At 38.5% G+C, this 72,089-nt stretch overlaps 1 pseudogene; it reads left to right on the top strand.

The window, feature by feature from the left end:
- Window positions 1-15,541: 15,541 nt before the first annotated feature.
- On the top strand, window positions 15,542-44,562 carry LOC149172169 (aspartyl protease family protein At5g10770-like; annotated as a pseudogene).
- The last annotated feature ends 27,527 nt before the right edge of the window (window positions 44,563-72,089 follow it).

Consider the following 72,089-nt stretch of genomic DNA (forward strand, 5'->3'; position numbering starts at 1 on the left):
CTTATGCCATTTATTTCATCAGTAAGAATCTGTCAAAAGTTGAGCTGAACTACACAATGGCTGAAAAAGAGATCCTAGCGTTATGCATTCATTGAATATATTTAGGAATTACATTACTGGTTACCAAACATTTGTACATACTGAGCATGCTGCAATTAAGTACTTGATGAATAAACCCGATGTAATGCCCAGATTATTAGATTGTTACTTTTATTGCAACAGTTTGATTTAACTATCATCGATAAGCCTCGCAAAGAGAATGTTGTTGCATATTTTTTATCCAAATTGACTTTGCCTACAAGGGAGGAAGGAATGGTTGATGATCAGTTACCAAATGAACACTTATTTGCCATTTCAGTTCTCTCTTCATGGTTTGTTGAAATAGAAACTTACCTAGTGTGTGCACATTTTCCACCAAATTTGTCCTCCAAGGAAAAGGGTAAGATTGTGAGATTATGATGTAGGGGCATAAACCTCCCAAACCAAAATTTGATTCCAGAAGGCACATCATGGCAGTCGTGGCGAGAGGACATGATTCCCTCTAAGTTTATGTAAAATGTAAAAATATGTGGAAGCCTCTAGAAGGTGTGTCATGGAAATATTCATCATTTCTGTTAGCATTTGTTTTTTTTATTTAGAGGTAGCCAGCAAATGTCCAGAGACAGTCGACCCAGTACAATGTAAAATCAAGCCGAGAGGGAAGCCAAATCTTGATAGGTAGTAGTCTATAATTATGTTTATTTTGGAATATATACATCATTTGCATGTTTTTATGTGGTTAATATGCACATACAAACCTCTTTCAATCGATTCTTTCCATATTTAGTTAGTGAGGTTTGAAGAGGGAGTAAGAGAGGTGGAAGTGAAAAGTAGTGAGTTGTCCCAGGAAATTTATTCCAACCAATCAGAATAGACAAAACATTTTACGACACTTTTACACAGGGGGGGACTCGAACATTGGTCTTCTTGGAGGTGAGTTGCATATTTACAAACTTGTTGTTTATAAGACAATTCTCTTTGGCATGAGCATGAGGTTGAGTTAAGTCCAAAGGGGAGCATAATGTTATAGCCTAGAAGCATGAACAAAATTGGGCCTATGAGGGCCTCACAATTGTTGAGAGTCATCAATCTGCCAACAATGATTTGATATCATTAAAGTCTTGGGCCAATCACAGGCCATCGAGCTCTAGAGGAAGGGTCATTGGAGACCTAGTTTCACACCCAACAACACTGTCAGACCCCATATTCTTAGTCAAACACATTTCATCAGGAGATGAAGGAAGTATATTGGAGTGAGGCTTGCTACCACTCAATAAGCCAACGACTGTTGATCTCTCTACTTGATCGTTATTGTTGATTTCCTAGGTCACGCAAAGAAGTGCTTCGTCACTGGGGAATTGTGTGACTGCAAACTAAGGGAGGTCATACCGACAGGGTGGATGAAATGAATTAAGAGTTGAAGTGGTCGAGGACTGGAGAAGAATGTTGATCCTAAGCATGGTTATGTCCAATGCCTAAAATTTCGAAATTTTGGGGCTTCGAGAATTGTAAACTCGTTGTTACAAATTAGGTGAGAACTAGCCATGTTTCATGGGCCCATTACCCATAGGTTCAGGGATGGAACCTTGAGCGGTCCAAACTAAACATACCCCAAACTGATTTTCATCATTGGGGTACTCTTTGGATGGTACCTAAGTATGAGGAATTTCAAGGCACCACTGATAAAAAGGAAGCATATGATGGGAATCATTCTTCATAGTATTTTAGTTGCATCAAGAGGCGGTCTACAACCTAGTATAGGGGAGATGTGTGTAATGTAAGTTTGTCAACATTTATTAAAGGCCAGGAAATATCTATATATATATATATATATATATATATATATATATATATATATCTATATATATATATATATATATATATAGATAGTCAACATTTATTAAAGGCCAGGAAATATCTATCTATCTATCTATATATATATAGAAAGGAAAGAAAAATGTGTCATATTCATATTCAAATTAAAACATATATAAATGTAAACTGTAATGTAAAATCTAAAACGTAAAATCCATATAAATTAAAAGAATGATTCTATAACCATATTTAAATTAATTAATAAGCACATAAAAACTTAATACTTACAATAACCTTACAATATAACAATATTTTTAACCATGCATATTCACCCCCACTTTACCATGGATATTATTAACTTGTAATAGGATTTGTTACAATACCATGGCTTATCAGTACTAGATGCCCAAAAACCATAACTCATTTCAAAATCAAAATAATTTATTTTTATAACATTTTTAAATTAAATCTAAAATAAAAAAAGGTTATACTTATTTTTGAGATATATTTAAACCCTTTATCCTCGCCACTATTAAAAAATATTTCATAGATATTGAAGAGAGAGGGAAGGAGAGAGGGAAGGAGAGAGGGAGAGAAGGAGATGGATTTTAAGGGGGAGAGAGGGGGGAGGGGGGGGGATAAAAAATACATAGAGAGATAGAGGTGAAGAAAGAGAGGGAGTGACAAGGGAGAGATGGAGAGAGAGTGACAAAGAAATGGTGGGGGGAGAGAGAGAGACAGAGGGTGGTGGGATAGAAACGGAGAGAGGGGAAGGAAGAGAGAAAGGACTTGAGAGAGAGAAGGAGAGAGAGACAGAGGGAGGTGGGATAAAAAGGGAGAGAGGGGAAGGAAGAGATAAAGGACTTGAGAGAGAGAAAGAGAGAGAGTGAGGGAGAGAGGAGAGCAAGAGGGAAGAGAGAAATGTTACTTTTAGATGTAAAGTATATAATTTATTTGAGCCTTAAGCAATCCAAGCCTCAAGTGAAGTGACATGATTACCACTAGCAAGAGTTGTACAAAGACTACATGGACACATCTTAATGTTCACGCACATGTATAAAGGATATACATGTGGAAAATTAGGTTTATGATGCTAGGTAATCATGCGACGAGTGCACAATAGTGTATATGATGAATGGTTTAGTGGAAATTATAAGTGACTTCAAAATTGGAACAAAGAACATTTAACTTAGTTATGTTTATTTAATGTGTTCATGTATTTTTTGTAAAACTAAAAACTAACAATCTTATTTGTTTCTATAACCTCTTTTAGTGGCCTAATTAACTTCTCTATCACTTTTCTCAAGTTTATTCCTGTCATCTTCTATCTTTAGTGACGTTGTTTATAATATCACCAACCTAAATCCATCTTAACTCCAGATCTACCAAGTGTCAAGAGGGATCGAATCTATTAAGGTGCAAACATCTTCTAGTGAACAAAAATATTTGATTGTTCTTGGAGCTTGATATATTTGGAGTTAAGATGGATCTAGGCCACTGATAACATCAATGATGTGAACAACACTGAAATCTATTTCCATGTGATGATTTGGATGATAAATCTTCTCTTAGTAATGACTTTGATAGATGAAACAAAGGAGATTTCGATGATAATAGTGGTGTAGAGGAGAGATATGAGGATGTTTTGAATGATGATTGTGTTAATAATAATATATATATTTTCATATGAGTGGAGAACTTTACCGCAACAATAAACATGATGGAAATTTTCCTCCAAGTGAGCATTTTAAACGGATTAATGATAATAATGAAGATTTTCATCTGAGTGAGAGTTTTGAAGGTAGTGATGATGATTATGATGACGACAAAAAAATTACTCCAAAGTGAAGAATTTAGAAGAACTAGTGAAGATGATGGTGATTTTGAAGAACAATTGGTACTCCATCGTTGGCTAATTTGCCATCGATATTCAACACGGGAATAATCTGTTTCCATTTGAGCTGCATCAATAGACAGTTGACCACAGTTGCTAGCATCATTAGCCATTGACCATTTATCCCCATTTTTAGAATAGCCTAATGACAATCCAGTAGATACACCTGGTGAGTAAAGATGTCCTCCACTCGTAAGCCACTTTTTGAAGCTTCCAAATGCATAAAACTCAGAAGTACTTGGAATAATTATACTGCCAAGATCATTAAGCTTATCTCTTACATGCATACTTCTTTTACTAGAATTTGCCTATATGGATTGATCTTTTTCTAAATTTTCCTTTGGCATATCAGTGTTTCCTATAGTCATCGTCTCCACTCTCTGACTATTTCCCTGATTGCCACTGTTTTCAGAAATTGTCTGTGGGATGCAATTGTTTTCCTCCCTGCTATTGTTCTCTGAAACTGCTCGTGCGATGCCATTGTTTTCCTCCCTGCTGTTGTTTGCTGAAACACTCTGTGTGGTGCCATTAGTTTCCTCACTGCTATTGTTTTTCGAAGCTATCTGTGGGATGTAACTCTTTACCTCATTTTTTGTGTCACTTAGCTCAAAAGAGGGGTGAACAACAACGAACTTGATAAAACAATTGTCATCGTCTTGTGATTGCTCTTTCGAATCAATAACAACTGGATTGATGTGTCTTTTGCCGAGTGAAATTGGTGGACATGAATACAGCTTAGATAGTGAACTCGAGCTAAATTCATTGATAGTTTCTATGTGCGCATGTGCTAAATAATAAAGATGCCTTTTGGAGTTTCTATCCCAAAGGGGTCTCTTCCTCCTAGCAAGAAAGGCATCATATTCCTCCACTATATGAAAGCTTTGCAGGAATTTGGATCTCGAAATCCTCGCCCGGCCATTCTTGTCAATCAGTTCCTCGAATATTTCACTATTGTTAGCGAAAAGCGAATCTGAATCTGGCCCTGTTTTCTTAGAAACATGGCACGTTTGTCCATCGTCCAGGCCTTCCATTAAGTCCCATGTAAATATGATCTCTACTTTTTCCTTCTCTGTAGCCTTATATTCTTCTGATTCTCCCTCTGCAACTTCGTGTTTTTCTGATTTTTCCTCTTTCAACGAACTTTCTGATTTCATATCTGAGTTTACTCTTACATGGTTTCTACTATTAAGCCTTTCACCTGTAAATATTCCCGTATCAGCTTATGCTTCTTCAAACTAAAAATCTGTAGATTACTCGTTAAAACAAAATTTAATGAATGGAATATTTATATCTATGTGTGCAAGGAAAGGTTTCCAATAGACTAATAGAAACGTGAATCAGGGGTGAAGATATGACATTCCGGTATGATTGAATATGCAATCGACATGAAGATGCCCTCACTTTTCAAAGTGTTCAACTCCCTGTGAGTACCTACGAATAAGCGGATCAGGAAGGTGCAAGTTTTAAGCGATTTTAATGGAAGAATACACTGCCACAGCTACTTCGCATAAGGAAGATGCATGTGATTACTGGTTCACCCTTTAAAGGCCACATGCCTGTGAAAGGGACTCACTAATGGTGCACTTCATGTATTTAGCCAAGTGCAATGCATCTAGATTTTAGATAAAGTAGAATCAACATGGTGACAGGATGAGGGCGAGCACCGAGTGGAGAGCACTGGGTAGCGACCAATCAGGTATGTTCAGACCATTTTTCTATCCTACACTCTACGCACTATGATCATATCCGTCTTGGACTGGCCTGGCCCAGACACATGTTCGTCAACCTCGACTACATCCATCGCTACACTACCCAGACACCTGTCTATCCTTCGTATGAACGCGTGACTCTGTTACTTCTGGCCGGGTAGACGCGTCTTTACTGCCTTCTACGTGCCCTCTCATAGATTTGCCATATATATCTATCATAGACTAGCCTCTGGTTTTCCTTTCTCAACCTGTTTACCAAAACTGGAGCATTTTTTTCTGGCTGTAAGGACTCTCTTCCTTATTGGATATACTGCTATTACAGTCAAATCTACTTATACATCTACTATCATTCACTGTTTCTTTTCACTGAGTGGTTCATGGTGCTCGGTGCTCAACACTCGGAACACGCTCGCGCCTCAGGTCAGTGTATTTATCTGTCTCAAATATAGTTTAATTTGTTCCATAGTTTTTACATACAGTTATAGTATCAGTTATGTAGATGTTAATGGCTATATTCTATCCTTCGTAATTTTAGCACATATTTGGGTTATATTATATCTCTGCTGGAGGTTCTTTTTTGCATCCTATCTATGTCTCTTATGTCTTGGATTGGTTCAACGTGCTGTTCATGGATATCCAATTCGAAATTGAGGATTATGTTGTCATATCCAAGCTGTGCTCTGATACCCGATTCAAGGTTGGACCATGGTGGTGCATTTTCATATTTACTGTAGCTGTGTTGTATGCCCTGGTTTATCTTTCTGAGTTTCTATCGATCTCTAGTTTTCCGTCGCCTGTATTTCAAGTTTTTGAATTTTCCGGGCGAGTCGTGGAGCTTTGAACCTCTGAACATTGATCTACATTTACTCCATCCATTAATTCCCGCAGCCACTATCTACTTTGCCAGATCTGCTTGATCCTTTCGTGGTCGTCATTGCCTCGATGGACGATCTCTCTTATCCCTTAAGCTGACTGAAGGGATGTTCCTGGTGGATGGACATTTATTTCCACACTCTCGCATTTACTTTTTTATCTAATATGGTCCTCTTTCTGTCACTATAGTTACTCTGGATTCTCCCTCGTAATGTTGCGTTGATCCTTTCCCTCCTTATCTGTACCTTCTTTATCTATAAAAAGATCATTCTCCTGTCAGTAAATCCTATTGGGATCCCCAACCTGACCTCTCGGTGTCAGATCATCTCCCGTCATGGATTTTCACACTGACCATTCTGCTGAGTCAGCCATGGTCCGTGCTACTTTAGAAGCGGAAAAATCTCGTGCCAGATACGCTCCTCAGTCTGGTTGGAAAGACTCGCTGGAAGCTGACATCATCCTACCCTCTCTATTTGATATACCTCAACGGGACGATGATTTGACTTTCAGGCCGCGTTCAAAAAATCATCGACCTGTTAAAACCTCTCCACCTCCTTCTGCCATCAACCTGGATGGTCCTCTATTAACAGACAGGATTATTAGCTTACAGAAGAGGGTGCTTGTTGGTAGATGGTTTTTCCCATCTATGGAGGATTCACAAATCAGAGCATGGATTGATGCCAGGTGGTCTCCTCTTCTGGGATACTCCCCTACCATTGTTCGCCTCATGAACAACTGGTATAGTTTCCACTTCCTCCGCATCACTGACCTGGAAACCATCTTTTCAAAACCCTGGGTGAAAGATAGAAGTTTTTTAGCTCTGCACAGGTGGTTTATCGGATTTGATCCACTTCGATGCACGCCCCAGAATAACTACATTTGGCTCAAATTGCCTGGCCTGCCTCTCGAATTGTGGACCAAGGAATCCATGGAGAAAATTGGGAACGTTGTTGGGCGTTTCATATATGTCGACCCTAGATGTATCGGTGCAAAAGACAAGAGGGTAGCCTGGGTTCTCATCGAAAAAGAATTCAGGGGTGGTTTTCCTGAGACTATTGATCTTTCCTGGGAGCTCTCCAAGTTTCAACAACGTTTAGACTACTGGGGCGTGCCTTTCAGGTGCTCCAATTGCCATAAAACTGGACACCTCTTTCCAAAGTGCCCATGTCGCCCGAGTGGCCGAATGAAGAAGGCAGCATATATTCCCTCCTCGGCGCTCGACAGAGACACTTCGGCCTTTGACGGGCCTTCATCCAGGCAGATATTTCGGGCTCCTATCTTTTCCAAAGATGCTCATCTTTCTCCTATGGGTCGATCCCTGGAACGATCTGCTAGCCTCCCTCTATCTAGATCTGTCTCTGTGGACCCTTCACATCGTAACTCCATCTTGTCCGCTGATCGACAGAGATCCTCTACTGTTTCTAAATCCCCCTCTCAACCCCCTATTGTCCCGTCGGCCAGAATTCTGAGTTTCTCCTACATTTCGCCGCCTCGCGTTCCAGATTCGGACCCTGAAATTCCCCTCCCTCCCGCTCAAACTAAGCCGCATGGCACCAACCCATCGTTTGTCCTTTACATTTCATCGTCGACCCAATCTCCCCCCTCCCACATCCACTCTATCCCTATCCCCTCGCTTGGCGTATCCCCTAAGATTAATAATCTTTCTCCCTCTTATCCTCCCCCCCTATTCCCCCGTCCTGTGGGTTGATACCTGATTGCAAAGGAAATGTGCCATATATCCCTATTTCCCCTCCTCCATCCCCCCGATCCTCCCCTCACAATTCCTTTGATCAGGACATCGACCTGCTTCTCAAAAGGGCGTCACTTAAACTTCAGCCGTTGACTATCCATTGTCCTTCTCGTTCCCCCTCACCCCACATTAGCCCCAGATCTGCGGGGAACATTATTGTCCGACGTAAGGAGAAGCACGGCAGCAGGCATTTCTGGGGACGGAAGGGAAGATTGGATCTGACAACCAGGGATCTATCCTTAATTGACATACCTGTGACTGAGATAGCTACTGATGATTTTTCTGAAAATGGGCCTCTTAGAGCTTGCCGGCCCCTGGAGGCCCCCAAATGATTGACATTCTATCTATGAATATTCGGGGCCTTGGTGCTGAACACAAATTTTTGGCCCTTAAACATCTTTTTGCCTCCTCGAAATCTAAAATGCTTCTCATTCAGGAAACCATGCATGATAGCTCTCAGACCATCTCTTACTTCAGGCGAATGCTTCCGTCATGGCATATGGTTGCCTCAAACGCTGTGGGTATGTCTGGTGGTCTGGTTGTATTATGGGACCCCAGGTGGATTACTGCTGCTGCTTTTCAATGCTTCGCTGGCATTCTTGTGCTGGCTCATGTCCGGGGATCCAATGACCCCATCCACATTTTAAATATATATGCTCCTTATAAAAATCGGTCCCCATTCTGGAATTATCTGTTTTCTTCTGAACTTCTTGATATTGACTCGTTGATTATTGGTGGAGACTTTAACTGTACCTTTTGTAATGACGAGATATGGGGCAATGGCAGGAAATTTGATCCTATGGGGAGCCATATCCGGGAATCTATCATCCAAAAGAATTTCATTGATATATTGCCTGTTGATCAAGGCCCAACCTGGGACAATGGAAGATCCAACAGTTCCTATCTGGCGAAAAGAATTGACAGATTTATTTTCCATGAGCGATTGATTGAAAAATATGGGCCTCCTTCTATGAACATCATTCCATCCTTCATATCCGATCACCGGCCCATTACCTTTCAATGGAAATATGAAGAACGCAGATTTGGATATCCCTTCAAGTTCAATCGGACTTGGCTGGCTGATGAAAAGTTCAATACTTTTATAAATGATACTTGGAAGCAATATCCCAAGCAGGTTAAGGACTCTCCTTGGCATTTCATTGATCGCCTGCAATCCCTTCGTATGGAGGTAAAAAAATGGCAACATGAGAAGGCGACCTCCAATAAAAAGGAGCTGATGGACATAAACAAGGAATTAGAGCACTTATCTTTTCTCCTCAAAAATCCCCCCATGTCGACCTCCACCAGGAATCGTATTTGGGTCTTAGAAAAAAGAAAACAAAAGATTTTAGAGCAAGAAGAAGCTACGTGGAGGCTCAAGAGCCGTGCATTATGGCTCAGAGAGGGAGATCAAAACACCAGGTTTTTCCACAGGTTTGCCAATAAGAGGAGGGAGACTAATGCTATTTGGACTATCAAGGATGAACAAGGAAGCTCTCACTATATGCAGAAGGCTATCTCCAGAGAGGCTGTTAAGTATTTTAAAAAGGCATATAGCGCGGATTCTGTCTGCGATTTTGAGGATATTCTGTGGGGTATAGACCCATACCCCACTATGTTTGATGAAGGTCTAAACAATGCTCTTATTGCTGAAGTGACAGAAGAAGAATTATTGGCAACAATGAAAACTTTCCAGAAAGATAAATGCCCCGGGCCGGACGGGTGGACCATCGACTTCTTCATCCACTTCTTTGAATTATTTAAGGATGATATCCTCAAGATGGTCGAGGATTCGAGAATGCAGGGCATCATCAGTCAGAAGATCTCCTCTACATATATCGCCCTTATTCCTAAGAAAAAGCTCTCATCCACTTTTTTTGATTACCGGCCCATATCATTATGCAATGTATTGTACAAGATCATTGCTATTCGTATCAGGAACACTCTATCTCTCCACCTGTCCACAGAACAACACGGGTTCCTTAAAGACAGAAATATTTTAGAAGCGGTGGCTCTCACCCAGGAATGCTTACATTCAATGCACTGCAGGAAAATTGATGCAGCCCTATTGAAGATCGACCTAAAGAAGGCATACGACTGTGTGAGTTGGGGCTTTATAAGATGCCTTCTGGCTAAGATTGGCCTTGATGTCAGATGCATTCGATGGATCATGGCCTGTGTGGTGGATGTAAACTTTGCAGTCCTCATAAACGGTGTCCCCACTCCTTTTTTCAAATCGGCCAGGGGATTACGCCAGGGTTGCTCCCTATCTCCACTTATCTTCATCCTTGTCATGGAATCATTGAGCTTACATATTAAAATAGTGATTCATCAAGGGAGATATAAGCCTCTGCCCATATGCAAGGATATATCCATGTCACACTCACTATTTGTTGACGATATCCTTCTGTCTGCCATGCTGTGCAGATCTACATGGATATGTCTTTATGAAATTCTGGAGAGATTCCAGAAAGCCACCGGCTTGAATATCAACGACTTAAAGTCATCTTTCCATGTCGCTGATACAAATGGAGATACTATCACATTTCTAGCTGAGCTATTCCACATCAAGGCTATTCCTATCAGGGAGGGTTTCAAATATCTTGGATTTAACTTGAAACCTGTGAGTTACAGAGCTGCTGACTGGTCGTGGATTACGGACCGTTTCTACAAGAAAATATCAACATGGGAATACAGATGTTTGTCAGTCGGAGGTCGCGCCATTCTTACCCAATCCGTGTTGGTTCAAATCATGGTTTTCTGGGCTCTTCTATTCTATATTCCTTCATCTATTATTAACAGTTTAAATAGAATGATAGCCAATTTCATTTGGGGCGGTCAGAAGGAAAAGACTAAATACCATCTCTGCAGACTTTCTAAGCTGTCTCGGCCAAAAATCATGGGAGGTTGGGGCATAATGGACTTACACTCCTTCAGAAGAGCGCTTCTATGTAAAACAATGTGGAATGCGTTTATGGGAGAGTCATACTGGAGCAAAACTATCAGAGCTAAGTATATGGACGGCCTCGACATCACTTATTGGTACAGACAAAGCACCTTTGGATCCGCCAACGGTTCTATCATCTGGAGAGGTTTTAAAAGATTGCAGCCGTTCTTTCGTAAAAATTTGATTTGGAAATTTCATACGGGATCCAAGATCATTATAGGCATTGATGAATTCGCAGGTGTGGGAGGATCGATCCATATCTCCCCACAACTTCTGAGACATTTTCACCGCAAGGGATACTTTTTTTGGGCCAGCGTTATAAAAAAATGGGACGGTGCCATCCCAATCTGGAAATCTGCATCTGATTTACAACTATCCGGGGCTCTAGAATCCCAATGGAACACTATCGCCCTATCCCTGCAATCATCTGGTCTATATCGTTCGCTGGACAAGGACAACATCATTTGGAAAGGTCTCGGCGGCAATTCGGTTGTCAGCGCTAGGCACATATATCTCCAGATTTTACAAACAGATTTTGATTCTTGTGATAATATCTTTCCGCCAGCTTTATGGAAATCTGGATGCCCTTTAAAAATCAAAATTTTTGCCTGGCTAGTTTTTTATGACAGGAATCTCACCTGGGAGAATCTCCAGAAGCGTCAATGGTGTGGGCCTGCTATCTGTTCCCTCTGCAGATTAAATACTGAAAATAACTTACACATATTCCTACAATGTCCTCAATCCTTGATGATCTGGCAACTCTTATCTACACACTTTGGCTTTGCCATGGTCAACGCTTCTACCATCTATGAAGCCTTTTATTCATGGAGCAGCATGCGCTGCAAGTGGAGGCCGATTCCTTTGATTACAATTTGGGCCATTTGGAAATGGCGCAACCGTATGATATTTGACTCCATAATGGAACCGTTTTATATAGTCTATGAATCCATCCTCAGGTTATTTGAAGCTCTTGCTCGGCCTCATCTCCCCACAGTCAATCAGCGAAGGAACCAGCTGCCCAATGATAGCTATGAATATCCCTATGCCTTTTTTGATGGCGCTGCCCAACATAACACATGTGCCTGTGGGATTCATATAATTCCAGAAGAAGGTCAATCTTATGATATCCATTGGAACGGAGGTCCCGGTACAAACAACAAAGCAGAAATTATGGCCCTGGCCGGTCTCATTTCTTTCTCTGATTTCCTTGGCATCAAAAACCTTCACATTTTTGGAGACTCCAAAGTCACCATCGACCATGTTCTGTCCATAAATAGAATTAAAAATATACACCTTACAGGCTGGTTAAACAGGATTGAGGATTGGTGGCACAACAGGAAGGACTACACCATCTCCCACATTGCCAGGGAAAAAAATCGAAGAGCAGACATTTTGTCAAAGCAGGGACTTACATCGCCGCAGGGCATATGGAGGCTGCAGATTACAATGGACAACACCACCTGCCAGATCCAAGATTTCTCCATGTCGGGTACACAATTCACTATTTTGTGATGCCAAATCTGATAAGATTTCTGTTCCCCATCTTATGTCTCATATATATGTGGTTTTTTCATACTTAACATTGGCTCATCGAAATCTATTTGTAGATATGTCTGTTGCTATATTTTTCCTCATGCACTCTTTGTAACAGTTTTTGACCAGGATACACATATCCTTCTCCTTGAGGTTTATGTGTTTATTTTTCTCTTACCAGATTAGATGCCCCATATCTATAATGTTGTACATTTTCTGTTTTGATTAATACAATATATCTATATAGCTTTTTTCATGCTGAAAAAAGAGTTTAGATAAAGCAATTTAAAGAGCGGGAAATTAAAAATGGAAAGATAACCATTTCAAATTGAATGCCTTAAATTTGATAGTGTGTTTGGATGACTAAGAATCTCATATCAGATGCCAATAGACGAATACAACTCTTTTCTTCCAAAGGAAAACAAAGAGCAACAAATTTCTATAAGGAAAGCAAGAAAAGGCTCACCTTCGTAATCTTTGCTCAGAGAAGTAAGTATATTTTCTGGCTCTGAAGGAGGTGGACGTTTCTTTGCAAGCTTGTTGACCTCGCAAATCAGAGCCAGAAATTCATGGCTGTTTGCAAGGACCAAGTCTTCTAGCAACTGTATGGCTGCGACCGAAGGAAATCGAGGATTCGAATTCTCTTGGGAATGGGTTGTTCTTAATAACTTCTTGGAAGATACACAACCCATCGCTGAAATATTCACACATACAATTCCGCTCTAACCTCGATTTTGGATATCTTCAACTGTATTGATTTCTCTGTGACAACAATCAGCAAAAGCCCCGGTCACACAAGTCGATGGACTGACCAAAAACGCAATAAGAATACAGGATCTTGTTCAGAAATAAAAAGTAATTTATTCTGCAGGTTAAGTTGTAATATATGATCCTGATAGATATAAACAATAAAGGAAATGTATGAACCTGGAAATGCTCTTTTGGCTTTCGTTATAAACGGCTGACTTAGGTCTGTAACCTCTGTGCAGTTCCTGTGAAGTTTTGAGCACAAAGGTTATTAACTTAGTCCTTAAATTCTGGCAGTTTGAAGCGAAAAAGAAAAGGAGTGTTTCTGGCTTCTTACCGAATTAAATATTCTAGCTTGATTGCTCATGTTTATTTTTTCCGGCTTCCTACATTAATAAGACGAACCTAAAGGCCAGCAGCAGTCAAGCCAAACGAAATTGTTTAAGGTAATCAGGCATGGCATGCACTGGGTTGAGCGGATTTTCAGAACCTAATAAGACGAATCTAAAGGCCAGCAGCAGTCAGGTCAACCGAAATTGATTAAGGTAATCAGGCATGGCGTGCACTGGGTTGAGCGAAACTTCAGAACCTTCCAAGAAATTTATGTTTCAAAGGTATCCATAGAGCTATTTTAAATCAAATAGCAGAGCAAAAAATCTATGTTAAAAAAAAAAAAAAATCCTAAAATTCATGTTAAATCAAACAGAGGAAATTCTTTCAATAATATGCAATTGAAACATTTACCAAGCGCTTGGTTTCAATTTCCCAAGATCACTCCATTTAGGAAAGCATGTTCCGTTGTTGGACAACCTGCGGCACAAATAATTTGCTTCATTTTCATAATGACTACAGAATTTGAGTTTCTAAATTTCTTCTACTAAATTTAGTATGTGGTTAAATTTAAGAAGACAGTTACATTGACATAAATCTTCCAAAACAATGGGAATGAAAAAATAAATAGTCACAACTCTTCAAAATGTAGGGAACCTACTATTTTAATAACAAAGTTACATTGACATAAATCTTCCAAAACATTGGGAATGGAAAAATAAATAGTCACAACTCTTCAAAATGTAGGGAACCTACTATTTTGATAACAAAGTATAGTTTTGGCCACACAATGTGAGCTGAGTCATCAAAAATAAGGCACGGCTATAGCACCCATTAGGGTTCAAACCCTATTACATCATGTGTACATTTACCAAGAAAGGGGGTCTGTGCAGCCCCACAAGGAGGTTGTTGTTCAATGAATGTCATCATGGTCATTAATTCTAGTCATGTGGGCAGGGACTCAATCAGATTTGAACCTGCGACCTATATCCTCGCCATTGGAAACATGCCTTAGGTGGATGTCTCAACCTAAAGAGGTAAGATCCTTGAAGTTAGATTGTCGTTTGGGGAAATGCATCACACAACATCACAAAGCCTTGAGTTGAAGACTTCCATCCTACATTTTTGGAGTTTCCAACCATTCCAATTCTTGGAAAACTGTAAACGTGTCCTTGCATATTTGGGTGCAAAGTTCTTTGAAGGTCATGGGAAATGTTATTAGCTAGTTTTTCTCAATTTCATGAGAGAGAGTTTCATTCTATTAGTGAAACTTACATCGAACTGGTTTGCAAAAAGGTCTTCCTCAAACAATCATTCTTGAGTATGAACACATACACTAGAAATGAAATCTGGAATATGAAAGCATCGTTTTCCAGGTCTACACAAAGTCACATCCAAACTCAACTTGAGACTCGTTCTTGCCCAAAACTCTGCAAAACTTGCCCATGACCACAACAACAACATAAGCAACTTTTTTTACGACACTGTTAGCGAACCCTGGTGGGGAAATTCCTCCATAAGCATTGTCAATTAACACCTGGCGAGTTGCTTGCAAGAGATGAAGGCAGGATCTGCCTAGATTCCCATCAATGGCTGGCCAGAGCAACACGACGATGGATTACTGAGACCGCCCAAGACTCATGAGTTGTGCTGAATCCATTCGTGAAACGAGTCCTCAGTGAAAACTCAACTTGAGACTAGTTCTTGCCCAAAACTCTACAAAAATTGCCTGAAACGCGTTCCACGTGTCAGAATGTAATTGGCTCGAACGATGAAAATGAAGCTCTCAGATTGGTTGGGTGAACAAGTTTTTCCCACCTGAACCCTACAGAGGAAATGCCTAACGACATAATTAATAGCCATTGTTATTCTTTCCTCATTTCATAGCCCTTCACTCTATCTCAATGGGTAACTGAACAACACATTTTCTGGTCTTTTGTATAAGGGTGGTTGCCGTTTTAATGCTTCAATGCCTGCAAATGCGTAGTGCAACAACCCTAGACCATGAGAATTACAATACTATCTCGGTTGAAAACTTCAAATGGAAAGAGCCACAAGGGTTTTCCAAATGCCTAGCTTCATTCACAGGTGAGGTAAATTTTTTTGTTTTAATTTTTCAGAGTACTTAGATAATTCTTTGACCAAGATGCATAAATCACCTGGAACTTGCATTTGACCTCATCCATGACCAACTTACTTTCATATCTACTTTGATTTCTATGACCAACTTCATTTCATGTTGTTCTGCTTCAATGAGGGTGCATGTGTAGCTCAGAAATCCCATGAGAATTACCACCCTATCATAGTTGAACACTTCTAATGGAAAGACACATAAGGATTTGCCAAATGCCCAAGATCATCTGTAGGGAAGTTGATTGAATGAATGTTGACAATATAGAAGTAGGGGAATTTATATTTACTGAGTTCATCTAGATGGATAGCCAAACAATGTAGCCTCTCTCATGTTTTGTTTAAAGAGAAGCCACTAATATGCTTATGTGGGCTCATAGGCAGTTAAGCAACTCAATATCATGAGAATCACCATACTATCCCAATTCATATGTAGGGATTTTCCAAATGCTTCTAGATTTTTTTTGGTGGGACGAATTCCTTTGGTTGAGTTGTCTAAGTAACTTAATACTTGCACATCATCTCATCCTAAATTCCTTTCCTATCTACTCAGTCCATCTCAATAGATATCCAAATAACACATTCTCTAATGTTATGTTTAATAGTGGTCGTTGTTCGGCTCATGGGCAGTGTAGCAACCACAGACCATTAGAATTACCACACTATCTCATCCTCAAACTTCAAATGAAGAAATTCCCAGGAATTTTCCATGTGTTCAACTTCGTTTGTAGGTTATGGAGAGGAAATACGTTTTCAAGATTTTTTTGTGTTAGGGTGATTCTAGTAAATTTCACTGGATTAGTTTTCAGGCTTCAGGTTTATGAGAACTCTTGGTTTTGATGGGTGGGATGAGAATTCATGGTTTTGACAATTGAGATCCTAACAAGGATGTTTTTAGACACTACCACTTATCTTTATGTTTAGTGATACTAACATTTTGGCTAAGTTGTCGAGTCACCTGGTTTCCATATATTTACTATGTGTTGAACGTTATGGCAATACAAATCTGACCACCCAGTTACTTGCATGTTAAGGTTTTTATGTTTGGTTTATATTAATAAGAACTGGATCACATGGCCACTTGAATTTTTTCATGCTTGCTCAAACAAAAAATTAGAACGCTTTACATTTGTAATATTCGCGTCTCTACCAAAAAAATTAATCAGAATTTGTGTGTGCAGGTCAGGAAGCACTAAATCAAGGAGTGAAGATAAGACTGGATCATATTCATGGGGTCTTCTCACCTCTCAGACCCATCAACTCGAGCTCATGGATAGACTTGGTCTCTCAGACTTTCGAACGAGACAATGATCGTTTGAATACAATAAGGTCCAGAAACAGCGACACTTATTCTCTAGTGAGAAATGTTCCTCTTCAACCTGGAAGAAAATTCGGTACAATAAACTATATTGTAACAACAATGTTTGGGACACAAGCTAAGAACTTGTTGCTGGTAATTTACACGGGAAGCAATGTGACATGGATACAATGCAAGCCTTGTTCAGACTGTTATTCGCAGGTAGATCCCATATTCGATCCTCAACAATCATCTTCTTATAAACACTTACCCTTTCAATCGATTTCCTATACTAAATAGACCACTTCAAAAGGAAATCGGAACCCTTGTGGTGTTGGGGTTGTGTTTATGAAGTCAACTACAAGGATGGATCAAGAACCCAGGGATATTTTAGCCAGGAGACCTTCACTCTGGGTTCTGATTCTTTCCAAGGCTTCGCCTTCGAATGTGGGCATTCCAATTCAGGGAGCTTTAAAGGCTCGATTTGGCTTTTAGGATTGGGTCAGACTGCCTTTGCCTTTGGTTTCCAGAAAAAAAAAAAGCAAATATGGAGGCTAATTCTCATAATTCTCATCTGAGGAGAATTTCCGACTCAGATCATCTGAATGAAGAAAAGAGGCATCTGGTTTCAACTTTTAAGAATATAGGCTACAAAGAGCATGAGATTAAAAAAGCCATAGAGAAAGCTGAAAGAAGGTTGTCATCTCATGAGCATAAGGCGCAAGACCAACCTCAATGTAGTAAGATTTTTCTACCTTATATCCATGGTGTTACAGATAAAATCGCTAAAATCCTAAGAAAGAAAAACATTATCACTCATTTCTCAGCTCCTGGTACTATCAGACAAGGTTTGAAGTCTGTTAAAGATGATATTGACAATCTTCAGCTTAAAGGAGTCTATAAAATAGACTGTTCTTGTGGAAAAAGCTACATAGGTGAAACAGGTCGCTCCCTCCAGACAAGGCTCAAAGAACATGGCGCTGATATTAGGAATGGAAGATCTCGTACCTCAGCATTGGCAGAACACTCCTTGAAGACTAAGCACCATATCTGCCTGGAAGACGCATCGATTATCGCAAGAGAAGAGCAGCATCAAAGACGAAAGATCAGAGAAGCACTTGAAATTATCAAGCATCCTCAGAATCTGAACAGATGGAAATTAGCGGAAGCTGGCTTCCCTTGATCAAGAAGATTAAAAGTCGCCATCCCATCCCCAGGTAATGCCCCCTCAGGTAAGTTATCTCCCCTCTCCTTTCCATTTTTTGGTCCAAAAATTTTATATCATTAATATACTATAATATATTAATATTGATTTATAGCTATTATTTAATATATTAATTATTATATTAATTTCTATAAATATTAATTATTTATGATTATTAATATTAACATAAGTTATATATATATTAATTTAATTCATATAATAATTATTACATTAATTATTTATTATATTAATTATTATATTAATTCTATAAAAATTAATTATTAATATTAATATGTTATATATATATATATATATAATAATCATTATATTAATTAATATATTAATTATTATATTACTTAATTATTATTTTAATAACAGTTAATTAATTATTTTATAATGATTAATTTTATATTAATTAATTTTGTATAATGGAAGAATTTTTTTTTTTATATAATGATTAATTTTTTATATAATTGATTAATTAATTTTATAATTAATTTCATATTAAATAAAAAATTTATAATGAAAAATTTTTATTATGATTAATTTTAGATTAATTAATTAAATTTTTTTATATATATTATTTTTAATTTATATATTAATCATTATATTAATTAATTATTATAATAATTAATTATTATTTTAATAATAGTTAATTTATTATTTTATAATGACTAATTTTATTAATTAATTTATGAATTATTATTTTAATTAATTATAAAAGTTAATTATTTATAATTATTAATATGATTTAAATATATTAAATTAGTTTAATTAATTTATTTATTTCTTATGGTCCCTAGTTTTATTATTAGGTTTTGAACTAAGTTTCTTTCTCTTAAATAAAAATTAATTATATTAAAGAAAATAAAAGCAGTTTATTAGATTAAATAAAATTATATAAATAAAAATTAAAAAGATTCTAGCCGACAGTGTGCTCCTCCTTGAAATATCCTTCCTCATTAGTATTTATTTCCCTTATCTGCTCTTCTTTTATTATCATTCTTCAACCCTGATGATGGATCCCACTTGGGATTTGAAACGTTGGTGTAAAAATGTTCATACTGTGGATTCTCCGGTCTCTGATTCAAATGTCTTCTACATTTCCTATCCTCCACAGTAACAGGATCGCTCAACGTTAGCCAAAGTTCGATTCCTACCACTTCTGCTTGCACCCCTCACCTTAAATTTTGATTATCCTAGCTTCTATTTCATGGGATTGAATGGCATAAGCGTTGAAGGAAAGAGGCTCTCAAGTTTGTGTGTTGCTCTTGGAGGATGAGGCACATTTTTTGCCTTTGGAACTACTATAACTTGGCTTGCCCTAGACATATACGATGCCCTAAATACTTCATTCAAGAGCAAGACCTAGCATCTTCCGAGCGCAGACCCGGACCTAGATTCTCTCTTGGATACCTGCTACGACCTGTCTGGATCCAGCCAAGTCAACCTTCCAACTATAAACTTCCTCTTCGACGAAAATTTGGATGTGACTGTGAGTGACAAGGGGATTTTGTTTCCCATTTAGGATGACGAATCTTAGATGTGCCTAGCATTGGCAGCTACAATGCAGGCGAGCAACAAGGTTGGAATTTGGATTTCTCTTTACCTGTCATACAATTTTATTTTAACGTTTTGGGTCCTTATGTTTACCATCAAGAAAAGTTATGTTTAAAATTTTTCCCTTCAAAGGTGATGTGCTCATAATAAATTAACCCTTCACCAATACATCTTTTTATTAAAAAAATTACATTTCAATAACATAATTATGTTAAAAAATTTCACATATATGTCATAACGAAAAACAAAATTAACATAACACACAAATCATTTATTAAATCTTGAATCTTGGTTTGAAATTGCATGGAACACTCACAATAAAATCTTTCAAACCTGAAATCAAATGTCCTTGACCCTCACATGCCATAACATTTGTATATATGAGATATGACTAAGGAAATCTTATGGGACATATAAGATGACTAACACATCAAAAATATTGAATGTTATCAATAAAAACTCAAAAGTAGATTAAATAATATACTTTATGTTATGATTTACATAATCTAACATATATTATTGGATATGAAAATAAAGAATACATTTTACCTTATATATTTTAGCATTGCTTTGTATCATGGGATATACAATAATATTAATAATATTGAATGCATAGTATATGAATCTTTTAAAAATTAAAAAGCTAAACATATAATAAATGGACATTGTGGATCTCTTAACATTGTGTTATAGGATTATGTTATGGTTTCCTCCTTCATTATTACATTCTTAGAGAACATTAAAGCTTGCACATGTGTGAATTACTAAAGGAAATTTGAAATAATAATTTGGTTAGTGTTTTTTTACCCTACTCCAATGTGTCTTATATTCCAATGCATTGGTGCATTGATAGGTATGGGGCGCATTTCTAACATGTTTTCCTCTATAAAATATCTTAATCTACCCTGTTACATATGTGTGTGTTATGCACCAATGTGTAGGTATGTTTAGTACACTTCAAAAGCCTTTTTTGAATAAAATAATTTAATGGGACCTTGATGCAATGTTCCTTGTATAAAGATACATCAATGCAATGGTCTATTTAGAGCACATTATAACAATGGTATGTTTAGTTCACATTGCACAACAATCCTTTTGAAATTTATTACACTAAACATTGTATCACCAAAATCAATGTAGTTATTTTATTTAGTGCACTAACATTTTTTTAATCAAATGTTAGCCTAATGTAGTTTACATGGTATTGTACACATGAGTGTCTCTTCTTTTTAAATTGACATTTTAGAAAAATTTAGGTTTCATGTTAACCCTAAAACTAGCATGTCTGGTAACATGATGTACATGTGTGTTGTACTTAATAACAAGCACAAGGAAAATTATATGTTTTACTTACCATGTTGCATCTTTTTCAATGTATGTATTTTAAAAACAAGTGAGCATGGGAGGATGTATATCTATCAAGAGAGAGGGGGGCGTTATGAAAATATAATTGTCAAGATTTTAAAGGTTTATGTGCTTGTTGTAGCGGCTACAACCACCATCCAAAATTTTGCCTTAGCTTCATTTTGGAGCCTCCTTACCAACCTTTCACAACAACATGTCTTGCTTCGTCAAGTATACAAGCTTCAGTGACTTTCTTGCAGAATGACAGCTTGTCCATCAGAGCTTGTTGCATTCCCCTCACAGGTTGTTCCTCCAGACTTGGTCCAATTGCAGGCTGAGCATCTCCCTCAAGAAATTGCGCAAATTTGGAGGGAAACCAGCCTTACCTCCAGAAATTGTGCAATACTATTTGGCAGCCTGTTGGGCTCCAGAATTGCACAATTCTGCCAGTCAGGCTTCATCCATAAAATTGTGCAATTCATCCTAGCAGGGCTGCTCAACCCAAGAATTGCGCAATCCTAGGTAGCAATCAACTTCTCTGCTAGAAATTGCAAATCTCCTGGGAAGCCAACCCAGCTCCCTTCCAGAAATGTGCATTTTCTCCCAGCAGTTGAGCAACCTCCTACATGTGCAGTGGAGTTGACCGGTTTCCTCTGGGACCGAGCAAAATCGATTTGCATTCATGGGCTGCTTCTCCCTAGGAAGCATGCAAAGGCATCCCTTGATTCAGGGATCTACTTTTAGCAGTTGGAGGTTTCATGCAAGGATCATCTTGGAAACCTCCCACTAAGTGTCACTCTTCCTAGATTTGTGGCATGGCGTCACATCTTCGATTTTATCAAAACTCATGAACCGGACACTGCAGAGCTCATTCCTAACATCAACCTTGCACCTCTAACATCCCACATCGCATCTAGGAGATGGCTGCACATTCAACTCAGCTATTTTGGGGTAAGCCCGCTTTCCATGTATTATGTTTCATTTCTGGCGCTTTTCTGTTTCGCTTCGTATGAATGTTGTCTGCTTGATTTCAGTGGGAGCTTACTGTCATTTTGATACATACTAGCTTGTACTAACACCGTTTCAATTTTCATTAACACTTCACTATTGTCTCATACATGAAACTATTTTTGCACAGACAGTTGCAGTTACAGCAACTCGCTTCACACACATGTATGCTTTCCCATGATCTAGGTCTGGGTGTGACAAAGGACCCTTCCAAGACCTTTTACTTTTGTGATGTGTTAAATTTCATTTTTAAAAGAACATAAGTGAATACATCTGCATGTTGTAGAGAAGACGAACATGACAATCATCATCACATGAAAACATAAGCCGTTGATAACGGAGTTCGTCTAGGATGTACTATGTCTCCGAGCCCTGGTGTCAAGATGGTGTAGGCTGCTGCATTAAGTGTTGTCAATAGTGATGATGTACATAGAGGTGATGTCATTATCATACAAGGAACATGCCCTCATGTAGGAGTGGCGCCAAGAGATGTTCCACTACAGTAACTCTCAGTCAAAAGACTCCTATCAGTATGACACAAAAACTCATGCATGATGAGCATCCCGCTAACATGGCATAAAAGGGATCTCAAAGAAAACATGCATGGTGACACATGAATATCCCATCAACATACAACAAAGGGATCTCAAAACACAACATGAAAAATCATGACAATAAGTACATCACGCAAATGATTCCGCATCACATCAAGCAGGAATCATGAAAATGAGTAAGAAATAGGATCCCACATCAAGCATCAACAGGGATTTGTGCAGCGCAATGCATAGAAAAAGAAGTACATGAAACATACTGCATATACCTCACATCCAGGGCCAACTAAAGAAAAGGATGTCAAGCTGTTGAAGTTGTTCAGATCATCGATCTCACGGCATCAATCACATGAAAATGGTTGCTTGCACATGAATGCTGACACCTCACTCCACTTAGAAAAGAGGTTGGAAAATTAAATGAGAAAATGGGAAATCTGAACGCACCATCATATTTGTGGCATTGAATAGTGCAAAATCGACTGTCCAATTTTTGAATTCTGAGAAATTGAGAATCTGTGGCTCAAGGAATCTTTTAGATTCCCCCTAGATTCCTCAAAGATTCTACTCTATAGGTGGACTGGAAATCTGCAACTCAAAAGGCAAATCTGACCTTGCCATTACGATCCCTGTAGAAAACCATGAAAAACAACTGTAAATTTGACTATATTCTGACATGGAGAAAAATTACCTCCTCGGGAAAATTTCAAGGATCATGGTTCTGCTCCCTGTTTCCACTACAGTCATGGTTCCACCTCCATACTGAAAAATGGCCAAAAAATGCAGAACTCTGATGGAGAAATGAACAACTCCATTGCGTTCGTGGCATCGAGAAGTGTTGAAACCATATAAAATTTGTCAAAATCTGACAAAGTGAAAATTCGGCCCTCCTGCAAAATTCTGCCTCGAACTGTGTGCACTGCCTTCCTCTCCTCCTGGGCGCACTGACAACCTGCGGTTAAATAAAACTTGGCTGGTAGATTTTCCCAAGTGGGTGGTTGGCGGAGTTGGTTAGGAGGTCGGTTAATATGGAGGAGGTTGGGCGATCAAACCCCACCTCCTCCTTTTACATATAACGAATCCCCTTTTTTAAATTTCACCAACAAAAAGTTTTTAAATTAAGGTTTGGTTGGGTCGGGCCCACCTTGGGCGGCCCACCCACCGTACCCATCTCCACCATGGTGGTTGCAATAAGGATGGTTGCATTAATGGGCTAGGTCCATGCCCCAAGGGCTGACCCACCCAACTCCTTTTCACTTAATATGGGTTTTGTGGTGTGGGGGAGCGGCTGAGGGTCATGGCTCGCCCCTCCATAATTACATAGTTTTTTTTTATGGATTCGGTTGGTGTGGATAAGGGGTGGTGGGGTTGGTGGCCCGCCACCCTTCTTTTTATATATTTTTTTGTTATAAAAACTGACTATGCATTTTTGGAAATTCGGTTTTGGACCGAAGGAGTATTTTTAATGAGGCCACGATTTTGCCTGGAATTTGGTTGGAGTTGGCCGTATTCTATCCACCAGAAAAAGCCAAATTGTGCCTTCATTAAGCCTGCCTAGGCAGCAAAAAGTCAACCCAACTTTGACTGCCTCTATCTCCTTCATCTGAACTCGGATTGATGAACCGTTCACACCACCATGATCACGACAACGAGATCTTTAACATGAACCTAGTTCGAGAATAATCCACACACTTTGATTTTTGAGCATTCATAAGCCCTCTTTGTCCTGTGTGTGTCTCTAGAGCCACCTAGATCAATCCTCCCTACTGAGGAGCTTTTGGTCCTCCCAAAGCATGAAAAATAACCTACAACTTCTTTGTACCTTGTCTGCATCTCAAGTGTCCTGAAAAGGTCTCGCTTCCATCTCCTCCACCTTTGTTTTTCAGAGTCTTAAGCGATGAGCAAACACCTGCCACCTCTGCAACTTGTAGTACATTGTTTTACAAATTACATGCTTGACTTTCATGACCAACTAATGACCCAAGAATCCCACACTTTCCATGAGTTTATAACAGATACTCGGTGGTCAAGTTTACATCAAGATGGACGCAACACTCCAGCTACAAAAACAAGGCCAACATATCATTGTTGCTTCAACAAGTGATGGAGAAACACATCATCAGTGCAACACATGATTTAAAAAGATATGGCCAAACACTATCTGTTTTGACAAGTGATGGAAACACGACATCACTTTCACAGTTTATCATGCAACTCAAAATAAGACCAGACATCATTGTTGCTGAACAAGTGATGGAAACCACATCATCACTTTTACATTTTGAAATGCAACAAATGATTTACAAAAGCATGACCATGACAACACAACATATCTAGAAACCATTTTTCACTTATCAATGTGAATGGGTCACCTCCTTGTGGCAATTTTTCTTGTCAAACAAATGCTTCACCTGGTTCATGCATCAACGCTTTGTCTTTAAGGCGCTGCTCTGGATGGAGCCTCCAACATGTGGCTCTTTAATGGCCATGTCTGTCGCAATGACTGCAATAGATCTTCTTCCTCCAGATTTTCTTAACCTGTTTCTTTACATGTTGTTAAGAGGGCCTTTCACACCTCATCCTTTTGTGTATTGCCATTCTTTTCCAACACTTAGAAAATGTATGGATATGCAATCCACAAAAGGTACATGTTTTTCGATGCCATGTTTTACATTTAGCATTAAAAACATGATTATAATCGAAATGAACATTCGCATGTCAAAAGTGGTTATACCTTTCCTTGTTGTCTCTGGTGTAAGTATGGTGATGAGAGCTTGTCTCAACTTTTTCCCTACAATGGAAGCTGCCATGAGATGATGGGGATGTTTTCCCATCATTCTCTTTCCTTGACGATTTTGATGATGTATCGGAAGAATTTGACACCTTCGAGCATTCTCCTTTGGTGTAACTCGAGCCTGCAAATTGAGGTTCCTACATAACTTCCAATGGTTGAGTTACGCCTTGGTTATTAACCCCAAGTTTTTCTTCCTCCTTGTGCCTCGTCCTGGTAAGGAACCTCATGTTTGTCCCTGTAATTGGGATATCCACATCTCCAACAGAAATCATACTATGCGAAGATGAAACTGAAAGGAAATCAACATATTTTACCTCCTCTGTCGATTTGGAAAGAACTAATGAGGGCTACTCATCATCTATTGTTGGTGGTTCACTTGCTGTCTTGGCGCATTCCCCAACTTCCTTTCTGACATACCAAGTCCTGTTCAACACAGTAATTCCTCTACTTTGATGGGGTTGACAATGCCTTGGCCATTAATGCCCAAGCCTTTTCCTTCATACCCCATTTTCTTCAACAGTTTGGAGCCAATTCCTGTGGTATGATTTTCAAAAAAAGTGAAATCATCATCAGGAAACATACATGAAGATGGAGAGCTACTTTTTACCTCGCATGGGTCATGTTGTAGCTTTTCCAAAGCCTCGTCCTTTGCTTGCAACTATTGTAGCAAACATTGTTTTTCCTCTTTCTCTTCATGTAGATGCATCTTCAATTTAGCGTTGTCTATTTGAAGACTTTGGTTGTTTTGCTTCAGCTCTTCTAGGGCCTCTTCCGTGGCTTGCAACTGAAGTTGCAATTGCTCCTTTTCCTTTGTCTCTTTCTGTAGAGTTTCATACATGATTTCCACCCTTTTGGAAATGTTGAGCATGGTCTCGTACATCACTTTTTCATTCTTTGTCACTGCACATTCCATTGTTCACGCTGGCAATTTACATCCACGTAAAAACTGCTCTGACACCACTTGATCCAGGTTCGGGTGTGACAAAGGACCCTTCCAAGACCTTTTACTTTCATGATGTGTTAAATTTCATTTATAAAAGAACATAAGTGAATACATCTGCATGTTGTAAAGAAGAGGAACATAACAATCATCAGCACATGAAAACATAAGCCGTTGATAATGGAGTTTTTCCAGGAGGGACTACGTCTCCGGGCCCCGGTGTCAAGATGGTGTAGGCCGCTGCATTAAGTGTTGTCAATAGTGATGATGTACATAGAGGTGATGTCGTTATCATACAAGGAAAATGCCCTCATGCAGGAGTGGCGCCAAGAGATGTTCCACTACAGGAACTCTCAGTCAAAAGACTCCTATCAGTATGACACAAAAACTCATGCATGATGAGCATCCCGCCAACATGGCATAAAAGGGATCTCAAAGCAAACATGCATGGCGACACATGAGTATCCCATCAACATACAACAAAGGGATCTCAAAACACAACATGACAAATCATGACAATAAGTACATCACACAGATGATTCCGCATCACATCAAGTAGGAATCATGAAAATGAGTAAGAAACAGGATCCCACATCAAGCATCAATAGGGATCTGTGCAGCACAATGCATAGCAAAAGAAGTACATGAAACATATTGCATATACCTCACATCCAGGGTCAACTAAAGAAAAGGATGTCAAGCTACTGAAGCTGTTCGGACCATCGATCTCATGGCATCGAATCGCATGAAAATGGTTGCGTGCACATGAATGCTGACACCTACACTCCACTTAGAAAAATGGCTGGAAAATGAAATGAGAAAATGGGGAATCTGAATGCACCATCAGATTTGTGGCGTTGAATAGTGCAAAATCGACTATCCAATTTTTGAATTCTGAGAAATTGAGAATCTGGGGCTCAAGGAATCTTTTAAATTCCCCCTAGATTCCTCAAAGATTTTGCGCCATAGATGGACTGGAAATTTGCAACTCAAAAGGTGAATCTGACCTCGCCATTGCGATCCTTGCAGAAAATCATGCAAAACGATTGTAAAGTTGACTATATTCTGACATGGAGAAAAATTACCTCCTTGGGAAAATTTCAAGGATCATGGTTCCGCTCCCTGTTTCTATCGCAGTCATGGTTCCACCTCCATACTGAAAAATGGCCAAAAAATGCAGAACTTTGATGGAGAGATGGGCAACGTCATTGCTTTCGTGGTGTCGAGAAGTGTTGAAACCATATAAAATTTGTCAAAATCTGACAAATTGAAAATTCAGCCCTCCTGCAAAATTCTGCCTCGAACTGCATGCACTAACCTTCCTCTCCTCCTGGGCGCACTGACAGCCTGTGGTTAAATAAAACTTGGCTAGCAGATTTTCCCAAGTGGGTGGTTGGCGAAGTTGGTTAGGGGGTCGGTTAATATGGAGGAGGTTGTGCGATCAAACCTTGCCTCCTCCTTTTACATATAACGAATCCCCTTTTTAAAATTTCACCAACAATTTTTTTTTAAATTAAGGTTTGGTTGGGCCGGGCCCGCCTTGGACGACCCACCCACCGTACCCATCTCCACCATGGTGGTTGCAATAAGGATGGCTGCGTGAATGGGTTGGGTCCGCGACCTAAGGGTCGGCCTACCCAACTCCTCTGCACTTAATATGGGTTTCGTGGTGTGGGGAAGGGGCCAGGGGTCATGGCCCGCCGCTCCACAATTACATAGTTTTTTTTTTTATGGATTCGGTTGGTGCAGATAAGGGGTGGCAGGGTTGGTGGCCCGCCACCTTTTTTTTTAAATTTTTTTGTTGTTATAAAAATAGACTATGCATTTTTGGAATTTCGGTTTTGGACTGAACCAGTCTTTCAAATGAGGCCACGATTTTGCCTAGAATCTGGCTGGAGTTGGCCAGATTCCGTCCGTCGGAAAAAGCCAAATTGTTCCTTCATTAAGCCTATCGAGTCATCAAAAAGTCAACCCAACTTTGATTGTCTCCATCTCCTTCATCCCAACTTGGATTGGTGAACCGTTCACACCACCGCGATCATGACAACGAGATCTTTAACATGAACCTAGTTCAATCATAATCCACACACTTTGATTTTTGAGCATTCATAAACCCTCTATCCTGTGTGTGTCTTTGGAGCCACCTGGATCATCCCATTTTCTTAATCCTGCACTTATTTTTTGCATGTATGATCATTCATTCTTGTTTTCACTCATCTCATCATGCATTCATACTTCTCATGTTTCAGTTGCCTATTCGCTGGATTGGGCTGCCTTGGCTCGAACCGTGCCTTGCCCGGCTAACACTACGCATTTCCGGAAGCGAAGGCTTTTCCTACCCTCTAGAAATTGTGCAAGTCTAGCCAGGGACTGACCTCCAGGCTTGCATTGCACAATTTTTGGAGGCTGTGTCGTGTTGGCCCCAGAAACTGCGCAATGCAGTTTGCCGGTTGCATGTCACTACTGACTGAAATTGTGCATTGCGTAGTTTCAGTCCCCAGCAGGCCAGGTTGGACTGTGCATTGCGCAGTTCCAGTAGTCAGTCAGCCTCCTGACATCATGGAATGTGTCTCGTGCAATCTTGGCAGTCAGTCTCCCGACTTCCCGACCGAAATTACGCAACCTTCATGACCAGACACACAGGTATGTTGCAAGTTAGTTCTCAAGTTCATTTTGGTTTTCGACTGACAGATTGCTTGCCATGAGTGTTGCCATGTCTCCAGGTATCATAAGTGTTCATCTGCCTCTCAACAACATAGGGAGAATGGTTTCCAAGAGAGCAGAGTCAAAGACACCGTTCAAAGCATGCTTGGGGATGCAGTCGATCAAGTATCTATGAACTTGCCTACCCATGAAGACATCAAGTTGTTCGTAGACAAGGACATCAAGATATGATGGTAGTAGCATCACAGTAAGCAACACCATCAACATCATTTGAAGGCAGCATACCAGATGCAACGAACGCAAGAGGAAGGTTGTTGACAACACAGAGGCGAACAAAGTTACAAGCTCAAGAAGATCCACTTGTGGTGAAAGAAACTTTGGAGACTCAGGCTATGAGGTGATGGCGTGACATGAAGATAACGCGAAGGCAAAGAACAGAACAAAGAAGGAGTTGCATGTGCTCAAGTGACATCTCAAGGAAGAACAAGAGCTGGATAGACAAGAGAATGAGTTGCAGCAAGGACAGGTATAGCAGTGGGCGTAACATGCACTCACGGATGAAACTGCACTCATACAAGTTAAAGATCCATCCCAGTAGCTGGCACAGAGTAGACATGGTGAGTAGTTTTGTTGATCGCATGCAAGGGAATTCAACAGCATGCATGTCATTGCGCGAACGCTTTCGATCACACCCATTCAACACACTCACCGAGGCAAAGACAAGAGGCAAGTCCGATTGGAGCTGAACATGCAGTTGACACTTGATGCGCATGACCACCAACACACTAGAAGATCAACATAGACACTATGCATCAGTGTCTTGCAGATTCAGCTGCACCCAAGAAGACCATGCGCATACTAGTAGATGAGTTGGATGGGGAAGCTATACCAATGCACTTGGATGCAATGAAGGCAATAGTTAGCTTCAGCAAGATGTCACGATGGAGTGCATGCACACCATCATGGACGACCAAGCTTGGAATCAACTCACCACCTTCACCATCACAAGCATGTCAAAGAGTTGGTCTCACCACAATGGACCAAGTGTCAGTGATGTCTTGCATGGCTTACTCAAGCCATTTTGTCTCACATGAGCACATGTGCATTGTAATGTAACGTCTTGTCAAGTGGAAGTTCAAGTGTCGATAGTTTCATGTAACAGTCATAGAGTAGATGAAGAGTCATGAGGGTAGATGAAATGTCACAAAGGGGAATGTAAAGGGTCACCCCACCCTTTGCTATAAATATAACCTCATAACTCATTGTAAAGGATTTTGGTGAGCCAAGCTTTGATAGGAGTATCTTAGAGAAAGCTTGGACAATATTGTAATGAGCCTTGGCTTCTCCACTATACAGAGCTAGTACATCTCTCTGGAGGAGCAAGCTATTGTGGCTGTAACGTTTCGCTATCGGATCTAGTGGTTGGACATGGATGTATTGTATGACAAGAAATTACACTTCTCAATATAACAGAGCCAACACATTTCATGCATATCTTTTGTTGTATTCTATGTTATCTAGTTTACTCTAAATGATATATGTATTTGTTTACTTATGCATGCCTGTATGGAATATTCTGTATAAGTACGTATGAATCTTTTTGAAATGTGATGTTGGTTTAACCATCACTTTAGATTGCCCGCTAACTTGCTTTCCATCTTGGGATGCATCTTTGCTCGTGTGTTCCCTTCCAAGCCACGTACTATTACAGGTTTCCAAGGGGCGCACTCACCTCACCCTCAATGTGTTAGAACCTCTCATGCACTTTCCTTGGCTTGCTGCAATTGTCACACCCTTGCTACCAACAGAGAAATCTTACTTGCCTTTGTGCGAAATCACGGTCAAGGCATTACCGTATGACCCACTACTGGGACTCCTACACCAAATGGTTTGAGGTCTAATTGGGACTTCTTACCGGGGATATCCCCTTACATGTTGGTGGGTCCAACATCGTCAACACTGCTAAAAAAATGCTCTGTTAAAAATTGTTCCTTGTCTATTCACCTCCATTAAAAAAATAAGAACAAGTGTGTTTGTTAAAATTTCTATCAATTGTTGTTTTCTTTGTAGTGATGGGCCCTTCTTTATTGGAGGACATTCCCCTACTTAGCTTCTATATCAAGAGCTCAAGGTGTCATGAGCGCAGTTAATATTATCACCCTCTCATAGGACTTATGGAGATGGCTCCTAAGTCGATCTTATGATTTTTAAGGTGGAAAGTAGGTATATATGATTTGTCTCTTAATATTTGGTGTAGTTTAATTATTCTATGTTTTGGTCTTTTTGTCAAAATTTGGTGATAAAATTCTTGGCAATATTGTAATTTTCCATTATTTATATTGTGATTTTGAATGCATAAATGGACTGAATGCCCTAAAAAACCCTTGGAACACTTAAATTGTGTGAAATATATAACTAAAATTTACAATCCAACAAATCCATTAACCACAAAATTTACTTAAAAAAATCAAAACATAAAGCAATTAAACTACACTTTTACATTTTAATATCATCTTAGATTTCACAAAACCCATTATCCACATATAAAAGTATAAAATGATATATTTTGTAAAAAAAAGGGAAGGAAAATTACTATCTAATATATTGAGTTTCCATGTGAAAAAAAATTTACTTGTTTTTAGGTTTGTTGGAAGCTTTTTGCATTGATATATAAATGCTAATATACTTTTTTCTTATGGATTAATGAATTTTTTTAAATTGTATATGAATGTCCATTTTTCAATCGTTAATATTTAATTAATTTAAAATATAAACACATTTATATTTATAAATGATAATAATTTAAATATGAGGAACAATTATATTAATAAATATGATTGATATATGTGAATCATTAATATTTACTTTTAAAAATCAATGAGTTGATTCACATGGTGTTATTTATTATTTGATAATTTGTATAATTATTTCATTAATATGTTAAGTAAATGTAAAAAAATAAATAGTGATAATTAAAATAAAAGATAACCAAAATATATCAATATCTTTCATTCATGACCCTGACATAGAAAATTTAAATTAAAATATAAATAAATATAAAAATCTTCCATAAAAATTATATATCAACATAAATCAAAGCAAATTTTTTATAAAAAAAATCTCGACAATTTTCTAACCAAAAAAACTATAAATATTATAATACCATATTCAAATATATTTTATTGTAATTGCAACTATGTAAGTAAAAGCAATTTGATTGAATTATTCAATCTCCGCATAAAAAAATTGGGCAGATTTTATTAGGTTACAATTATCACGTTATTATTATTTTTAAAAATTACCCACCCGCTCACTCATCCTCAATCACTGTACCAAGAGGATAAAAGTTTATGATGCCTAGTTATTATTACCCACCACTGTACCAAGAGGATAAAAGTTTATGATGAACTTATATTTTTCAAGAAAATGAAAGCATATATTTTCAAAATCTTGATTTGAAATTAAAAATAAGTTACAGTGATTAAAAGTTTCTGGAAATTCACAATAACTGTAATTTTTTTTAAATGATGAAAATATTATTAAAAGGATGGAAATGATGATACCTTCACATTTTAAACTATTTAAAAACTCCAGCGGCTATTACTACTATGATGATACTCCATACTACTACGTTGACACCTCTCATGTCTTTTTTGTGTTTGAATTAAACCAAATTAGATGCCTAACGAACGCTCCATCATATGGAAATTCAGTAACGACACACTCAAATTAATTATATATACACCTGGATTTACTTCATTGATTTATCTCCTTCAATTTTTTAATAATTAATTTCTATGTCTTACGATACCCACATAGAAATTATTATGATTTTTAATTATTAATTAATTTTGAAAAATACATATTCGCTTAATTAATTTTTAATTTTAAAATTAAATATGGCACTTTTTATTTTTAATAAATATCTAAGTCACATTTTTGGGGTGTTGAAATTATTTCCACTGTTAAAAATGGTTTAAACTCTCTTAAGCTGCAAATTGTTTGAACAAAAAAATTGCCAAATTTCAACAAGAAAATGAGCGTCTCAAAAAAATTAAAATTTGTCAAATTTCAGAATTTTAGGTGCTCCATGTTCTTGAGGGTGCTAAAATTATTTCCACTATTAAAAATGATTTAAACTCTTCTAAGCTTCACTTTTTTTGAACAAAACATTGCCAAAGTTCAACGAGAAAATCATCGTCCCAGAAAAATTAAAATTACCACCCACCCAGAGAACTCCATGAAAAATGAGTTGTGAGCATCATGTTTTCTCGTGTAAGGGAATGATAGTGCGAGACTTGAAATAATGAAAGAAAAAGTAATGTATAAAATGCTTAAAACTAGGGTTTACACCAAAAGGGATGTAGAGGTGTAGAGGAATGTACAGTGATGCAAAGGGAAAAAGTAATGTATAAAATGCTTAAAACTAGGGTTTACACCAAAAGGGATGTAGAGGTGTAGAGAAATGTAGAGTGATGCAGAGGTAGTGCTGCAAGAAACACAGATATGGACGTGGAAGGCATGAGGAATCAAGAGGTAAAGGTTGGGAAGAATGGGAAGGGCTAAAGTAGAGCATTGTGTGTAGGGCATGGCAGTGGATGGAGTTGCATATTTGTATCCCACCTCGAAAGGAGGCTATAGACATTTCAACATTGATTAGACTCTCATTTATCATGCATTTGGAGTGAGTGAGCACGCTCTTGCGTGGAGTGGGTGGTCATTCCTCTTGGTCTTCTACCCCCTCATTGATAGTGGATAAATGGGAAGATGTTTGACATTATATACGATATTGTTGACCTAACATATTAGGTCCCACCCACACACCCATAGTGAGTGTAGGAGGGTTAGATAAATACACTGCCATGGTGTAAAACAACTTTGTTGCTGATCAAAATTGGTAAGCAATGGTTGGTGAAGATGGCTTTGGGTTTTTAGGTGAGTGGGACACACGCTTTTTATTTTTGATACAGTCCAAATGCTTCCTAATCCAGATATTTGTGCAGGACAAAACATGTTTATACAATGAAAATACTTCATATTCTAAACACTTGTGCATACCATAACTTGTTAGATTGGTAATGGGAAATTGCCTCTTAATTGAAGGGAAGCTTAAACACAATTGAGAAGCTTCAACAAAGGGTAGAATTTTATGGTTGTATTGTTTGTCATGAGGAATTTTGATAGTGATCAATAACTTAGGTCCATAGTCAAGAATACCAGAATAAAAATTAAATATTCTTATCATTGAGTGAAAATTGTCAAATTCAAAAAAGAGAGGCATAGTGTCCACTTCTAAACAACAATTAGAGAACCACGAATAGAATTTTATGGTTGAACGATTTGTTATGAGGCATTCTAATGATGAAATATAACCTTGATTCATTGTCAAACATAAAGGAATAAAAAATAAATATTCTTATCATTTAGTGAAAATTGTGAAATTCAATAGAAGAGAGGTAAGGTATCTACTATTAAACAACAATTTGAAGACTCATGGCTGAACACTGATGGGTAAGGAGGAAAAAGAAAAATTATTTTTGTTGTTGTGATTTGATGTAAAGAGTTTTGTTATATAAAATACGAGATTGTGCCAGAGGAAGTTTTATTGTTATATTTTCTTTATTGTCTTCTATTGAATTTTTGCACATATTGAAGCATAGTGGGTGTAGTATTTTAGAGCAAGAAATAAATTGGAAATATTGTAGAAGAATTTCTTTCCACAACCCTGTTAGCTAAAGCAAAAGTTCATCACGGCTTGCAGGGACTACAACGTGGCCTCAACCATGGTCTAAGAAAAGCATTAAGAAATAAAGGGCAATGGAAGTGCTACATAGTTTAAAAGAATTTGTCTAGTAAGCAATATCCCTTTCTTGTCACTCTTGTTGCATCCTTCACAATAAGTTTCCAAGACAATTTGGCCATGGCTCACCGGGTGTAGAGGCACTCAGGTGTGATGACCTGGTAGCTCTAGTGAAAAACAAAAAAATCGACATGGATGAAAATATGTTTTTTCCAAATGATTTTCAGTGGAGTTTCTTGCAACTGTTCAGCATATACTTCCATGATTCAGTGTTTCTTCTTGAAACAAAAGCTTGAGGATGCCATGAAATTGTTGGTTGATGTGATCTACTAACTTATACTATTATGATTTATGCGCTTTGCAAGAGAAGAAGGATGGAACAAGCTTATGAAGTATTGCAAAAAAAGAACATGAGAATGGGTGTGATACTAACTTATATATTGATAATTATCTTATCAAGGTTCATTGTGCTACTGGAAGGACCAAGGATGCCTTGGAATTGGTTACTATGATGGAGCAGGGAGGCGCACCACCAAATATTTACACATAAATTATTCTAATAATACATCAACCTTATAATCATTATTATGCTAAGTAATTTCTTTGACAGATATATGCCACATCAATGTTACAAATACACATGGAAATATCCCTTGTACTAGGCTCTATCATGCACCTCTTAGCACAATAATGGTGTGGCTTTTTGTACGTCTACAAACATAACTTTCTATAGATATTTTTATCAAGCAAACAAGTTGGAAATATTCATTATGAAGCATATTAATGTTTGTCTTCCTTGAGAAATACCAAATTGACTACAGGTACAACCTCAACAATACATTTTATATAGAGAAGATCCACTCGAATCCATTATGGCTACACTGCATTCTAAATCAAATGGAAAGGCGCAAGTGCAATATGTAGAAGCTCTTTCTATTTTGGGAGGACCCTCTATCTTGGTCTAAACCTATTAGAAGCTTGGATACTTACAAAAGTTAACTTTGAACATGATTTTATAGATTATTTAATGGAAGAACATTGTAACGCCACCTCCCACATTTACCCACTTTCACTAGCTTGTCAGGGTAAACATAATTTGAGAGCTACTATGACATGAATCAACCTCCTTGTTGTGTGTGGAGCATGATTGTTTTGAGGTCTTTTGTTTCAGCCGGATGTATACCCCAAGATGTTTGTACACCCCTCCACGTGGGGGGTGCGGGGGGGCCGATCCCCCCTGGCTGGGGGGTCCTGGGGCCAGCAGTCCCCCAGCGGGGGTTCGGGGTAGCGCCCCCGAAGCCAAAAATAGATGTAAAATTGCCTTGTAAAAGTATAGTCATTTCTAGTCAATCTGGTCCGTTCATTAGGCAAATGATCTGATAGTAGAACTTATGTTTAGTTTAGGGTTTTTTGCCCTAGAAAGCAACCCCTCTTTGTATGAGGGCATTGTATTTGAGGCTGTGATATAGATGTGTATTCTCAGAGTGAGAAACAGAGAGGTGAGACTGTGAGAGAAAACAAAGGATATTACAGTGGATTTGCTGTAGGTTGTGTCTCTTCATTTTGCTGGATAATAGAAAGGAAGGACTGGCTGTTCGGGGTGGACGTAGCCCAAACTGGGTGAACCACTTATATCTATGTCTCTCTTGTTTTATGCATTTTCGGTATTTATATTTTTTCAATATTTTATGTGTTCCCTTTCTCTGTAATATATAATTTTCTAACAACTGGTATCAAAGCCGAAGGTCTATTTGGCTGATAAACTCGCAGGAAAGAAGGGTTCCTTGTTCGAGTGGGAGCAATGGCAGAAGATGGTAAGTTTAGGGTCGAGAAATTTAATGGCCAAAACATCTCACTATGGAAGATGTAGATGGAAGATTATCTGTATCAGAAAGATCTGTACCTACCGTTGAGCAGAAAAACAAAGAAGCTAATGGCTATGATAGATGAAGAATGGAACCTTCTCGATAGAAAGGCACTCGGAACAATATGTTTGTGCCTCGCTGCGTCAGTCGCCTTCAACATTTCGAAGGAAACAACGACAGAGGGTTTGATTTAGGCATTGTTGAAACTATATGAAAAACCCTCAGCCTCCAACAAGGTATTTCTTATGAAACAACTATTTAATATGAAGATGTCGAAAGGTGGATCTGTTGCAGATCATTTAAATGATTTTAATACAGTTACAAGTCAGTTAAGTCCTGTAGGGGTAAACTTTGAAGATGAAGTTAGAGCTTTGTTATTCTTGTGCTCATTGCCAGAAAGTTGGAATGATTTAGTAATGGCCATTACTAACTCTGTCTCTGGATCTAGTACTTTAAAGTTTGATGATGTTGTCGGTGCTATCCTTAGCGGGGAAATGCGACGAAAAAGCTCAAGTGAGACATTGGGTAATGCTTTGAGTGCAGAGTCTAGGGGAAGAAAAATGGAAAGAGGAAAGAGCTCAGGATATCGCAGTAAATCAAGGAAAGGAAGATCCAAGTCCAGATCAGGGATAGTGTGCTGGAAATGCGGAAAGAAAGGGCACCTAAAGAAAGACTGTAGATCTCGGAAGGGAAAAGAAGGAGATGCACAGCAAGAAAACAATCATGAAGCAAATGTGACAGGTGAGGTGTTACAAGATGCTTTGATTCTTTCTTTCGAAAATATTACTGATTCCTCGGTAGTAGATTCAGGGGCCTCATTCCATGCCACACCTGATAAGAAATACTTTCATGACTATGTTCAAGGAGATTTTGGACAAGTTCGTTTGGGTGATGATAAACCTTGTAAAATTGTTGGAATGGGTAAGGTTCTTGTAAAACAGCAGAATGGAAACCAATGGTTACTAAAGGAGGTAAGGCATGTTCCAGATCTAAAGAAAAATCTGATTTCAACAGGGCAGTTAGGCGGTGAAGGTTGTGTGACAACTTTCACAGATAAAGCTTGGAAGGTCACCAAAGGAGCCCTGGTAATAGAAAAAGGTGAAAAGGTTCGTACATTGTATTTATGCAATGGTATTTCTAACTCTGTTAATGCTTTAACTTCCAAAGGAGCAGATGCAACATTATGGCATCATAGGTTCGGACACATGAGTGAAAAGGGGATGAAGATTCTTCACTTGAGGAATTTTTTTCTAGGTTTGAAGAATGTTGATTTTGACTTCTGTGAGAATTGCATTTATGGAAAACATAAGAGAGTCAGATTTCTCAGAGTTGGGAAAGAAAAGAAGAGCGAAAAATTAGAGCTTGTGCATACAGATGTATGGGGACCTGCTCAGGTATCATCTCTCGGTGGCTCTCGTTATTATGTTACCTTTATTGATGATGCAACTAAAAAAACTTGGATTTATTGTATTAAGAATAAATTTGATGTATTTGATACTTTCAAGAAATGGAAAGCTTTGGTTGAGATTGAGACAAGAAAGAAATTGAAGTGTCTTAGATCAGACAATGGAGGTGAATATTGTAGCAAAGAGTTTGATAGGTACTATTCAGAGCATGGAATTCGCAGAGAGAAGACAGTTCCAAGAACACCACAAGAAAATGGTGTGTCATAAAGGATGAAGAGAACAATCATGGAGCGTGCAAGGTGCATGAGATTGCATGCAGGATTGCCTTTACAGTTTTGGACAGATGCTGTAGATACTGTTGTTTATCTAACAAACAGAGGGCCTTCAAGTTCCTTGGATGGTGGTGTTCCATAGGAAGCATGGACAGGTAAAAAGGTAAACTACTCCTTTTTAAAGCCTTTTGGTTGTGAGGCCTTTCTCCATATTGATAAAGAAAATAGAACAAAGCTTGAGGCAAAGTCAAAGAAATGTACCTTTATTGGATATGGTGTTAATGATTTTGGTGATCGCTTATATGATTAAGAAAATCACAAAATCATTAGGAGCAGAGATGTAATATTCAATGAAAAGGTCTTGTATAAGAATCAATTGCAAGAAAAGAAGCAAGAAAAAGAAAACAAGGAATATGCAGTTCTTGACGAAATCATTGAAAAAGTAAAAGGTGCCTGAAAATAATAATAATCAACAACCACAACAACAACAACCACCACAACAACAACATGCACCCCAAACACCTGTAGTGGTGTTAGAAGATCTACCAAGATAAGTAGACCCCCTGAACGATACTCTCCTTCATTATATTATTTATTGTTGAGGGATTCTGGTGAACCCGAATGTTATGAAGAAGCAATGCAGGTTGAAAGTAGGAAGAAGTGGGAGGTAGCAATGGAAGAAGAGATGGACTCCTTAATGCATAACCAGACTTGGGACTTAGTCAGGTTGCCTGCAGGAAAAACTACATTGAAGAATAAATGGGTTTATAGGCTGAAGGAAGAAGATGGAGGAAAACAGAGGTACAAAGCTAGACTTGTGGTGAAGGGGTTTGCACAGAAAAAAAGTATTGATTTTGATGAAATGTTTTCTCCTGTTGTTAAAATGACTTCAATCAGAACTACTTTAAGTCTAGTAGCAGCTGAAGATTTGCATCTTGAGCAGTTAGATGTAAAGACAACCTTTCTCCATGGGGATTTGGAGGAAGAGATATATATGCAGCACCCACAAGGATATGAGGTGAAAGGGAAGGAGAAACTAGTGTGCAAGTTGAAGAAGAGCTTGTATGGCTTAAAAAAGGCTCCAAGGCAATGGTATCTAAAATTTGACAAGTTTATGTCTGAACAAGGTTATACTAGATGTCACTATGATTATTGTGTTTATATGAAAAAGCAAAATGATGGCAGCTATATTATATTGTTATTATGTGTAGATGACATGCTTTTTGTAGGGTCTAACATGTAGGAAATAAATGTGCTCAAAAGAAAATTGGAAAATTCATTTGCAATGAAGGATTTGGGAGCTGCAAAACAAATCCTTGGTATGAGAATCACTAGAGACAGGAAAAATCGAAAATTAACATTGTCTCAGAATGAGTACATACAAAAGGTGTTGAAAAGATTTAATATGCAAAATTCAAAACCAGTTAGTACACCTTTTGCTAGCCATTTCAAACTTAGTAAGAAAATGTGCCCAAGGACCCAAGAAGACATGGATTATATGTCTAAAATTCCATATGCATCAGCAGTTGGAAGCTTAATGTATGCAATGGTCTGCACAAGGCCTAATATTGCACATGCAGTGGGAGTTGTAAGCAGGTATATGAACAATCCAGGAAAGGAACATTGGATGGCAGTAAAATGGATTCTCAAATATTTGAAAGGTACCACAAATCAAGCATTATGCTTTGGTGGTTCAAACATTTCTCTACAGGGATATGTTGATGCAGATATGGCAGGTGACAGAGATAATAGGAGGAGCACTACAGGATATGTATTTACTGTTGGTGGAACCGCTGTCAGTTGGGTTTCAAAAATACAAAGTGTTGTTGCGCTTTCAACAACATAAGCAAAGTATGTTGCTGCTACAGAGGCTAGTAAAGAAATGATTTGGTTACAAAGGTTTATGGGTGAATTGGGTAAGGAGCATGATATGGGCACGTTATACAGTGATAGCCAAAGTGCCATTCATCTTGCAAAGAACCCAACATTTCATTCCAGGACTAAACACATACAACTCAAGTACCATTTCATACGATCAGTGTTGGAAGATGGAGAGTTGAAGCTGGAAAAGATACACACTAGCCAGAATCCTGCAGACATGCTAACAAAAGTTGTAACCAGGGAGAAACTGAGAACATGCTCAGTTTCAATTGGTCTTCAAGGATGACGATGAAGATGAGAAACAACCAGGTCCAAAGAGGAGTCATTATCCAGCAAATGAAGCAGCGATGGAGTTGCTACAATCATTCTCCAAGTGGGAGATTGTTGTGTGTGGAGCATGATTGTTCTGAGGTCTTTTGTTTCGGTTAGATGTATACCCCAGGAAGTTTGTACACCCATCCACGTGGGGGGGACTTGTCCCCCCCGCGGGGGTCCAGGGGGGCCGATCCCCCCCGGCTGGGGGGTCCGGGGCCAGCGGTCCCTAGCGGGGGTTCGAGGGAAGCGCCCCCAAAGCCAAAAATAGATGTAAAATTTCCTTGTAAAAGTATAGTAATTTCTAGTCAATATGGGCCATTCATTAGGCGGATGATCTGATGGTAGAACTTATGTTTAGTTTAGGGTTTTTTTCCCTAGAAGGAAACCCCTCTCTTTGTATGGGGGCATTGTATTTGAGGTTGTGATATGGATGTGTATTCTCAGAGCGAGAAACAGAGAGGTGAGACTGTGAGAGAAAACAGAGGATATTACAGTGGATTTGCTGTAGGTTGTGTCTCTTCATTTTGCTGGATAATAGAAAGGAAGGACTGGCTGTTCGGGGTGGACGTAGCCCAAACTGGGTGAACCACGTATATTTGTGTCTCTCTTGTTTTATGTGTTTTCTGTATTTATATTTCTGCAATAGTTTATGTGTTCCGTTGCTCCATAATATATAATTTTCTAACACTTCTAAGTACAGTTAAGGAAGTGGAATAAAAAAACTAGAACTTTACTAACCTTCCTCAGGAGCTACAGGGCACCCAAGAGCTACACAACCACTCTGAGTGAACAAACCCTGAGCTAGATTGTTGTTTAGTGACCTGGTCTCCCAACCGCATGCATGACAAGGCCTCAATATGGTTGAAGACTTCCAACCGTATGCTTGAGCCTACAAGGGAGTGGTTGTGACCCAAAGTCTTTAATTCAGAGGACGTGGTTCCTGATTCTGAGCCAGCTTTTCAAGCTAGCCTCCAAACCACTTCCTAGAACTCAGTGAGACTTTCCAGAATGATAAATAACATCAGGAAAAATACATTCATCCAAAATTTGATCAAAGACTTGACCTAACTAGTAACCATGACAGTGATTTCGTCAAGCATATTGAGAACATGTAATCTATAGGTCATGAATGTATATCTGAACACAGGGGTTTGATAATTATCTAAGAATCGTCAAGAAGATCTAATAGCCCCCATAATTGTTAAAAATAACAACATGAAAATCATAGTTTAATTTGTCCTTGAATTAAATTGAGAATTAAATTGTAATTCTATTCTCATAGCAGCTTGTAGCAGTTAACTAAGTTAAGTTGACTTAGTTGGCTTAGTAAATTCGAGTTGGAAGTCAACCTAGAGTCATGTAGAGTGATCCCTAAATTTTCGGGGCCCAGGTTGAGTTCTTATTGAGTTGTAACTATTTAATTTAGTTTAATTGAGTTAAATTCAGTTAAAATAGTTATAACTGTTGGAGGAACTGGTGATTGGTCAAGTGAATTAAATTGGATTTAATTCACATGTAGTGATCAATTAGATAACTGATAATTCACTCAAAAGTAATTCATTCATGTCAATTCAGAGAAAGACCCAGTTGAGATTAGAGTTCAGGGACAATGTATATAATTTTTCGAGTTATACAGATGGTGCATGAAATCAGTAGAATACCTATGATGGATTGCACAGTTGTGGTGAGGGATTTTCCCAATTAAATATGGGATAATTCCCTTGGAGATTGTGCAAGGAAGTAGGTGCTTGGAAGGTATAATATTTGGCTAAGTATTAGCTTGAGCTCATTTGTGAAGTAGTGAGATAGTTTGTACTTGTGCAAAGATTGTTCAGGTTGAAAAGGCATTGCATTTTCTTCTTAGATCTTATGGCTAATGCAATATAGATAGTCGGGGTTTTGAGCATTTTCTTTCCCCAGAAAAATAATTTGTTATTGTGATTGAAATTATTCCTTTTATGCTTCGTGATTTCATTGATCAATTTTTGTTTCCGCTAATAAGTAGAGTAGATTCATGTCTTTTGTTTTATCATATCACATAAGAAGTTTGAATATAAAGTAAAAATTTACATGGTATCAGAGATGAAGTCACTATAGAAGAGGAGAATACATGTTTGTTGTGTAGGTGAAATCGAATTTGCAGTTTCATACTTCAGAGTCAGCAGGATGTCATTTTATGGTTTGATAGTTGAGTATGCCTTGGAGGGCAGCTCGAATTACATAGCTTGGAAGGATAGGATGGAGGCATTTTTGGAAGACAACGGGCTAAAGGAAATCATAGATCATGATACCCCGAAGCCTCCAACATATGATGCTAAAGACTTGGTTGAATGGAGAAAGTGTCTGGCAAAGGCGAGAAGGATTATCGTAGAAGGAGTTGGAGATCATATTGTCTCGAATATCTACAGTAAGGAAACTCCATTTTCAATGTGGAAGTCATTGACAGACCTGTTTCAAAATAGCAGTGACCACAGGAAGCTCGCGCTGAAGGAAAAGCTTACAAAAATCAAGATGGAGAAGGGTGACTCAATTCCGAATTATTGGACCAAGTTCACCCAATGTCAGGATGAGATTGGAAGTGTGGGGGTTACTATTGCAAAAAACGATCTGGTAAGCCTAGCACTTCTAGGACTTCCCAAGAGTTGGCATAGCTACCAAGACTCAGTTAATGGGAGGGAGAAGCTACCAGAGTAGGTGTGATTGTGGTCTGAATTGGTACAGAAAGAGATTCGATAAAACACCAAAGACATGTCCTCACAAAGCATGATGATGAGAATATTTGTGCCTTAGCTAGGAAGATGAAGAAAGGGAAGGGGAAGTCATACCATTCCAAATCAGATTCCAGTCAGGGCGGAAAGAAGAAGGACATGTCGAAAATCAAGTGTTTTCACTGTCATGAGCTGGGACACTATGCCACAAAGTGTTCGCACAAGAAGGCCGGTAAGAAGCCCTCAGGAGGAGCAGCAGGTGAAGCTCTTGCTTTGTAATTCGAACTGGATTTTACCCTCATCACTTGCATGGTATCATCGGTGATGGGTAGTGTATGGTACCTGGATAGTGGAGCTTCATTCCATATGACCAGTAACAAAGAGCTCTTCAGTAACTTGGAGGAGAAGGATCTCCAAATGCATATCAAGATGGGTGATGATGGGAGGTATAACACAACCAACATCAATACTGTTACCTTTCAGAGGGAGTCTAGTTCTCCCCTCACTTTGAGAGATGTCATGTATGTTCTAGGTTTGAAGAAGAACTTGGTTTATGTTTCCATGTTTGAGGATAGAAGCTATGATGTGATATTTAGTAAGGGAAAGGCTTTCCTTCGTCACATAGGCACAAGAAAGGTGAAGCAAATAGGGGTTCAAGTAAATAACCTTTATAACTTGGAGGTAGAAGTTTGCGTTGATTTGAGCACTAAAGTAGAGAAGGTGCAGATTTGAGACATCGATGAGTTGTGGCATAGAAGATTTGGTCACTTGCACCACGGAGCTTTGAAGATAATCCAACAAATTTCTACAGGACTTCCCAAAGGTACACTAGAGGAGAGAGACACATATAAAGGGTGTACAATGGGGAGGTACACCAAAGATTCCTTTCATGACAAAGACAATCGAGCATAAGGCGATCCTTGATCGAGTTCACTCAAATGTGTGTGGATTGTTCTTGACAGCATCCACGACCAAGCACAAGTATTATGTAATATTTGTTGATGATTTTTCTCGTAAGTGTTGGATTTTCTTCATGCAGAAGAAAGATCCAACATTCGCTAAGTTTTCTAAATTTAAAGCACTTGCCGAGAAAGATATTGGCAGGAAAGTTAAAGCTCTCAAAAGTGATAACAGTGAAGAGTATGTGTCGAATGAGTTCAAGAACTTTTGTGTAGCAGAAGGCATTTGATGGAGTTGATAGCACCTCATAATACACAGTAGAATGGGGTGGCTGTAAGGAAGAACAAAAGTATTGTGGGAGTGGCATGGGCGATGTTGCATGATTAGGGCCTACCATTACACTTGTGGCATGAAGCATGACACATAGTTGTTTATTTGCAGAACAAAATCCCTCATCGAATCCTCAGGATGAGTACACCGAAAGAGGATTTTTCACAGAAGAAACCAGATGTGGTAGACTTCAGGATCTTTGGTTCATCAGTCTACTGCCATGTTACCAAAGATTCATGGAAAAAGCTAGAGCCAACATCCGAGTTGGGTATATTTGTGGGGTGCACTGATACACCTCACAACTATCAGGTGTACCTGCCAACCAATAGGATGACAGTGGTTCGCAGAGATGTAAAGTTGCTGAAGAGAAGGCCATGATATCTTCCCTTGAGAGGGATATTTAGGTACATGTATTTGAGGAGCTTTTAGCTCCAAAGGAGGAACCTCAGGATGATGTGGAGAAACCACATGCAGAGGAGCAGGGACTGGAAACACACACTCATGCAAAGACTTCCACAGATGGGAGAAATCACACCAGAGAGGTTGACATGTTATTGCATGATGCTAGAGAGAATGTGGGAGCACCCACATAACAACACAGGTAGAGCAGGTCACCAGAGAGGTACACTGGCTACATGACTCTAATGAGAAAGAGTGTAGAGATTGATCCATCCTCATTTGAGGAAGCAGTGCAACAATCAGTGCACATTGATCCCATGGTTGAGGACAATGAATCCATTATCAGAAACAATGTTTGGGACGTTGTCCCAAAAACGTAAGGCAAGTCAGTGGTGACTTCTAGATGGCTTTACAACGTAAAGCGAGCAGCAGATGGGAGTGTGGAGAAACACAAGGCTAGATTTTTGGCCAGAGGGTTCTCTCATGTGGAGGGAATTGATTATGATGATACCTTTTCTCCTGTAGCAAGGTACTCATCAATTAGATCTATTCTAGCATTGTCAGTGCAGATGGGATGGAAGATACATCGGATGGATGTAAAGGCAACATTCCTCAATGACATGATTGAGGAAAATGTGCATATTGAGAAACCTGAAGGATTTGAGACCTTCAACAGAGAGTCACATGTGTGCAGACTCAAGCGAGCATTGTATGGACTAAAACAAGCACCCTGTGCTTGGTACACCAGGATTGACAACTATTTCACTGGGTTAGGCTTCACCAAAAGTGAAGCAGATGTGAACCTTTACCATATTTTGGTTGAAGGTAAATTGTTGATTATTGTTTTATATGTTGATGATTTGATTCTGATAGGTGATGAGAAGTTGATCAAGTCTTGCAAAGAGGATCTTGCAAGAGATTTTGAAATGAAGGACTTGGGGCTCATGCATTACTTTCTTGGTATGGAAGTATGGCAAGGAGATGAGGAACTGTTTGTCTCTCATGAAAAGTATGCCAACAAGATACTGAAGAAGTTTCACATGGAGAGAAGTAAACCCATGGAGACTCCTCTAGATGGTAACCAGAGGAAGGAGGATGCTACTTCAGGTGAAGTAGTGGAGGTTACTATTTATAGACAACTTGTGGGTTCACTTATGCAATTGACCAGTTTAGTGAAACTATGGTTAAGCCAACCAAACTGTATTGGAAGGAAGCCAAACATGTGATGAGATACCTTAGAGGCACCACTAAATTTGGTATTTGGTACATACAGGTAGAATGAGTGAAGCTTCAAGGCTTCAGAGATGCAGATTGGGTAGGGATTCCATCTAACAGGAAGAGAACGTCAAGGAGAATCTTCATTATTGGGTCAACAATAGTTTCTTGGTACAACAGGAAGGAGAGATCAGTTGCACTTAGTTTAGAAAAAGCAGAGTACATGGCTGCTAGTTAAACAACTTGTGAGGCTATGTGGATGAGGAAGATTCTTGTTGGTTTGTTTGGTCAACAGATGAATCCAACAATGATTTACTGTGACAATCATAGTTGTATTAAACTCTCCGAGAATCCAGGTTTTAATGATCAGTACAAGCATATTGACATCTGGTATCACCATCTTCGAGATTGTGTGTAGAGGAGAATAATGTTACTAGAGTACATTCCTAGAGAGGAGTAGGATGTAGATATTTTGACAAATTCATTGTCAAGATGAAAATTCGAGTTTCATAGAGGCAAGATCAGGGTAGAAGATAATTCCTTTCTTATTGAGAGGGAATGTTTTTCTATATATGTCTAATATTTATTTTATGGTGTTTGCTCCAGGTCAACAGTGGCAGTATCATGCCAAATACTCCACGCATATTAGTTAAACACGCTGGCTGTCCTCCACACTCCTCTTTAATAGAAGAGTGATGTTTCCAAGTCTTTCATCTGTATAGAGGAAGATAAATACATTGATTCCAAGTCACTGATCCAACCAACTTCAAGTGTTGAAGTGGTCCTTGATCCAGTTCAACTTTCTTCCAAACTAATCATCAAGCCATGGGAAGAACTTCAAAGTAACAAAAATTTACGAGGATTAGGATATGAAAAAGATGAAAACAACTTGCATATCCCCGATTATTCTAAGTCGATCGAGTTCATCAGTGCAGGGTTTCTTGATCAAGTAACATCAATAAGCAATGAGAAAGTTTCAGACAAATAGACATGTGCGCAAACTGAAGTTGTAGTCAAACCAAAATTCCTTCATTGTCAAAGAATTGGTCATTTGGAAGATTAATGTTTTGATCTCCATACTTGTCACCATTGTGGCAAGTCAAATCATTCATCAGCACAATGCATCAAAAAACAAAAATCAATGAGATTGAAAATAAATTATTCATGGATTGATCCCTGAGAATGGTCATCCACGGTCAAAAGATTGTATAAGTTTTACAATCGAATTCACTCACACATATTGTAGGCAACGATAAAAATGAAGATGGTACTCTCATGCAGTTGAACGGGGGAGTACACCAGTGAAACACTCCTACACCTGAAGGGGGGGAGTTTAGAAATAATTTGAAGAAGATTATCTCTCCTTTCAGCTGATAAAGGGGGGAAAATGTCAATGAAATTGACAATGGTTGTCAGACTGAAAGTCTCGACAACATCAGCGAAGCAGCCAGTGGGCATTTTCATTAGCGAGTGAGCATCAACAAATTCGCCAGTGGGTGATCGACAGCAAAGTCAGCAGTGAACAATTTTCAAACACAGCAAAAGCAACAGTGAGTTATTTTTTAGCCAGTGGGTAATTATCATCAGTAGATACGCCAGTGGGTGTTCATCACATTTTGTTAGTGGACACAAGATGCTGATTTCAAGCAAAGGACAATTGGATCCTTTTGCAACTTGGCACGTGAAGGAGTTGTCAAGTGACATTCAGAGATGAATCAGACATGCAGCTGACTCATGGTCTCTTCATATTGCAGTTTCTTCAGCATACCGCTTTGGTGGTTTTTTAGGCAAATGTTTTCTGAGGGTCAACAGTTTCAGCATGAGAACTTGGGAGATGGTTCCTGGTTCTTAATTTGGACTTATCATTGACGGGGGGAATGTTAGCCTCACTCTCACATTAAAAACAATTCTAAGTCCAAATAATTAAATTAATTAAAATCATGAAAGTTAGGATTTAATGCTACCTTTCTAGATTGAGTTAGTTCCTCATGGTTAGGAGTCAGTTTAGGCTTAGCTGGTTGAGAGATTCTCTCCAACTAGTTAGGATCCTAGATTAGTGTGTTGTTGAGATATTTTCTCAACCATAGTGTCCAAGATAGCCATACTATCTTGAGACCAATTTCCTCATGTATTTATATGTATCATAAACATTATTTTAATGATGAGAAATTCATGAGAATGAGAGACTACAGGAAAGTCTCTCGTGCCTTTTCCGCCATGTCTAGTTTTTCTGTATATGTCTGATATTTATTTTATGAGTGAGTTTGTTTTATTATTAGTGGTTTAGTTTTCAACAACTAGTGAGTGGTCAAGTGAACTAAATTGGATTTAATTCACATGTATTGATCAATTAGATAACTTAAAATTCACTCAAAAATAACTCATGCATGTTAGTTCAGAGAAAGACTGGTTGAGATTAGAGTTCAAGGACAGTGTACTATCACTTGTATAATATTTCGAGTTGTACATATGGTGCATGCAATCAATAGAAGGCCTATGATGGATTGTGCAGTTGTGGTGAGGGATTTTCCCAATTAAATATGGGCTAATTCCCTTGGAGATTTCACAAGGAAGTAAGAGCTTGGAAGGCATTATATTTGGATAACTATTGGCTTGAGCTAGTTTGTGAAGTAGTGAGATAATTTGTACTTGTGCAGAGATTTTTCAGGTTGAAAAAACATTGTATTTTCTTCTTAGGTCTTCCAGTTAATGCAATATAGATAGTTAGGGTTTTGAGTAGTTGCTTTCCCTAGAAAAATAGTTTGTTATGTGAGATTGAAATTCTTCCTTTTCTGCTTCGTGATTTCATCGATCAATTTTTGTTTCCGCTGATGAGTATAGTAGATTCATGTCTTTTGTTTTGGCATATCACATAAGTAGTTTGAATCTACATTAAAAATCTAGAATAATAGTTGCAATAACATCCATTAGCTCATGCATTAAATAACCATTCATCAACTAATCAAAACATGTCAAGAGCCATATCTAGAACCTGTTAGAGAACCGTGCTTATAACCAACATGTAACTAGAATAATAACCATGATAGAACATCCATAAAAGCCACATAATAAAAAACACAAGTACTCATGAAATGTAACAATAAAATAACTCTTATTAGCATATGCAAAAGGCAACCAAGCCAGGGACTTCCACATACCACCTAACCATAGATTGAGCTGAACCAAATATTTCTTTCAACCAATCACCTCTATGCCATATTCCAAGCATGAATATGGGACTCATGACATAAACAACCACAACTTCTAGGAGATTAAACCACCTCCACCCTCAGGCTACCACAATCTCACAAAAACCATTCAAGAGATCACATAAGAAAACCAATACATAAAAAGTAGGGCTTCCTAGATATTAAACCACCTCCACCCTCAGGCTGTCATGATCCCACCAAAACTGGTCAAGAGATCACTAAGCCCAAAACAAGCTTGGATGCCTCAGAATTTCTTCACTAATACCTTGAGGAAATTATCTATCTCAACCCACCCATCAAGGGCATTCTAGAGATTAAACCACCCCCACCCTCACCCCTTGGGAATTTTCCTGAGACCACCTCACCTGGTTCCAAAACCATCCAACAATCCAAAGCTCAACTAAATAAAAGAACCCCATCACACCATGGCTATCCAAAAATGGAAAGGCAAGGCCGAAACCACTGCCACACCTAGAACAACCCATGCCAATGCCAGCAAGAGAAGAAAATACACACATGCATGTACCATGCATTGAAAAACCATATAGGAAATCACACACGCAACCTGTTACCTACAAGTGTTTCTGCTAAATTTGTTTGATCCAACCTTCCTTGCTTGTCCTTTGCTTGCTTGCTTTCTCTTCTTGATGCTCCTCTTTCTAAAAACAATGTAAACTTTGATATGGGAATTGATACGACTACCCGTTTTTTTGAGGTAGCAAAAAAATCAACCGATTTTGAAAATTGTTAATTTTTTCGACCCTAAACCTACCATCTTCCACCATTTCTCCCACTCGAACCAAGAACCCTTATCTCCTGCGAGTTTTTCAGCCAAATAGACCTTCGGCTCTGATATCAATTGTTAGAAAATTATATATTACATAGCAATGGAGCACACAAAATATATTGCAGAAATATAAACACAGAACATGCATAAAATAAGAGAGGCACAGATATACGCGGTTCACCCAATTTGGGCTATGTCCACGAAGAAACAACCAATCCTTCCTTTTATATTATCTAGCAAAATGAAGAGATACAACCTACAACAGATCCACTGTAACTCCCTCTTTGTTCTCACACAATCTCCTCTCTCTTTCTCGCTTAGAATACATATCTACATAGACGCAATACAATTCCCTCATATATAGCGATCGGTTTCCTTCTAGAAATAAAAAAACCTAAATTAAACATAACTTCTACCGTCATATCTTTGCCTAATTAACGACCCAGATTGACTACGACCCCCCGGACCCCCTTGGCGGCGAACATTTTACGGGCGGCGTTGCCGCCACATTATGAACTGGGGGTCCAATGCGGCGATACTTGTGAATAAATAAGATAACCAGGCTCCACACCCAACAATTTCTTCTATGAAACTCAAACACAACTTGTTCTAATGACTTAGTAAATATATCAGCCAATTGATCACTACATTTACAAGGCTTCAAGTGAACTTCTCCATTTCTCACAAGTTCTCTAATAAAGTGATATCTAGTATCAATATGCTTGCTCTTCTGATGAAACACACTATTCTTGGATAGTGCAATCACTGAGGTGTTGTCACAATATATTGTTGTTGATCCTTGTTGTTTCTGCTTGAGTCCATCAAATACTCTTCTTAACCACACTAAGTGACATGCTCCTGATGTTGCTGCTACATATTCTTCTTCTGCTAACAAAAGTGTCACAATGGGCTACTTCTTAGATGCCCATGAAATCACACTTGAACCAAGGTGGAACACAAAACCAGAAGTGCTCTTCCTATCATCCAAACTGCCTGCAAAATCACTATCTGTGTATCCAATCAAATCTTTCTTTTCTGTGCTTGCATACATTATGCCACAATCTCTAGTTCCTTCTATGTATCTCATAATTCCTTTTCCCGCACTCCAATGTGTGTCTTTTGGAGCCTCCATAAATATGGAAATCAAACCCACTCCTTGTATGATATTCGGTCTCGTAGCTGTGAGATACATGAGGTTGCCAGCGAATCTTTTGAATAGAGTTGGATTGACATTTGATCCTTTATCATCCTTGCTTAACTTTGTACCTATTGCAACTGGTGTAGGGACAAGTTTGCAATTTTCCATCCTGAATCTTTTCAACAAATATTTGACATGTTTATTTTGACAAATAAAAGTTCTTTTTTTTAGATTGCTCAACTTCCATGCCAAGAAAATATTTCATGAGACCAAGACCTGTCATCTCAAATTATTTCATCATGGATGCTTTAAATTCATGTAACTCAAAATCACTTGTAAAAATAATGTCATAACATATAAGCAAACAATCAAAATTTGTCCATGCTCATTTACCTTTGTGTGCAAGGTAGGCTCAATGTTGCTTCTGCAAAATCCATTCTTAATCATGTAGTTGTCGATTCTTCTATACCAAGCTCTAGGTGCTTGCTTCAGTCCATAGAGCACTTTCTTCAACCTATAAAATTTATCTTCGTTACCTTCAACTTCATAACCTGGAGGCTTCTGCACATAAATTTCTTCTTGTAGAATTACATTCAAGGAGGCTGATTTCACATCCACCTGATATAATTTCCACTTGTTCTGTGCTGTTGTGGCTAGAACTACTCTTACAGTATCCAATCTGACTACCGGAGCAAACATTTCTCCACAGTCTGTTCCTGGTTGCTGCGAGAATCCTTTTGCTACAAGTCTAGCTTTAAATCTGTCAATTTCACCTTTCTCATTCAACTTTGTTTTGTACACCCACTTTACACCAATGAGATTTTTGTCCTTTGGTAAATCAATCAAATCCCATGTATCATTCTTTTCAATAGTTTCAATTTCTTCATCCATGGCTTGCACCCAATTTTCATCTTTGATTGCTTCTTCAAATGAAGAAGGTTGGAATGACAACAATGCAAAATTTGAACTAACATCCAAATCATCATAAATATCTTTCAGATTTCTCATCTTTCTCTTACCATTGCTTGATTAATTACCTGATCTATTGATCTGCTTGAAGATCCATGTTACTCTAAAAATCTTGGAGTCCTTATTGGTGTGTCTCTATTTGGTGTCTTCACCTGTGATTCTTGCTGCTCTTTTTCTGCTACATCATCTTCTTCCATCAATGGCACTTGTGCATCAACTGTTTTGTCTACAGTTCCATTCCATGACTCTTGTTCTTTGAACACAACATCTCTACTAATTATGGTCTTCTTTGTGACAAGGTTATACAATTTGTAAGCTTTTGATTGCTCACTATAACCAGTAAATATGCATTTTTCACTTTTATCATCCAATTTGCCTCTTTGTTCTTTAGGCAGATGTGCATAAGCTACACATCCAAATACTCTTAGATGAGATACACTACAAGACATACCTAGCCAGGCTTTTTCTGGTACTTTGTTCATACCACTCTTTGTAGGAGATCTATTGATCACATAAATAGCACATGCAACTACTTCTGCCCAATACTCATTAGACAAGTTTCTACCTTTCAACATGCTGCTTACCATGTTCATAATTATCCTATTTTTTCTCTCTTCTACACCATTCTGCTGTGGTGTGTACTTGGTTGTAAACTGTCTTCTAATTCCATGTTGTTTGCAGTAATCATGGAATGCCTTTGAGTCATATTCTCCACCACGATCTGACCTCAATACCTTGATCTGTCAATCACTTTGGTTCTTTGCTAATGCTTTAAATTCCTTGAACTTTGCAAAAGTTTCAGAATTTTGCTTCAAGAAGTAAACCCAATTCTTTCTACTATAATCTTCAAAGAAAGTGAGGAAGTAACAGCTTCCACCAATTGACTGTGTCCTCATAGGTCCACACAAGTCTATATGCACTAGCTCAAGAGGTTGCTTTGCTCTGTATGCAACTCTTTTTGGAAAAATTTCATGTTGTTGCTTTCCCAAGATGCAACACTCAAAAGTACTAGCAGGTTCTTTGATGGGAGGTAATCCTCTGACCATCTGTTTCTGCTGCAACAATCTTAAACCAGAAAAGTGAAAGTGTCCAAATTGAAAGTGCCATAACCAATACTCATCAGAACATGCAACTGTCAAAGAAATCACTTGACCACTGTAATTCATAATTAGAGGAAAGCGTATGTTCCTCATCATCTACACCTTTGCTATCGGCTTCTTGCTTGGGGGTTTGTCATATATAACACATTCTTGACCTTGAAAGATAACTCTGTATCCTTTTTGTGTCAATTGACCAACACTTATCAAATTATGTTTGAGACTAGGAACATAATATACCTCTGAGATTGTCTTTGGCTCCCCCTGCTTGGTCATAATGTTGACCACTCCTTTTCCATCTACATCCACAGTTTTGTCAGTCCCGCAATTTACGTTTGTTTTCATAATTGATCGAAATTTGCAACCAAATTCTTGTTGCCTTTCATGTGGTTATTGCAACCACTGTCTAATAGCCACACACTATCAGAAGGTTCATGCATGGTATGGCAAGCTAGGAACATGGAGTTAGTACTCTCTGTAGTGACATTATCTCTCTGGTTCCCTTGATCAACTATCTTCTTCCTGCAATCACGAGCATAGTGACCAAATTTATTTCAATAATAACATCTCACCTTTGATTTGTCAACTCTTTGATTATTGTTGAAGCTTCTGTAGTTGCTTCCACTTTCATGTTCATGCTCTTCTCGGCCATCTCTCTGACCACCATATCTTCTGCCTCATCCTCTGCCTCTCGATCTACTTTTTCCTTGACCTCTATCTCTTGAAATAGAAACTTGACTTTTGAAGGCGTCTCTAAAGTGGAATCCTTATTTCCATCTTGTTATAGACATTTTTGTGCCTTACAGCATGAAGCATGAAATGTCCATAATCTAAGGGATCCAAAGTCCCTAAACATGTTGTTCTTACCCCTAAAAGAACAAGGTCATCAAACAACAGCACTTCCAATCAGTTCTCCACCTGAAAACACTTCAAAACAGGCTTATTTTGGATCATGTCAGCTGCTCCACTGAGCTTCTGCGCTGGAATGCAACTGTCCCTCCTTGTACCTGCGCTGGAAGTCAAATTTAATGAAGGCTACCTGCGCTGGGCGAGATTGGCCAAGTGGCACAGTCATTCTGCAAGGTGTCAACTGCCCAGGAAGCTTCCAAACTGACACTTGGTTCATGAGATTCGCCCTGTGATGAGTAAGAGGTACTTGATCACCATGTGTAAGCAAGGATCTCCAAGTGGACTCAAGAACTGAAGATTAACTGAAGAGGGAGAGGACACTAGTCAGCTCTATGCCAGCCTCAAGCTGACTCATCCTCTCTTCTTCTCTCCTATATATAGAGCTCTTCTATGAGGTCTAAGGAGGCTGGAATTTTGTGTAAAGCAAGGAGGTGCTGTTGGTTTACAGTTAGAGCTATTGGGTGATTGTTTTACTAGAGGTGAAGAGGAGAGTTCTTGCTGCTGGGGAGGTGCTGCTGGATTGGAGCCATCATTGGTTGTAACCTTCTCAGAACCCTGTTACTTCTATCAATAAAGTTTTGCATGTTCTCCTATATACTTGTATTGCATTGATGTATTGTATTTACATGTATATTTGATTCATCCTAATCCATGCTTCAGTTATGAGTACATGTATCTTGTAGTTTGCTCTCTTGTTTGTGCAGGATCTGTGTGTAGCTGGACCGGCAAAGAGAGCAAGGAGCTGGGAACAAGAGACAAAGAGAGAGGATAAGGATCGACTAAGCGAAAGACACCAGGTTGGTTAATCTTTCTTCATTCTCTCTCTACTTTCATAAAGGAAATCATCAAAACTTTACTTTCAGTTGTTGCTAAAGACTGTCACCTTTAGAGTAGGGATAGGGTCATCCGCATCGGATACTTTTCCCCACAACACATCTATCCTTGCCTCATGCGATAGAAGTGATCCCATCAAATCATCAACTGTTAATGATGCCAAATATTTGGCTTCTTCTATGGCTCCTAACACAACATCAAATTTGGTAGACAAAGATCTGAGGACCTTCTCAACCATTGTTTGATCTTTAATTTCTTCACCATAAATATTTAATTGATTTATGACAATTATGACCGAATTCATGAAAGAATCGATGTCCTCTGTCTCCTTCATTTGCAGACTTTCAAAATGTCTCCTAGTATTCTGTAACTTAACAATATTGACTTTGGCCATACCTGTATAGTTTGTCACCAAAGTATCCCATGCTAATTTTGTTGAAGTCGTTATCATAATCTTCTGGAACACTACTTGGTCCACTCCCTGCTGGACAAGTTACAACATTTGTGCATTCTTCTTCTTGTCTTTCTTCCATGTTCCCTCTCTAAATTATTGAGAGCTCATTCTACTACTTCATCCTTAGGTTCTAAAAACCCAAGATGAACATAAACCCAAGCATCATGTGCCTGCAACGTGGTTTCCATCTTAATGGCCCACACATCATAATCTTTCCTTGTAAATGGTGGGAACTGGGGCTGGAAATTTGAGAAAGCCATCTTTCTCCAAAAGTTTCTCTTTAAAAAAACACTAAAATTCTCCTTTTATAAGCTTTGCAAAGCTTCTTTTTCAAAAGGGCCCTTTTCAATAAAACCCTAATTGTTTTTATTTAAAAAAAAAAAAATTCCAAAAACCTTTAAAAAACAATTTTTAAAAATCATTTATGGCTCCTTACCATAAAAGAACTTTTAACTAGAAAAACTTTTCAATAAAAATATTCAACAAAAAATGCCCACGTGACTCCTTGACTTTGGATTATGCAAGGGGATTTTGACACAACATGGCCCACATGACCTTCAAAAAAGTATAACCACCTTCGACTTTCGTACTTGCTCAGAGTTGTTACACACTCCTTAGCGAGCCACGACAGTGACTGTCAGCATATGGGGCTGCATAATTATTTTTTGTATTCTCAACCTTTCTTTCTCAATCATGTCGGCATAGTGGATTTTATGTTTTAAAGCTTCATTAGATTTTTCTGACTACTCTCCTCTTCGACTGGTAGAGTCAGGGTTGCAGCCCTATCTCTATTAAGAAAAAAAATCAACAAGCTATGGCTTATTGCTCAATGGTCGACAAGCTACGACTTATTGCTCAACAACTATGGTGAAACTTTCGACCCTTCACTGGGGGACTCTGTAAGCTGCGGCTACAAAATTTCTAGTCGTTTTTCTGTAGCTCTGATACTAATTTGTTGGACAAGCAGAGGAGAAAAAACACAAATTCACACACAAAACACGAGCTACGACTCTTCTATTGATCACATAAAACTTGATACTTATAATGAACCCGGTGAAGGGTATTTAACCTTTTCCAACTAGCAACTCGCCTAAAATATCTTGACATGCAACCGCATGCAACCACACATTAAAAGTCGTCTATCACTTAACTCGACTTGAATCAACACTCAAACACTCAACCCTCAACACTCAGTTAACTGACTCTCTAAGTTTAGCCAACTCCTCATGCAGGAGTAATTAGCTTATTTTAACATTCCTGAGCATGGTTATGTGCAGTAATTGAAACGTCGAAAGTTGCGAGCTTCGGGAGTTGTGGACTCATTGCTTCAATTTAGGGGATAATTACGTAGGTTTCATGGGCCCATAACCCACAGGTTCAGGGATCAATCCTTCATGGGTCCAATCTAAATAGACCCCAGATTGATTTTTATCAAGTGGTCTTAGAGCAGGGAGCGATTTTATGCAAGTTGGAGAAGAGGAAAACCACTTAAAACTATGGCTGTGTAGAAGTTGTTGATGCAATTTCACAGTTGTGATTGTGGGTAGACTTTTCAAGAAAATTGGGTAGAGTGAAAAATCTAAAGGAACATAGGAAGCTTGAGAGGTTTTAGAGGAGGTGAAACTATGATACCAAAATATTGAACCACGGGAGAAAGCTTGGTGAGGTGTTAATGGAGGCTTGGTTGTAGTTCGCTATTGAGTATGTGTAGAAGCTTAGCTATATATGAGGAGAAAGAAGACTAAGATTGAAGATAAATGAGATGCAATAATGAAAACACATGATTAGGATATCATGGAGATTTTCAATGGTGAGAGTATGATGCATGGGCATAAACCCCCCAAATCAAAATATGATTCAATAAAGCACATCATGAAAGTCATGGCGAGAGGACATGATTTCCTCTAATTTTATGTAAAATGTAAAAATATCTTGAAGCCTCTAGAAAGTGTAGAAGTGTGTCATGGCAATATTCCTCAATTCTGCTAGGATTTTTTTTCTTCTTATTTAGAGGTAGCTTGCAAATGTCATGAGATAGATGACCCACTACAATGTAAAATCAGGTCATGAGATAGGCAATCCAGTACAATGTAAAATCAGGCTGAGAGGGTAGCCAAACCTTAAGAGGTTGTAGTGTTTATTTTGGAATATATACATCTTGTGCATGTTTTTTTGTGGTTAATATACACATACAAACCTTGTTGAATCGATTCTTTCCATATTTAGTTAGTGAGGTTTCAAGAGGCAGTCTGAGAGGTGGAAGTGCAAAGTAGTCATTATAACTATGGAATGGAGAAATGAGTAACCTTTGGAATAAATTAGAGCACTTAAAGTTCCTTTAAAGTAGAGAGTTGCCACGAAAAGTATGTACAAAAACATTACTGCAAGTTTAGGAATAATTGTTTGGATTTTTTATTCAAAGATTATCAATTGAGTGACTTTTTTTCAATGCCTTTTTATAGAGTAGAAGATTTCTAATGTGATAAGCATAGCATGATTTTGTACATTTCATATACCCATTAGATATGAATTTTGCATGTTTTTATTCACCAACTTAATATGTATATAGCTTACATTCTTGAAACAATTTGTTTGGCAATATTCACTTGAAATTAAATCACTATTAAAATTTGAACTTGTAAGAAATTATTTTCTACGGAGACAAATAATTTATGTAAAAATTCTAATATATATATATATATATATATATATATATTAGTTTCATTAACTTATGTAAAAATTATAATATATATTATAGTTCCATTACTCCATTCCATAGTTATACTCACTAATCCATTCCATAGTTATAGTTGCATTTCTCATTCCATAGTTATAATATATATATTAACGATACCGAAATATATTTCCATGTGATGATTTGGATGATAAATCTCCTCTTAGTGATGACTTTAATAGATGCAACAAAGGAGATTCTAGTGATAATAGTGGTGTAGAGGAGAGATATGATGATCTTTTGAATGATGATGGTGTTAATAATGATATATATTTTCATATGAGTGGAGAATTTAAGTGTAACAATAAATATGATGAAGATTTTTTTTCAAAGTGAGCATTTTAAATGGACTATGGATGATAATGAAGATTTTTGTACAAGTGAGGGTGTTAAAAGTAATGATGATGATGACAAAAAAAATTCCAAGTGAAGAATTCAGAAGAACTAGTGAAGGTGATGGTGATTTTCCTCTAAGTGAGGATTTAAAGGGTATTAATGATCAGGAACTTCCACCAACTTGTGAATTTGATGGCATTGATAGTTTTCAAGATGTTGATAATTCTTTTTCAAGTCAGGAGCTTCATTGTATATCAAATGACATTGTTGGGCATGGTAGCTACTAAATTTGATGTTTCTCTCAATGATGAGATTAGAAATGAAGATGATTATGGGCCTAGGAATGAAGATTTGTATATCAATTCGAGGAGTATGGAATTCTCTTATTTGGTCTCTTAACAATGTCAAGTATTATTATAGTGATAAATATTCTCGAATATTCTTCACTATCACGAATAGGACTATATCTTTTTATATTAAGCCAAATCATTTCATTTGTTTCCTTTGAAGAAATATCTTATTATTCCATATGAGAAATATACATGTTTCAACCCTCTAGGGACTCTTAAACAATAGGGCTTGAAGTCATTACAAGAATATACTCTTTATGAGCTTAAACATGTCACATACACAAATTGAACCCGGTCGGAAGGATAGCAACATTTCTCCCAGCCACCTAAGCTACATCCAATGGAAAAAAAAATATTTTAGTTATACAAAGTGTAGGAAAGAATTTCTCACAAGTTCAAATTGTCATAGTGATTTAGTTTAAGGTGAATGTTGCCAAACAAATTGTTTGAAGAGTGTAGGCTACAAGTATACCATGAAGAAAAAAAAAGACATATTAAGTTGATGAATAAAAACATGCAAATTCATATCTGATGGAGTCCATGAAATTTACAAAATCATGTTAAGCTTATCACATTGGAAATCTTCTAGTCTATAAAAAAGCATTGAAAAAAAAATCACTCGATTGGTAAGCTTTTAATAAAAAATCCGAACAAATATTCCTAAACATGACAATAATGCTTTTGTACATTTGTAGTGGAAACTCTCTACTTGAAAGGAACTTTAAGTGTTCTAATTTATTCCAAAAATTAGTTGTAAGTAATGTGTCAACTTTTTTAAATCAATGAACAACATAAAAGATTAGTTTTATTATTGCAACATTCCTCTACAATAATCCCAAATATGACTCACATGGTTTACAATTAAATAAACTCAATAATAACTCTTAAGTATGAGGAGACCTTCAACTCTTTTTCATAACGGTCAAATAACACACTTATATTCTTTTTCAGCATAATTCTATATAATTTAATTAAAAAAATTAATAATAATAATCTTATAATTAAACGATTAAATATACATTTAATTTATTATATAAAAAAAAAAAATTTAAACACATCACACCAATATACTCATTAAACGTTAATTTTAATGAAACGAATTTTAATATTTACTGAAATGAATGCTACAATATATATACAGTGACAAAACATATCATAAATCAAATATCAAAACAATAAAAAAAACAAAGATAAAAACAATTTTAAACCATACTCCCAACCCAAAACCCCACTATAATATATCAAAATAATATATTCAACAAAATAAATATAACGGCATTGGCGGAGTTCATGCGACTCATGTGAAGTCCAAATCATATAAACTGCAGTTAATTAAAAAAATACATAAAGCCATTGTCTTTTGCACAGGATTTCCCGGGCAGTAAATTTGAATCCTCATCTATCTGTCTCAATAGCTGTTGTTCCTCTTCTGACAGCTGCTCAATAGCCTTTTCAAATGAGTCTAAGACTTCTGGGTCAAAAAGGGGGCAGTCCCATTCATTGTTCTCTGTGGCAGAAACACCACAATCAGAATAAACAATTGGTACTCCTTCGTTCGCTAATTTGCCCTCGATATTCAACACAGGGGAATATTCTGTTTCCATTTGAGCTGCATCAATAGACGGTTGACCACAGTTGCCAGCATCATTAGCCATCGACCATTTATCCCCAAATTTAGAATAACCTAATGACAATCCAGTAGATACACCTGGTGAGTAAAGATGTCCTCCACCCGTAAGCCACTTTTTGAAGCTTCCAAATGCATAAAACTCAGAAGTACTTGGAATAATTATACCGCCAAGATCATTAAGCTTATCTCTTACATGCATTCTTCTTTTACCAGAATTTGCCTCTATGGATTGATCTTTTTCGAAATTTTCCTCTGGCATATCAGTGTTTCCTATAGTCATCCTCTCCACTCTCTGACTATTTCCCTGACTGCCACTGTTTTCAGAAATTGTCTGTGGGATGCCATTGTTTTCCTCCCTGCTATTGTTCTCTGAAACTGCTTGTGCGATGCCATTGTTTTCCTCCCTGCTGTTGTTTGCTGAAACTGTCTGTGTGGTGCTATTAGTTTCCTCACTGCCATTGTTTTCGGAAGCTGTCTGTGGGATGTAACTCTTTACCTCATTTTTTGTGTCACTTAGCTCAAAAGAGGGGTGCACAACAGCGAACTCGAAAGAGCAATTGTTATCGTCTTGTGATTCCTCTTTCGAATCAATGACAACTGGATTGATGTTTCTTTTGCCGAGTGAAATTGGTGGACATGAATACAGCTGAGATACTGAACGCGAGCTAAATTCATCGATAGTTTCTATGTGCGCATGTGCTAAATAATAAAGATGCCTTTTGGAGTTTCTATCCCAAAGGGGTCTCTTTGTCCTGGCAAGAAAGGCATCATATTCCTCCACTGTATGAAAGCTTTGCAGGGATTTGGATCTCGAAATCCTCGCCCGGCCATTCTTGTCAATCAGTTCCTCGAATATTTCACTGTTGTTAGCGAAAAGCGAATCTGAATCTGGCCCTGTTTTCTTAGAAACAGGGCACATTTGTCCATCGTCCAGGCCTTCCATTAGGTCCCATGTAAATATGATCTCTACGTTTTCCTTCTCTGTAGCCTTATATTCTTCTGATTCTCCCTCTGTAACTTCGTGTTTTTCTGATTTTGCCTCTTTCAACGAACTTTCTGATTGCAGATCTGAGGTTACTTTTACATGGTTTTCACTATTAAGCCTTTCACCTGTAAATGTTCCCGTATCAGCTTATGCTTCTTCAAACTAAAGATCTTTAGATTACTCGTTAAAACAAAATTTAATGAATGGAATATGTATACGTATGTGTATGTGTACGTGTACGAGGAAAGGTTTCCAATAGACTAATAGAATCATGAATCAGGGGTGAGGATATGACATTCAGTTATGAATATGCAATCGACATAAAGATGCCCTCACTTGTCAAACTGTTGTGAACTGTTGTGAGTACCGAAGAATAAGCAGATGAGGAAGGTGCAAGAGTTAAGCGATTTTAATGGATGAGTACCCTGTCACAGCAGGCTTCGCAGAAGGAAAATGCTTGTTATTAGTGGTTCACCTTTAAAAGGCCATTTGACCGTGAAAAGGGCTCACTAAAGGTGCACTTCATGTATTTAGCAAAGTGTAATGCATCTAGAGTTATTTAAAACAAGCAATTTAAAGAGGGGGGAATTAAAACTGGAAAGATAACCATTTCAAATTGAATGCCTTAGATCTGATAGTGTGTTTGGATCACCAAGAATCTCATATCAGGTGCCAATAGACGAATACAACTCTTTTCTTCCAAAGGAAAACAAAGAGAAACAAATTTATATAAGGAAAGCAAGAAAAGGCTCACCTTCGTAATCTTTGCTGACAGAAGTAAGCATATTTTCTGGCTCTGATGGAGCTGGGCGTTTCTTTGCAAGCTTGTTGACATTGCAAATCAGTGCAAGAAATTCATGGCTGTTTGCAAGGACCAAGTCTTCCAGCAACGGTATGGCTGCGACCGAAGGAAATCGACGATTCGAATTCTCTTGAAAGCTGGTTGTTCTTAATAACTTCTTGGAAGATACACAACCCATCGCTGAAATATTCACACATCCAATTCCGCTCTAACCTCGATTTTGGATATCTTCAACTGTATTGATTTCTCTGTGACAACAATCAGCAAAAGCTCCGGTCGCACAAGTCGATGGACTGACCAAAAACGCAATAACAATACAGGATCTCGTTCAGAAATAAAAACTAATTTATTCTGCAGGGTTAAGTTGTAATATATGATTCTGATAGATATAAACAATAAAGGAAATGTATGAACCTGGAAATTCTCTTTTGGCTTTCGATATAAACGGCCGACTTAGGCCTGTAACTTCTGTGCAGTTCCTGTGAAGTGTTGAGCACAAAGGTTATTAACCTAGTCCTTAAATTCTGGTAGTTTGAAGCGAAAAAGCAAAGGAGTGGTTCTGGCTTCTTACCGAATTAAATATTCTAGCTTGATTGCTCAGGTTTATTTTTTCCGGTTTCCTACCTAATAACACGAACCTAAAGGCCAGCAGCAGTCAAGTCAACCGAATTTAAGGTAGTCAGGCATGGCATGCACTGGGTTGAGCGAAATTTCAGAACCTTCCAAATAAAAAAACAGGGGAAATTCCTTCAATAATATGCAATTGAAACATGTACCAAGAGATTGGTTTCAATTCCCCAAGATCTCTTCATTTAGGAAAGCATGTTCCGTTGTCGGACCACCTGCCGCACAAATAATTTGCTTCATTTTGACATAATGACTTCTTTTGATGCTCTGAAAAGTTGAAATGAAATCTTTTATCGACCTAAAGTATTATCGTTTCAAAAGCAAATCTCCTGTAACTGTAAACTCCCTGAAAAAATGACCGCAAAATTGCTATAATGAGGTGAATGTTGAGCTCCATAAAATAATTTGACCGCAGAATGAAGTGAGTTTTCTTCATTATTTCATCTGTTTTAGCGATATTCAGAATATTCCAATTGAATGAATTTTCTGCCTTCAATGTAAAAAATTAGGTACCCGAAAGGAATATACCAGACACGCAATCGCCGTAAAGTCTCTCGATCGTAAAAGGACATAATGCATCCATTTTCGGGGAGTATTTTTACATAATACTGTCATCCTTTAAAGGTCGATGATGTGGCGTCAGACTTGAAGTGTTTCAGACCGCTTAAAACGAAATCAATCACATCACCTTAAATTGAAAAGATTTAGGGCTCCCATGCGAATATTATGAATTTTACCGGACATCAAACTGCTCGGCAGGGGCAAGCATGGAATTTGACGTGCAATTTGCCGGTCACAGGCCGGTTAAAAATTTTCTTTGCTAATCAACATTCTTTGTTAAAATAATCAAACCACTGGCCGATAAAACGAATGACTGCTTCTATTTGGCGGATTATTTTACAAACACTTTTGTCCACTAACAATAATTATCACTGGCCGATAAAACGCATGAGTCATGATTTCTTCCATTTGGCGGAATTTTTTTACAAGCTTTTGTCCACTCACGTAAATCAATAATTACAGTTGAGTAAAAAGCCAATCGGAAACAGTCTGGCTTCGACTGTCAAGGCAGTGGATTTATTTCCTTTCATTTTTAAGTGTTTATTACTCTGATAACGAAACATCCCTTCCTTTGGCGGAGGCGGCACTCGTTTTTGAGAAATTTAGTGAAACATTCTATTATTGCAAGTAATTTTATGGTCCAATCGATATACCGGACTTATTTTACAGTCGAAATACTACCCGACATTGAAGCGTACTTCATCTCTGCCATGGCCATAAATTTCAAGATCTTGTTGGAATATTAATTCCAACTGCACAGTGGCAGGCGGACGTGGGCAGCCAACTCAGCCAGCACGCTGCACCCGAAACCGCCAGAACGAAACCACCCTCTTGTTCGCACCGCCTTTGGCAAAAGGCTGTATCCGCCGGAAGGGCTCCGAACACACTCTCTTGCCGCCACGCGTCCCATGTACGAGCACCGAAAAACCACTTTCCCCGGACGCTAAAGGTCGTGCTGGTTGCCGGACAGTGGTGTGCGAATTGTGTTGGATCGGGTCTGCTGACTCAGATCTCCACGAAGCTGCGCGGAGGTTAATGACCGGGCACAACGAATAGGGTGGCGACACGTGGCACTGAAGTGACGTCAGCCGACCCCGCCCGCGTCAAATCAGAAATTGCGTGGAGTGTTTGACTTCTCCGCTGACCGCCGAGGATGGAAGCGTTAATGCTCTTAATGGTTGGTCGTAGAATTTAGTGAGGCTTTTAATATGGTTATGGAGGCACGATTTTTATATATGGTTTACGTATATTTTTTGGTGAGGCCTTTAATAAGGTGATGGGCATACGTCCCATGCCTTTTAATATGCTTATGGGTCACGTTTTTTTTATGTTTTTATATATCACTATGTAAGCCTACGTGAGGCAATGGTTATGTAGTTTTTTTTATGTGCGGTAGTTTTAGAGTGTCTGAGTGTGAATTTTTTTTTGTAGTTTTTGTATTGTGTCTGCGCACGATGTATGGGTGTGCTGTAGTTTTATGGGCATGGTGACTGCACATGATTTTTTTTTGTATGCGTGTTGTTCATGAAGAACAGAGGTGTGCCTGCGCGCCGGGTGTATTGTTCTTATGAGAACAATGTAAAGAATGTGTTGAGGCTGCGCAGCAGTATTGCTCAGGGAACAAAGAACAGAGCACAATGAAGCCTGCGCACAGAGATTGAATGGAGAACAAGAGAAGAACGCACAGCAGTGTAAGGGAAAGGAAAACAGAGGAGCATTGTAATGGTGGTTTGTCATTGTAAGACACAGGAACACCATGAAAGTTTTTTTTAATACCCACAGCAGTGGAAGAATGAGAAGAACAGAGACAGAGTCTGTCTTGTAAATCCCTCTCTGTGCAGAGGATGAAGTTTGTAACAGTTTTGTTTTTAAAGCAATAGAAAATGTTTTTTTTGTGACTGTGTAATGGACTGTTATTAGCAAATTTGTTTAAAAAGGCTTCCCTGTGCAAAGGTCCTGGAACAAAGGAAACAGAGCATTGGCTCTGTGATGTCTGTTTGTATGGTTTTGGTATTTTCCCTATGTAAAATACCCCAACAGTGGTATCGGAGCTAGTCCAGGCTCTTTGAAGGCTCAAAGACGCTGAAGGAAGGAGTTGTTGCAGCAGAGAAAAATTCTCCAGCAGAGTGAAGATTCAGTCAAGGATTCAGGTATTTCTCAGATCAAGTTTTTTTTGTGTTACTGTTATAGAAACAGTCAGTGATTAAAAAAAACACAGTCAAGTATTTAAAGCCTAGATAAGAATGGCAAGGTCAAAGAAGAAAGCCTCCAGGGCTGTTAAAATTGTGTCTCCCTCCTCTACTAAATTAGAAGGCAATCTGTTTGAAAGCATTGTATTTGAGGTTCCAAAGTTTGATGGAAACTTTGATGTATGGGAAATAATGATGAGGGCTTTCCTAATGTCTGAGGGGATTGAAGTCTGGGAGTCAGTGATTGATGACAACAAGATGGATAAAGAATCCATGGAGTATGATGCACAAGCAGCAAAACTAATCTTGGATGGACTCCCTGATTCAGTGAAGAAGAATCTTGGAAAATACACATCAGCAAAGGATATATGGGACAGACTGCATGACCTTCATGCAAAGGGAGCGCTGACCATGAAAATGAGTCAAGAAGAAAGTCATGAACCCATCATAGAAGCTGAGAATGAGAAGGTTGACCTCATTAAGCTTCAAGTAAAAGAAAGGGATGAAGAGCTTGCGAAGCTCAAGAAGGAGCTTGACCAATGCAAGAAGAAACATTATGAAGAAGTCATATCCATGACAAATCAGCTGAATGAAGCAAGGAAGCAAGCAGATGCCTTGTCAAGTCAACTTGAACAAAGGCACATGAGGGTGAACAAACTTGTGGAAGAGATTGGACAGTATAAGGTAGAGGTATCCTCCCTTAAGTCCGAACTACAAGAAGCCAGGAAGCAGGCACAAGGAGCTGAAAAGAAAATGAAGAGCAGTCAAGCAAAAGATGAAGAAATCTCCAAAATGAAGACTGATATTATCTCCTTCAAAATAGTAGCAGCTGAAGCTACTCGTAGCAAGGAAGAAACTGAGGGACAACTAGCAAAGAAAAATATTGTATGTGAAAAGCTAGAAGAAGAGATTGTCCTCCTCAGGAAGAAGGTTGAAGGGATGAACAAAATGATGAAGAGCTCTCAAGCTTTGGATGACATGCTCAACTATCACAGATCTCCATCTGATAAATCAGGACTTGGGTATGTAGGTGAACCCTCAAACAAGGATGAGGATGCTTTAAGCAAAGGAGATGTGAAGAAGCCAGAAAGAGATGGTGATGCTCCTAGTTCCAGCAAAGGCAAGGAGAAAAATGAGGGCAGCAATAGAAGAAATCCTGTTCCAAGTAGAAAACCAGCTCCAAGAGGAAATGTAGCTGATGGCAAAGAGGCAAGAGGCAATGGTGATCATCAAAGGATCTCAAGGCAGCAAGGCTTCAGAAGTGCATCAAGAAAACCTCCATCTCCCAGGTACCAAAGTTCATTTTATGGTTATTGTTATGCTTGCTCAAACTTTGGTCATATGGCAAAAGACTGTAGAGCATTTCATGGAAATAGATGTTGTAGTCTCCAACAACCTCCAAGAAACAACTTTGCAAGAAGGAATCATGAAATCTTATTCATGAACAATGTTAAATGTTTCAAGTGTCATAACACTGGGCATATGGCACGTGACTGTAACTTAAGATGGGCTCCTATGCAAGCTAGACCCATGCAAAAGAATAAAGTTACACAAGTATGGAGAAGAAAGGAAATGCAACCTGAAAGCCCCTTGAACTCCCCAACTGATCTAAATTTATTTTGAGAAGAGTCTGCCAAAAGAAGACAAGCATACATTAAAGGGGAGCTTGTATTTTTTTGTTGCTGAACTGTCTTAACAGTCATTCTTTAATGAAATTTTTTTTTATAAAGGAAAAATATGAAGTTAAATCTGCCATAACAGCAGAGAAGAAAATGGGACAACGCTGAAATGTAAAGAGCAGCAGCGGGATAAGAGAAAAAAAAATGCAAAGCATGGAGACCCTCACAGCAGTGGGAAGACAAAATACAAAACAACAGTTTGGAATTTTTTTTGTTATGGTGCACTCGCATTGAAATGCATAGTAATGGAATGTAGTTTTCCTTCTATGTAAAGTGAGAAAATATACTCACAGGGACAGCAGATTTTTAATGCACATGGGATGAATGAGAATGTGTATGGCAGCAGAAAATTGAAAGGGATTGCACAGCAGTGCATTGTGTAAAAAAAATGAATGAAGCTGAAGATTGTGTGAAGCAAGGGTGCATAAGAAAAGGGAGCAGCCCGTGTTAATTTTTTCTCGTGGAGAATGAAGTGCCAAGTGTATGTGCACACAGTAGTGCAAATTGCAGCAGCAACACAACAGCAAGAAGTTATGGACAGCAGCACAGGTAAAAGAATTTTTTTCTTTACAGCAGTAAATGTAAGTGCAGTGAGTGTGTTGTTTGCATCTGAAATGCAAGTAAGACACAGCAGAAGTATGATTGTAATTAATGAAGGGGAGCACGCAGCAGCGCGAAGAAAAGCTTTCCCATGGTGAAGAAGGGAAGCACGCATTAGTGCACAAGTAAAGAATTCTCACACAACAGTGTGAATGTGAGAAAGGAAAGGCACAGCAACGCACATGTGATTTTTTTATTGACGCACAGCAATGCAGAGTTTGTAAAGAAATGTAAGAGCAGTGCAGGTGTAGACGCAGTAGCGTGGAGCAGACACAACAGTGTGGGGTAGATGCAGCAAAGAAGATGGCACAACAGTGTAGCAGAGAATATGCAGCAGCATAAAAGAACATTGTAATGAACTTGCACACACAGCAGTGCAATGATTGTTTGTTTTGGAACTGCATTTGAAGCAGTCATTTGGTGAAACCCTCTGTTAAAGAGGAAGGTGCTTTTCAGCACATTGTCAAGGTAAATCCCTCTATCAAGAGGATGATGCTTTTAAGCATAGTCATTAGTGAATCCCTCTGTTGAGAGGAAGATGCTTTTTAGCATTGTTTGGTAAATCCCTCTGTTAAGAGGAAGATGTTTTTATAACAGGTGAATCCCTCTATCATGAGGAAGGTGCTCTTCAGCACATTGTAATGGTGAATCCCTCTGTCATGAGGAAGGTGCTCTTAAGCACAGTTTCAGGTGAATCCCTCTATTAAGAGGAAGACAACTTTGTTTGTTTGTGAACTGCATCAGAAGCAGTTGGTGAATCCCTCTATGTGAGGATGATGTTTGGGTAAGATTGAATGCCCAGCAGTTGAAATTAAAGGGGAGTGTTGGAATATTAATTCCAACTGCACAGTGGCAAGCGGACGTGGGCAGCCAACTCAGCCAGCACGCTGCACCCGAAACCGCCAGAACGAAACCACCCTCTTGTTCGCACCGCCTTTGGCAAAAGGCTGTATCCGCCGGAAGGGCTCCGAACACACTCTCTTGCCGCCACGCGTCCCATGTACGAGCACCGAAAAACCACTTTCCCCGGACGCTAAAGGTCGTGCTGGTTGCCGGACAGTGGTGTGCGAATTGTGTTGGATCGGGTCTGCTGACTCAGATCTCCACGAAGCTGCGCGGAGGTTAATGACCGGGCACAACGAATAGGGTGGCGACACGTGGCACTGAAGTGACGTCAGCCGACCCCGCCCGCGTCAAATCAGAAATTGCGTGGAGTGTTTGACTTCTCCGCTGACCGCCGAGGATGGAAGCGTTAATGCTCTTAATGGTTGGTCGTAGAATTTAGTGAGGCTTTTAATATGGTTATGGAGGCACGATTTTTATATATGGTTTACGTATATTTTTTGGTGAGGCCTTTAATAAGGTGATGGGCATACGTCCCATGCCTTTTAATATGCTTATGGGTCACGTTTTTTTTATGTTTTTATATATCACTATGTAAGCCTACGTGAGGCAATGGTTATGTAGTTTTTTTTATGTGCGGTAGTTTTAGAGTGTCTGAGTGTGAATTTTTTTTTGTAGTTTTTGTATTGTGTCTGCGCACGATGTATGGGTGTGCTGTAGTTTTATGGGCATGGTGACTGCACATGATTTTTTTTTGTATGCGTGTTGTTCATGAAGAACAGAGGTGTGCCTGCGCGCCGGGTGTATTGTTCTTATGAGAACAATGTAAAGAATGTGTTGAGGCTGCGCAGCAGTATTGCTCAGGGAACAAAGAACAGAGCACAATGAAGCCTGCGCACAGAGATTGAATGGAGAACAAGAGAAGAACGCACAGCAGTGTAAGGGAAAGGAAAACAGAGGAGCATTGTAATGGTGGTTTGTCATTGTAAGACACAGGAACACCATGAAAGTTTTTTTTAATACCCACAGCAGTGGAAGAATGAGAAGAACAGAGACAGAGTCTGTCTTGTAAATCCCTCTCTGTGCAGAGGATGAAGTTTGTAACAGTTTTGTTTTTAAAGCAATAGAAAATGTTTTTTTTGTGACTGTGTAATGGACTGTTATTAGCAAATTTGTTTAAAAAGGCTTCCCTGTGCAAAGGTCCTGGAACAAAGGAAACAGAGCATTGGCTCTGTGATGTCTGTTTGTATGGTTTTGGTATTTTCCCTATGTAAAATACCCCAACAGTGGTATCGGAGCTAGTCCAGGCTCTTTGAAGGCTCAAAGACGCTGAAGGAAGGAGTTGTTGCAGCAGAGAAAAATTCTCCAGCAGAGTGAAGATTCAGTCAAGGATTCAGGTATTTCTCAGATCAAGTTTTTTTTGTGTTACTGTTATAGAAACAGTCAGTGATTAAAAAAAACACAGTCAAGTATTTAAAGCCTAGATAAGAATGGCAAGGTCAAAGAAGAAAGCCTCCAGGGCTGTTAAAATTGTGTCTCCCTCCTCTACTAAATTAGAAGGCAATCTGTTTGAAAGCATTGTATTTGAGGTTCCAAAGTTTGATGGAAACTTTGATGTATGGGAAATAATGATGAGGGCTTTCCTAATGTCTGAGGGGATTGAAGTCTGGGAGTCAGTGATTGATGACAGCAAGATGGATAAAGAATCCATGGAGTATGATGCACAAGCAGCAAAACTAATCTTGGATGGACTCCCTGATTCAGTGAAGAAGAATCTTGGAAAATACACATCAGCAAAGGATATATGGGACAGACTGCATGACCTTCATGCAAAGGGAGCGCTGACCATGAAAATGAGTCAAGAAGAAAGTCATGAACCCATCATAGAAGCTGAGAATGAGAAGGTTGACCTCATTAAGCTTCAAGTAAAAGAAAGGGATGAAGAGCTTGCGAAGCTCAAGAAGGAGCTTGACCAATGCAAGAAGAAACATTATGAAGAAGTCATATCCATGACAAATCAGCTGAATGAAGCAAGGAAGCAAGCAGATGCCTTGTCAAGTCAACTTGAACAAAGGCACATGAGGGTGAACAAACTTGTGGAAGAGATTGGACAGTATAAGGTAGAGGTATCCTCCCTTAAGTCCGAACTACAAGAAGCCAGGAAGCAGGCACAAGGAGCTGAAAAGAAAATGAAGAGCAGTCAAGCAAAAGATGAAGAAATCTCCAAAATGAAGACTGATATTATCTCCTTCAAAATAGTAGCAGCTGAAGCTACTCGTAGCAAGGAAGAAACTGAGGGACAACTAGCAAAGAAAAATATTGTATGTGAAAAGCTAGAAGAAGAGATTGTCCTCCTCAGGAAGAAGGTTGAAGGGATGAACAAAATGATGAAGAGCTCTCAAGCTTTGGATGACATGCTCAACTATCACAGATCTCCATCTGATAAATCAGGACTTGGGTATGTAGGTGAACCCTCAAACAAGGATGAGGATGCTTTAAGCAAAGGAGATGTGAAGAAGCCAGAAAGAGATGGTGATGCTCCTAGTTCCAGTAAAGGCAAGGAGAAAAATGAGGGCAGCAATAGAAGAAATCCTGTTCCAAGTAGAAAACCAGCTCCAAGAGGAAATGTAGCTGATGGCAAAGAGGCAAGAGGCAATGGTGATCATCAAAGGATCTCAAGGCAGCAAGGCTTCAGAAGTGCATCAAGAAAACCTCCATCTCCCAGGTACCAAAGTTCATTTTATGGTTATTGTTATGCTTGCTCAAACTTTGGTCATATGGCAAAAGACTGTAGAGCATTTCATGGAAATAGATGTTGTAGTCTCCAACAACCTCCAAGAAACAACTTTGCAAGAAGGAATCATGAAATCTTATTCATGAACAATGTTAAATGTTTCAAGTGTCATAACACTGGGCATATGGCACGTGACTGTAACTTAAGATGGGCTCCTATGCAAGCTAGACCCATGCAAAAGAATAAAGTTACACAAGTATGGAGAAGAAAGGAAATGCAACCTGAAAGCCCCTTGAACTCCCCAACTGATCTAAATTTATTTTGAGAAGAGTCTGCCAAAAGAAGACAAGCATACATTAAAGGGGAGCTTGTATTTTTTTGTTGCTGAACTGTCTTAACAGTCAT

The sequence above is a fragment of the Pinus tabuliformis genome, chromosome 4_2, assembly GCF_031772625.1.
Source record: "Pinus tabuliformis cultivar Carrire ecotype Pingquan chromosome 4_2, CPIR1, whole genome shotgun sequence".
Lineage (NCBI taxonomy): Eukaryota > Viridiplantae > Streptophyta > Pinopsida > Pinales > Pinaceae > Pinus > Pinus tabuliformis.